The sequence below is a fragment of the Pinus tabuliformis genome, chromosome 6 (assembly GCF_031772625.1).
Source record: "Pinus tabuliformis cultivar Carrire ecotype Pingquan chromosome 6, CPIR1, whole genome shotgun sequence".
NCBI classification, from domain to species: domain Eukaryota; kingdom Viridiplantae; phylum Streptophyta; class Pinopsida; order Pinales; family Pinaceae; genus Pinus; species Pinus tabuliformis.
The window spans coordinates 617,218,581-617,290,669 of record NC_142292.1 but is presented as its reverse complement, the minus strand read 5'-3'; the positions used below and the strand labels follow the sequence as shown (position 1 = coordinate 617,290,669).

The 72,089-nt window shown below is 38.3% G+C and overlaps 1 protein-coding gene across 1 annotated transcript; it reads right to left on the bottom strand.

The window, feature by feature from the left end:
• Window positions 1–37,305: 37,305 nt before the first annotated feature.
• Window positions 37,306–43,042, bottom strand: CAP1 (cyclase associated protein 1). Its single transcript, XM_089419738.1, has 10 exons — window positions 42,549–43,042; window positions 41,142–41,310; window positions 40,964–41,028; window positions 40,357–40,663; window positions 40,118–40,271; window positions 39,744–39,853; window positions 39,493–39,548; window positions 39,277–39,333; window positions 38,453–38,596; window positions 37,306–37,643 (listed from the first exon to the last, which is right to left on the bottom strand). Exons 1-10 carry the CDS (start codon window positions 42,846–42,848, stop codon window positions 37,557–37,559), a joined length of 1,449 nt encoding a protein of 482 aa, XP_089275864.1. The 5' UTR covers window positions 42,849–43,042; the 3' UTR covers window positions 37,306–37,556.
• Window positions 43,043–72,089: the final 29,047 nt, after the last annotated feature.

Genomic DNA, 72,089 nt, shown 5'->3' with positions numbered 1-72,089 from the left:
AGAATTGTGGGGCCAACAGAAGAAGAGGATAGGGGTTTAATGGATGGAATCGATGTGATTATGCAAGAATCCATCTGGATCAATGTCGTGCTGGAAGAAACAGTGCCAGCATCATCTATTCAAGAAATGTTGGACATGGAAGGTGGTGTCCCACAAGAACCACCATCAACCTGTCCGACTTTGGAGACCACAAAGGAATTAAATGTCGGGATTGACATTGTTCCACAGGAACCAGCGTCAACCTCAGAACAAGGGACTGCACATGCAGGGGTTTTTACCCGGAGCGAAGACACTGCAGACAGAGGGAAAGAGCCTGAGACCACAACTGACGCCGAGATAGATTAGGTAGGAGAATTCTTTTAATTTTCCTCTTACTTCTCCATTCCGAAAGGGGCAAGGGTGTCTCGCTTTGCCCGACATATAGAAGAGGAGGTGGTCGTTCCGCCGATTTTGAAATATGATGGGTCAAAGAAGGGACTAGCTGCCACAGGCTTGTTGGCCACAGATCCCCACAGAGATCTCTCTCAAGAACCTAGAACAGAGGAAGAGGCAGATGTTTTTGAAACGAGGGACCTGGAAGGGAAAGTTTGGTTGAACCACTAATGGACGTTCACCGAGTGAGCCCGCCACTTGTCAAGATAGCTTCACAACAGGGCGAGGTAGGAGACAATAAGGAAATGGCTGCTCCCCAGGAAGAGAAACCAAGCAAAGAAGCCTCGTCGAGTAACCCTGTGGATACTCCCTCGGGTAAATCACCACCTTTCGAACCAGCTGCAGTACCAGATGAGGTGGTGGTTAAACAAGAATGGGTGGAGTTGTGTGAACAATGAAGGCTGCCTATGAAGCAAAAATATCAGCTTTAGTTTAAAGAAACAATGCGACTCAAAACAGAGGTTAAGAGGCTAAGGAAACAAATGCACCGGTTGAAGAACCAAGTGAAGAAATATAAGCGGCGGTCTAAGAAGCCCAAAACCATGACGACCGAAGCAGGGACGTAGATAGATGAAGTGGCAACAACTTCTGTTACCACTCAGACAAACCCGATAGAATATTTGTTTGAAGGTCGTGAATTTTCTTTGTTGGTTGAAGTACAAACCTAGAAATCCACCGCAACGCGATATCGGAATGAAGCTAAGAAAGCCTAAGAGCGAGAATCCACGGCTATCTGTGAATATGTAGAGCGCATTTATATAATGCGACTGAGGCATGCAAAGCATCAATTCAAGGTGAAGCAGCTGGAAAGGCAAGTAGCAGAGTTAAAAATCAATAAAGAACATATGCTACATTTAGCACAGGAAGCGATGGCATGTCGCCCTCCTGTTTCCTGTTACTCTTTATTTTTGCATGAGCGCTTTCTTTTCTTTTGTTTGCAAAGCATCTAGAAAGAAATTAGTCACAAGACTGAGGATGGTGTACAGTTCCTCTGAATATTGAGAGCCCATGATGTGCCAACTCAGCACTTGATGTGAGAGCTTTATATGCATGGGTATCTCTTACGTGTTGAGAGAGAATTTAATCTAGTTCCATATGTGGGGGACATTCATTTAAGGGCCCTCACCTCTTACACTTTTAATCAAATAAGTTGGTAGAAGGCTTCTGACACGTTCAAGTCAAATCAGGCCACGAAACCTTTTATGGTAAGAGGAGAACCCGAGAGATCAGTGACTATGTATAATAAGCACACTACATTTTTGGAAATTATGGGAAACAAGGAACGAATGTTGAGGACACAAAAGTGGTGCATCAATCTCTACGTCAAACAATTGGTCACGTTTCAAGCTGAGGCCCTGGATAGTTGTCAGAAGAGGTGGATGATGTCACCCACATCTGTTCGAAACAGAGAACCGTTTGGAGCACCAAATTTTGCACGGGCACTCAGCAGGGTGCCAAGATATGTGGCGTGCATCCAAACATGTGGGGTCCGATGGATGGGAATTCGATTCCAATACCCTATTCTATGGCTGCCAGCAGAACACTACACCCCAGCCTATAATGTACCAAATGATTGGTGGGAGGAAGTTCTCCCCTCAGAAGGGTTCAAGGTCCCAGGAACAGAAATGGCCGAGGAATATGATCTCACACGGCTTCAGGAAGCACACAGCCTATCCAACCCAAACCTGCGGAGACAGTGAGCTGCACGAGGGCGTGCAGAAGGCTAGTTGGGGGGAGATGTTGGGCACCAAATTGGCCTATCTTTTCCCTGCATTTCCACTCCTCTTTTCACCCTTTTTGCATTCATTTGCATATATTTACTGTGTAACATTATGAGGTAATTCCCCTTTATCGTCTCTTGGGATATTTAATTAATGAAGTAGAGTCATGAAGGTTTCTACCTACACAAACCACTAAAACTTGTGATGACCGCAAATTATGGAGCACAGGTGTTGACCGTGCAGCATATCGTAGCAGTTCTATGATTCACAGCAGTTGATCGACCACGACGAAGCAGCATCACTGATGCAGCTGCTCTCAGCCCATTTTTGACCATTCTTGTTCTTGCTCTCTCGGCATTAGTGCTGCGATACAACTGATGTATATCTTCGGGCATATAGTTGCCAGGTTTTGGGGAGAATTATTCTCCTTTGTATTGTATAAAATATAGGTTATTCCTGTATCAAGAGGAGACCCCGGGATGGTATTGTAACAGCATTATTCAGATTAGTAAGATAGAAACCCTTTTGCTAATCTATCGCTCACTGTGAGTAATGCAGCCCTGATCAGAGAGTTGGGCCCTCTTCTGATCAGGGGTTACGTGTTTCCTTGTGTTGTGTGTATTTTCTATTGTTGTGTTTATTTCTTGTTGCTATTATAGATCTCTTAGATAACTGTGAATACCTTTTTACGTTCTGCAGTTGAGTTTTACTTTTGTTTCAGCAATGTTTTGATTGTCAATCACGAACCCTTGGTTGAGGGCAGATCGTAACCTTTCTCCTGCATATACCTTGCGTGTTGCCTTGAAAATAATACGCACCCGGATTGATACATTAATGTAGGAAAAGGAGTGGATAATTTTTTCATACCTAGACACCAACACAAAACACAACCTCTGATCAATCGTGGAGAGGGATCTGGAGATCTCTAGTACAAGCATTGAAGTCACCTAGGAGGATGACTTCCCCATCAGCAGAGTAATGGGTGATACCGGTGTACAAGTCTATAAAGGGGTCCCCAATTGAGCCATTATTGATGGAAAATGGTGAAGAGGCTGGGGGAATAGCTCTCTTACAAGTAGGCACTATGACTTAGCTGAGGAGAGAAATAAGCAAGAGCTTCAAATCCAGGTCAAAAAAACAACCAATTAGAGATAACTGTCTTACCAAACACACAAGCTCTACCGAGGCTCAAAATCCCACATTGCAAAAAGAGGACAAGAATGAAATTGAGAAGGCTAGCTAGTCTGAAAGGAGCACTAAAGAGTAGATGAATAGCAAATAGAAAGGGCAACATGTCACAACAAAATTTGCATACAAGCAAAATGTTAACTCTCTAATGTTTAATGTGTTAATTTCCTATGAACCCGGCCACAGATTTATTGTTCAATGAGATAAACACATAACAGAAATTCAAATTCTTTCTAATCTGATTTAATAATAGCAAATATTTTGGGTTCATTTACTAGCATGCATGGCAGAAGAAAATACACATAACCACACATATTAAATTTATAACACAGTTTTTACCCTAGAAATCCCAGTGTGGGGAAAACCAACAAATGTTGGGCTTTCCATTCAGTATCAAAATGGGGAATTACATGGAGTAAATACATCAGCAATCTACAGCAACTACAGTCCAGCAAAATATGCATACAGCTGAACCCAGAAATGCTTTGTACGACGTGTTCATAGGGCCCAAAAATGTGGCTTGCTCATCCCAGCAAGTATGGCGTTGTATGTCCTTCCTTTCCACACTGCTTTGCTTCCCCAAAAGATACTTTTCTTCATTGATCCTCTTCAACCAATGCGCTCAAGTTGAATGCCCAGGTGTGCCACATGAATTGACTCCTCAACAACACAATCCCTCTTCAAATATTGGCTGACCTAATTTTCCAAAAAGATGAATGGCTAAGATTGCATCTCATTTTTTGAGATCAAGGCCCACGACTTAATCTGTCATTGACCTTTTTACCTTTACCAAAAAGGTGGCCAGAAAGTCAAATTATTAAATTTAACTAACAGCGTCAACTCCTGACTTAGGGAATAATTAAATAACGATGTAGTAGTTAATTTTAGGTGGTTGGTTGCATGTCATGGCACCAAACCTATGCAAAACCCCCTTCCAAGCTATAAATTTAACACTTCCTCTTAACGAGGAAGGTGTTATGCACAACATCCAACTTATCCTTGTTGAATACAAACTTGCCCTTCATCAAGGCCTTGGTCAAGATGTTTGCTACATGCTCGTTTGTAGTAATGTAATGCAGATTCATTGTCCCTTATGCACACAATATTTGATGAAGCGATACTTGTTCTAAATGTGCTTCAACTTGTCATGAAACACCAGATTCTCAGAGAGCATGATGCAACTATGATTATCACGGTGAATGACAAACAACTCCAACTCCTAATCAAAAACCCCCACGAGAAGCTTCCTAAGCCAAATAGCCTCACAAGTTTCCAAACTAGCAGCCATGTACTCAGCCTCAGCAAAACTCAGTGCAACTGACTTATGCATCCCGCTGAACCAAGAGACTGCTCCTGATCCTAGACTGAAATTGCACCCAAAAGTGCTCTTTCTATCATTTGTAATACATGTCCAATTTGCATTGGTATACCCCTCCAGCTTCACTCCATCCTACTGAATGTAACTCAAACCAATCTCAATTGTGCCTCAGAGATATCTCAACACGTGTTTCACAACTACCCATTAAACTCGCTTAAGCTCCACCATAAACTGACTAAGTCTGTTCACTGCAAAACAAATATCCGACCTGATGTTGGCCAAATACATGAGAGAACCAATTAATTGTTTGTACAAAGTAGGGTCCACTGCCTCTGATCTGGAAGTATCAATCTTCTTCCAGTTGGTCACTAGTGGTATGAAGATGGGCCTGCAGTCCTGCATCTTGAGTCGCTTCAAGACCTCAATTGTGTACTTCCTTCGCCCAAGCAAGATCTCTTCCTCTTTCTGCAACACCTCCAAACCCAAAAAGTAGTGCATCAAACTCAAATCCTTCATCTCAAACTTTGTTGCTAGGTCTCTTTTAGAGTTTGCTATGAGCTTCTCAAATCCTCTAAGAAATAAGTCATCAACACATAACACCAATATAAGAGGTTCTCCCTTCACCTGAATGTAATACTTGAAACTTGATCGTGCCAACACTAACTGCTTGGTACTTGGCATTGTCCCCAAGTTTTATGTAGAATTCCATGTTCTTCTCCTTCAGACTGGTGAAGTTTTACTTGACTCTTATCATATGATAATAAGCCTCGCTATCAATGTACCACACGCTAGTGGTAACTAAGCTTGAGAGACAAGCAATGAGTGAAAACTCATTCTCAAACTTTGCTACAAACTTGTCCACTTTTGTAGAAGTAGCAACCTGCTTCTTCTTTTTTCCCTTCTTCTTGTTAGAACATTGGTTGGCAAAGTGTCTTGGTTGATGGCATGCAAAACTCTTGATCTTACTTAGGTCCTTAGTATTCTCACCCTTTGAAGATGACCTGTCACTTGAACACTTCTTGACCTTGGACTCACCCTTGCCTGCTAAGGCAAGATTATCCTCCTCTTCGAACCTCTTCTTCTGGTCACCATGTTAGGCTCCCTCTGGAATTTCTTCCTAAATGAAATCGTCCCATATTCTCTCCCAAGAGGGTAGGTGTTCTCGGCCAACAATACACTTGACAAACACCACCCATTGTTTCGTAAATCTGTTTAAGCCCTATATGAACTAGCTCAAGTTCTGGGATTGTATCCCCAACAGTCAACATTTCGTCCCTCAACTGTGTTATTCTGGTCAAATAGGTGGCTACACCCTCACGCTTGGACATTTTGATGTTGTGAATCTTATTCCTCAACACCATCCTAGGACTTTGATAATCAGTGTACTACAACTTGGTGAGCGCATTCCACATCTTCTTAGAAGTGTCTTTCTCCAACAGACAGGGCATCGAGTGGTCTTTGACCCCATCGAAAATAATCTTATGTGCCTTGACCTCTTTAACCTCGTTAAGGTCTACAGCAATGGGATCTGAACTAGGCAGAGCAAATGTTGTATTGACAAAGTTCCATAGCTTGTTCTCCTTGAGAATTGTTGTGATTCAAACCCTCCACTAAAGATAGTTCAAGGAGCCTTCTATTCTATCTTCGTTCCAAACATTGGTGGTCATGGCAAAAACCCTAGAAGCTTGCTTGTTGATCTCTGATTGTTTGACATGGTACCCCTATGTCAAATTACTTCGCTTCATATTCAAAGGCTACAACTCTAGTACCATGTTAATTTCGTATGAATTCAACTACATACGTATTGTTCAATGAAATAAACACAATAGAAATTCAACTATTTCTAATATGATTTCATCATAGAAAATACTCTAGGTTCGTTTACTAGCATGCACAACAAAAGCAAATACACGAAACCACACACATAAAATTAATAACATAGCTTTTGCCTTAGAAACCCCAGTGTGGGGAAAATCCAACAAATGTTGGCCTTTCTATTCAGCTTCAAAATGAGGAATTACAAGTAGTAAATACATTAGCAATCTACATCAACTACAATCCAGCAAAATCTACATACGGCCCACCCAGATATGCATTATACAACTCATAAATGCGTTGTACAACCTATTCATACGGCCCTTAAATGTGGCATGCTTGGCCTTTGTTGCCACAGAAGATACTCTTCTTTGTTGATCCTTTTCAACCTCCCTACACTCTAGGTAAATTCCCAGGTGTGCCACACAAATTGACTCCTCACAAGCTCAATCCCCTTCAAATAGTGACTAACCTAATTTTACAAAAATATGGATGGTTGAGATTGCATCTCATCTTTTGAGATCAAGGGCCATGACTTATTTGTCGAACAGCATAAAGTCCTGACTTAGGAAATAATTAAATAGCATTGTAAGAGTGGATTTTAGTTGGTCGGTTGCATGTCATGGCACCTCACCTATGAAAAACCACCTTCCAAGCTACAAATTTAACACTCCCTCTTAATGAGGAAGGTGTTATGCACAACACCCAACTTATCTGTGAAGAATACAAACTTCCTCTTCATCAAGGTCTTGGTCAAGATGTCAACTACTTGCTCGTTTGTAGGTACATATTGTAGCTTCATTGTCCCCTTCTACACACAATCTCTGAAGTGGTACCTGGTCAAAATGTGATTCGACTTGTCATGAAACACCATATTTTCATAGAGCTCAATGCAACTCTAATTGTCACAATGAATGTGAATCGGCTCCAACTCCCGATCAAAAAGCCCCACAAGAAGCTTCCAAAGCCAAATGGCCTCACAGGTTGCCAAACTAACAGCCATGTACTCAGCCTCAACATAACTCAATGCAACTGAATTTTGTTTCATGTTGAATCAAGAGACTACTTCACTCCATCTTGTTGAATGTACCTCATCCCATACTCGATTGTGCCCCAGAGATATCTCAACACATGTTTCACAACAACCCAGTGAACTCGCTTAGGCTCCACCATAAACTGACTGAGTATGTTAGCTACAAAAACATATATTTTCCCTAGTGTTGACTAGATACATGAGAGATCCAATTAACTATATGTACAAAGTAGGGTCCAAAGCCTATGATCTGGAAGTATCAATCTTCTTCCAGTTGGTCACTAGTGGCGTGGACATGGGCCTGCAATCTTGCATCTCGAATCGCTTCAAGATCTCAATTATGTACTTCCCTTTCCCAAGGAAGATCTCCCCCGCTTTCTGCTACACCTCCAAACCCATAAAGTAGTGCATTCAACCCAAATCCTTCATCTCAAACTCTGTTGCTAGGTCCCTTTTGCAATTTGTTATGAGCTTCTCAGGTCCTGTGAGAAATATGTCTTTAACATATAACATCAATACGAAAGGTTCTCCCTTCACCTGAATGTAATACAAGTTCAAGTCTTGCATCCTAAAGTCCTGACATAAGAAATAATTGAATAACATTGTAGGAGTGAATTTTAGGTTATTGGTTGCATGTCGTGGCACCTGACCTATGCAAAACCACCTTCCAAGCTACAAATTTAACATAAGGATTCCCTATAAGAAAACTCTCTATGTGAAAAGGAATATAACTCTCTTAAAAGAAAGCTTTGTGACTCTAACAAGAAGAGTAACTAAGAGCATGAGTGATGATTCCAAAATTGTCCATGCTATAACACTAGGTAGACAATCAATCACTTGTTGGTAAACAATACTTCATTTGCACAATACATTGGCAAACTCAACAAATTGATTAATTCTCAGTCATGAAGATTAAGAGTGTCAGAGGTACCTCTCACATTAGGAAGAAATATATATTAGGCAAGTCTCTATAGGATAGAAAAGTAGACGTGATTATGTTGCAAGAAGTCATAGCTTTGGGTTTCAAGATCAATCATCATGGAATATTTAGCAGTGCGAGTTTTGGTTAACAAAGTATGATAAGAAGAAATAAGCAAGACTGATCAATAGTAAGCAAGAAATATGTACTAAGCAAGACTCTCAAGGATAGAAAAGTAGACATGATTATGCTCCAAGAAGTCTAAGTTTCTAGTTTCAAGATGAATCGTCATGGAGTGTTTAGCCACCCACATTTTGATTTACAGAGTTCAAACAATGGAAGCAAATGGGGTGTTAGTTGTTGCATGGATAGAATGTACTTGTGGAGTAACAACTTCATTAGTGGTTAGAGGTTGGTCTTTGTCCATTTATTTAATTTTGTGTCCATTTTAACAGCGGTATCGGAGCAGGTCTCGCTCAGAAGTCAAATCTTCAATTATGAAATTCTAAGCAGTTCTAAGTGTTTTTCATGTCATTTTTCTGCGGCCTATTACCCACCACCAGTGAGTGAACCCTATAGGAGAAATTTTCTCCTATATTTGTCTTTAGCCGGCAACCTCTTGCAACCACCTAATGGCTTGATATGCCACCACTCTTCGCCACCTGAGCCAGCTATTGTTTTCCCTCGCGCAATCTGTTATGATCGTATGTTTGAAGGTGGGCCTTCCAACCCCGAAGGTATGACTTTTTATTATGTAATTAGGTATTTATGCTTGCTTTTTATTGGGCACATTTGGACATAGATTAGTGGGGGGATTCGGTGGAAAGAATGAACTTGGACTGTATTCTTGTTACCTTACCTCAACCTGGGGGTTAATCTTGTATCCTAGTCTCGTGGGATCTCCTCTATGGGATACTAGCTTTAGAAATGGCACTACATGGAAAACCCTAATTTTGGTCGCGTGGTCTCACTTCTCGATACCATATATCTCACTCCCCACCGATCATTACAAGCCCTTTTTCACATTTTCCCCATCTAGGTCCACATTGTTCCATTGGGTCCACAAGGTGTTAGCCTCCCCTTCCCTTTGTCCACACTTTGGGTCAGGCCTGGAATGTTGCCCCGAAGGTTGATGTAGGTAAAAAGAAAGATAAAATCATAATTTGGCCACATGCAACGGGAAATGTACCACAAAATGCAAAAGATAGTCGAGACAATAAAATGTACCACGTGGGTAAAAGCTCTACCCCCTATCATTATGGCCATCATCAAGAACCCATGATTGTCCCAAACCCTGGTGGGCGATGAAATGCCCAACCTTAAGGGGGTAATCATTGCTACATCATGCTCTCATCCCCTCGAGCCTCGAGCAGTAAAAGAAAGAAAAAACAATAAAAGAAAAAAGGCATATGAAGGGTGGAAAAACAAAGGTCGGGGTAACTCATGTACCACGATTTGCTTCCTCCTACATTCATACACCCAATGTGTAGGCTTCCTTCATCATAGCTACCCTTGTACCATGGCATGTGGCTTGGAACCTTCCCTCTTGCCCCTGCATTGTTCCATCAATATTTCACATGACAGACACCATTGATGGATGTACCATGGACTTGTCACTCCCTTAGAGGTTGAAACCACCTAATAGGGTTCTTCATTAACCTCTCTTGTCAAGCAAGGTAACACCTGTACATTCTAAATCCCATTTGGAAGGGCATGCCACTATGAAGTGTCCACTTTTGCCCTTGATTCGTAGCCTTATTTACTCAATTACACTAATGGATTGTTGTACTAGAAGGTGAGGAGACGCATTAGATCTTATACAGGATTGCAGGTGGGTCTTCATCTTGGACTTGGTCTTCCTATACGGGGTCCAAGTCCTACAAGGGGTCATAATGGCACTTATAGGGTGAGTGTTAAGAGCCATAGCCCTCCACCATAGCAAAGAATCGATTGCCACGCCATGGGCCTCTTCAGTGCAACACATTGCTTGTTCGTGCCTGTCATATAAAGACGATGATGCACTTGGACCACGTTGCCCAGTTGGCCACACATTCACACCTAACACTTGGCAATTGATCCAAGGCCCTAGATGAGGTTTTGTCTCATCCGAATAGGCATGGGAGGGCATGTGTCATCTTCTAGCCCTCACTGATGGAACATTGACATGTTATGGAGCCATTTGGAGACCCAGGAGACCATTGATAGTGCCCCACAACCACTTGGGAGCACCACATGATGTTTTGCTTGGAAATCAAGGGGCCACCTCCTTCATCATTTATGGGGCCCTCCTCTTCATCATGGCACTTAGAGGACTCATCTCAGCCTTCCAACGGCCTTTCTTACTCCATTTTTCACTATTTCGGCCCTCTTGGGATGGCTTACCATTCACTTTAGTAGCTATTTGGTGGGCTTGTCACCAAAGGCATGTTATTTTCACATTAAAATATTATTAGGGGCTTAATTAGGCTAAATTAGGGAAATTCTAACTTGATGAGCTCATATAAATAAGAGACGCTTCATTTGTATTGTTCATCACCACTTGGATTTGGATCTCTCTACTAGAGAAACTCAGACCTACAATTGTGGACAAATTTTTGGATGGTTTGGATGCATTTTGACATTTGGGATTTTCACTATCTTTTCTTAGAGCTGGTTTTTGCAATGTTGATGATGAATATATTCTCATTGTCTTGTAAGTACCTTTTGATGCTATATTTTACCTTGTTAAATGTCTTATGTATGGAATGTTATTTCATGATGTTTAATGTGCCTTAAATTAATGTGAATTTATGAGAACATTAAAATCATTGGAAGGATTGCATGCATTACTCCATTATTCCCAATAGGCAGGCACTAGTCTAGAATCCTTGGTGATCATCTTCTTATTGACAAATCATTCTTCCTTCACCATTTCTCTCTCTTTTCTTCATCCCTTTTAAGGCTAAGGGGGGTCCTCTAGGGCTTGGTGTGAAATCCTTTAGGAGGGTGCCTTTCAAATTCCATTCGGACAAGATTGTTCTTTAGTCTCTCCTCTAGGCATCCTCAAGTTTTGAACAAATTCCGACAGTGGAATCTCATTTTATTTGATGCCCTAACTCTCATACGAAATGGGAACCCTTGAGGCTACCCTTCAACTTGGGGATTCCTTGAAAGTTTGTGCTTTAGTAGCATATCATTCAAAACCTTCTCTTAACTATCTCAACCTTGGATGAACTTGTATCTTGTCAAATACTTCAACCCTAAGTCTCGTATAATATTTATCTCCAGGGGCTTTATCATGGAAAGTCATCTTAGCTTTTCCCAAAGCTCGCACTTTAATTGAACCTGTCCATTTAATGAGCCATCTTTGCTCACTTTGAACCCTAGTGTTGACATATTAATCACAAGTGAAGAATATTGGGACTCCTCCCGTCAACCCTCAACACAACGCAAAACCCTCGCACCTATTTATTCTGAGCAAGAAATTATCAATGCTCTCGTGTGGTCCAAAATACCTTGAACTTATTCTTTGCATTCCAAAAAAAACCTATCCGCACTCACGTTCTTCCTGTCTGCGTCCTACACAAACTTGGGTTTCCTACCTCCATCCTCTTCTCCACATTCTACTTAGTAAGAACATTCTCTCCAATGCCTCCATCGGGGAATTTGGAAGCAACCTCCAAACCTGATTATTGAAGAGGAGTGGGGGAAAACACCGTGGTCGCAGTGTGAATGAGCCAGAGTGGCTAAGAATGGGCATTCTAAGAGGTTCTCAGTTATGGAATTCCCAAGATTTCGCCAAAAAAAGGAAGAGGCCCGTCAAAGTGCAGGAACAAGATAAAAGGGAATGACTATAGGTTAGGATAGATAGGTTCTTCAGTGATACCATATCCTTTTGTTACTTCTAATAGTTCAGGAAGGATGGTTGAGGATTTAGTCAATACCACAGGTTCAGACCATCTTTTGTTGTCACAACTGCTAGAGTGAGTGCTTAAACAATTGATAGAATATCTTGCACATAAACTAAGTATATCCTGCTTGCTTCCAAAAAATGTAGTAAGGGCATTATCATAGTTTAGAACCTGGAACCCAGGGCTACACTAACAAGGGACAATTTACGATTGAAAGTGGCCATTATTAAAACTTGTCAATCTCTAAGAGGTTGGGGGAGGGTAACGCCAAGAGCTCATAGAGGTAAGGAGAGGGCTATGCATATTTATCTAATCTAGAGATGGGAATTCATTCTGAATATTTGCAATAGAAGTCCTCTACTGTTGATTAAAGTCTCAGATGCTTCAAGGAGTATCAAGTAAAAGGGTTGATGATCAAGTTCATAATCCAATGAGCTGATGAAGGATAGGCGAGATCACAATTTTACTTTGATTATCTTAGAGAAAAGCAGTCGTGAGAAGGAATAACCTGAATCGTTGATCATAATTTGGTGAGGTGTTCCAACAACATTTGAAAAATAAAAAGTCAAACAAAGATCTTTCCAGTAAGAAGATTGTTGCTAAACTAATGTGTCAGAGCATTGTTCCTATCAATCTTTCTATCTTGAAAAAGTTGCATTAGACAAGGAGATAACTATGGAATTTAAAGAATTGTTCGAAGGATGTAAAAGAGGAATCTTCAAGTGAAGATGGCTCCGAAGCGAAGTTTTCAAATATGTCGAATTGTGTGGTTGGTGACCTCTTTAATATGCTTGAAGAATTCACCAAGATTGAGTGCTTTGTACACAAGGTAAATAAAGGCTTTTTTAAACTTATTCCAAAGGGGAGTATCATGGAGTCAGTGGCGAGCATTGTAGACTACTAACTATGCTTAATTTGTCTTCATAAGTTCGTGGCAAAGATTTCAGCTAGTAAAAGAAAGATGGAGTAGCTCAAATAATTTAACCAAATCAGACAGTGTCTCTCAAAAGGGAGATTTAATCTTGACAATTTGATTACATTCTAGGAAGCCTCCCAATGGGGAAATAGGTCAACAAAACTTTAAATTTTGAAAATCAAACAAACTTCTAACCTTATATCATGGTACTTCGTTTTGGACATGCTGATATTGCTTGGATTTTGAACCAAGTTCATTAGGATGGTCAAGACCATATCTAGGAATTCATCAACCAAAATTTGTTTGAATGGGAGACTGTCTTCTAAAATTGTTCTTCAAAGATTTAATCAACCCTGGATGTACTTGACTCTTTTGCTTTACTTCGATTATTTTATTGATTTATGTCCTGTCAGTAGATGGTTGGATTATCTTATTGAGGCGGTCAGAATAGATGGTAGGCAAAGGGCATCAAAGGAAATATTTAGCTTTAACAAATTCTCATTCTATCGATGAGACAAATGAGTCTATTCTAATTGTACTTCTTCCTAAGAGACATTTTGACATCATCACAAGTTGCTTTGATACATTTGCTAAAGCCATTGGCAGTAGTGTTATAGGGACCGATCAAGTCCTTGATTTTCCATATCCTAACTTTGCTATTTCAAGAAAATGAAAATCACCATGTACTTGAGCATCCCTTTTGGTGTACATGTCTCATTAATAAGGCAATATACTTCAATCGCATAACCATGACTTAAATTTTGCTGTTAAAATCAGTGGAATAGGATGTTGGAGGTTGGGCATGTCTGGTCCTTTTACTGCTAGTTTTCCATATGATTTAAATAATTCTATCCTAGGAAAAGTTTTTGAGGTTCCTTTTGAAGCAAAGGGGTTGATTCTAGGAGACTTCCGTTTGTTGTTGGGGCAGGCTGTAATTTTCCTAAACATCGAGGTGGCCTGAAATTAGTGGATATAGAAGTCCCATGCATTGTACGAATCTTTGAATATTCTCATTAGACACAAGATAGCACAAGCTGGGGATAAAAAAGGGATTAAAAAGCTCTTCAAGTTGCACAACATCATCTTCTATCTGAAAGATTTGAACGTGGTGGGCAATCCTATGCTTAGAATTTAGAAAAGTAAGGGGATTCTAGAAACTTAGAAAGGGGCTTTGAGGGTTTTCGAAGGGGCCTTACCATAGTCAGTGACAGTATTTGGTCCTTCACAACTAACAAAGGCAATTTGGCCCTCTTGGGCAAGTTTGGAAGGAAGCAGTTGAAAACAAGGGACTTTTAATCAGTGAGAGTTCATTGGAGACTTCGAAAAACAAGATCTATGAAGGCCTTAAAAATCAAGTTTCACAATGGTAATTCTAACTATTGTGGTAAATCAAAAGAGGTCAAACATGTTTCTTGGAAGTGTCCATTCACAAAGGATGTTTGGACCTCATACTGGTCATTTTTGCAGCCATGTTTGCATCAAAGCTCTACAGGTGGTCTACTTTATGATCGTTGATGCTGTCATAAATATGTACTTTTTGCTTTCTTCGTTTAAAAAAAATCAGCAACATAATTAGCAGACTCGACTCAGCAAAACAGTCGCTGAGGCAAACGAATCAAGATTTCACCTTGACTGGGGAAATCTCAGAACAAAAATAGCAAAAACACCAGATTTCAATCACTTTCATGTCTGCACAAGCTGTGGGTGAAAATCTGCAAGAGAAAATGGTGAAATGTGGCAACTTGGGTCATTTCTGGCCTTAAATAGATAAATCTGGCAAGTGAAACTTCGGCTTAATGGCCCTGACTCATTCACCCAATCAATGACCCACAAGTACTCACGGATTGTTAACTCCCAGATTCGCCAATTGCAAATGGAGGGTTGAGAGCCAGCTAGCTTTCATTAAGCTGATGTTCACAATTGGTTCTCATGGAGATCAAATACAGGGTTTTCAGTTCATTTCAGAGGCAGAGACATTTTACCATCACATCATCAATTTTGGGGAATATTGCTATTTTTAATAGTTTTCCTATTTTTTTAGGAGATAGTTCAAAGTCTTGCATGTCAGAGGTGGTTACCTATATATTTGCGATCCTTGCAAGCTCACAATTCCAATTAGCTTTTTTCAGGCAACATGCAAGATACTGCTAGTTTTAGCAGTTTGGGTTTCAGGGCTCACCTGATGATTCTGAGAATATATTAAGATTCCTTACAGAAAATCAAATTTGATGACCCTGATATCATTGACCTGCGAGAACTTGCTATTTTTTTAAACAATTAAATGGTTGATGGGGAACTAGCAACCTCCCCAGATATATGCAACAGCCGGCAAGCCACATATATCATAAATTCATAGTTCAGCCAAGGTCCAAGACATCTGGAGAACACTGGAAACTGGAGCTGGGATCCAAGACTCCAACAGGACGCCTATCCTTCCAGCCTTACTATGATGGGCCATGGTGTCCCCCTATGGGATTTGAAACCGGATAGAGGGGATAACATCCCTAGGAGACAACCACCCCCATTGTCCCACGAGGAGACAAACTTGCTATTTTTAGCAATTAGGCATGCTATATTTAGTAGGGTTCTCCTAGCAGCTGCTGACATTTTTCATCTTGTTTATTTTTTAGGGGCGCCGCTATTTCTAGCATGTCTATTTATAGCAGGTGTGGTGGCCATGCAGGATGGCAAGTAGCAATAGGTGAAGGCACCATCTTGCAGTGATGTGGCAATGTGCACCATGTCAACTTGGCTGCCTTGTTGGGACTTGAGTTGACTCGACCTTAGTTGTGTTGAGTTATTTAATTGAGTCAAACAGGGCAACCTCACTTGTATTCACTTGTATTTAGTTGAGTCATCATCAGATTAGTCATCTGCCCTTAAATAAGGGCACATGAGCTTACATGAGGAAAGAGCCTTGGTGGACTTCATTCAATTAAGAGAGTTCAAAATGGGCATGCATGAGATCACTTCACTCCCCTTCATAAAGGGTGCATGCCTCTTTACATGAATAAGGTTGTAATGTCCCCATTTTCAGTTTTCTCTATAGCACAGCGAATATGGATTTCCAGGGTACGTGATGGCCAGGTCACAAGAGCAAGATTATGTCATCAGAGGTCTTGGAGAGGTTTTGAGAGTTTTATGGGGTCCAACGGCAATCACTTAGCATATTCCATCATCAAGGTCAGTTCCGCACAGCGCGCTTTTGGTTTTGTTGCATTCCAATAATTCCCGTAAAACGAAGTGTTATTATTAAGCATGATTAATTACGCTTAAAGTGGCATTTTGGGAGGAATATTTGATGGAACACCTTAATGTAATAGCTCATTGAAACCGGAACAAGAATTTCTAGGATGGGATGGTCAAAAGTGACTTCCAGCAACCAGAGAAAGTATGGTGAGTGATTTTCCATTTTCCCAGATTAAAAGTAACTTTAATTAGTCACTTAATTAAATAAAAGAATGGGAAATTGATTAATTGAAGAAAAAGGCCAAAAATGACTTAAGTAAAATAAAATAAATTTAAAGTCACTTAGATGGAGTCAAGGGGGAGCTTCTACAATAATATTAAAATAATCAAAATAAAATATATCTAGAAGATTGGAGATCTATCTATCGAGCCTTTGAAAGCAGGAGGATGAGATCATTTGAGATATCTTGGATTTGTTGTATTTTCTAAGTGATGAGGTTTAGAGAACCAAGTTCTTAGCTTCAGTAACGCTAGGACAAAAACCCTTGGGTGATTCAGTGAGAATAGCCGAAAGCCCACCTCATCCCCTGGTGAATTCATTCAAATTTCATATGTGCAGTTATTGATTCCGAGTTTCTATTTTGGAAGCCCGCTTTAGTAATGTAGCAGATCTTTTGTGGCCATCACCGCAGCTATTTCTATCGAGAGCTTTGTATGTAATTCCTCCAATAAATAAATAAAGCCGCATTATTCTTCATTTCTCGTCTTATCTGTAATTGTGGCATTTTTGGGTGTTTCTGCAAATCTCCACCACTATATCCAATGGCCACAATTCGCACAGAGAGATTGATGGTCCATGAACAATTGTACCGGATTAGCATGCCCGCACGTTAGTATGGCAAGGGGTGGCGCAATCAAAGTTCCGCTCGTGGGTTCCAAGGCCTTCATCAGATAGCCCTCGACACATCTGCCCATCCGACGATTATGGTTAATTGTGCCCTCGATCTCCTCTACCTTCCCTTGGGTCCACAAGGGGTGTCGCATTGCACCTCCGCTGTCAGATCTTCTGGCGATCTTTGTTGTTCATTGATGCAGTGGCCCTGCCACATCATCCCGACGTTTTCCTCCCAGCGTTTCCCTTGCTGATCTATTTACACCTCCGAGGCGGGGACCACTAGGACACGTCATCCTTGTCCCTTTACCTCGGCACCCTTCGAGCCAGCACCCCTTGTCCCTTTACCTCGGCACCCTTCTAGCCAGCACCTTTTATACTGCCAGGATGGAACCCTCAGGGCTACGTGGACTGGTCGGCCTTACCTTTGCACATCCCTGGCCTCTGGTTGGTCCATGGGTTGCAACTCCTCGTCACCCCGCTCCAACTCACCACAACGCATTATCCCGACGACTCCTTATCATGCTGCTTTGCTATCTGTCGGGGCCTTAATATCAGGCTTGCATGTATGGTGGGGCAACAGGACGGAGACTCTTATATCCAACTCTATAGCAAAGTTAGCAAAGTTAATGCCGCTTGATATGGCTGCTTGATATCCAGATATAACAGGCGCGCGGTGATGATTAGGGGAGAAAAAACAACGGGTTATATCAAAGTATCGAGCAGCCATGTCAAGCCACATTAACTTTACTATAGAATTGGAAATAGCATTTCCCCAACAAGACCTCCTCTTCCCATTGGTCCGCCACTCCAGCTTCCAATTGCCACCACAGCCCATGCCAAGTCATCCCGATCCCTTGTCTCCGCACCCTCCTTGCATCACCTCTTTGTACTTCCAAGGTCATACCGTCGCCCTGACCTGTCAAGTAGGACCGTCTTTCCACCAATGGCAAGATTGTTGATCCACGCTCTTCTAATGTGACACAGCTTATGTCATCCCACATGTTTCATCCTCGCATTCACATCTCCTACCCTCCTTGTGCCTCTGAGGTGGAACCTTCGGGACACGTAAAGACTGTGGGCCATTCCCTTCGCATGCCATCCCTTCTTATTGGCCCACGTGGTTACAGCGCCACGTCATCTCGATAATTACTAGCTCAGCACTCTCCTTCATGCTTTCCATTCAAGCTTACGGGGTAATGGCTTACAGGATGAGTTGTCCCATGGGCTCCATTCCCAGCCAATGGGGATGCCTCCCGCCTCCGAGCTTGTGAGCCCAACTGGCATGGTGCCCAATCATCCCTGCCAACCGTTTTGTGATACAAAAATAATCTCCGAGACATGGCCTCAGGGATGAGCTGCCTTGCGGCACCACTTCCATCCAATAGCGGAACCACCAGGCCCGCGTGTCTGCCAATGCATCCCGCCTGATGTCACCCCGCCTATTCTTAGCACTACTAAACAAGGACTCCCGGGATGTTGCCTCTGGGCCACGTTAATTTCCTTCATCCAATAGCAATAATGGGAAATCGGGGCGCACCAATATCAAGCTTCCACAGCTAGGGTTCCACCAATGTGAAGGATAAGGTTAGTCGGTTACATTATAAGTTTAAGCCTCTGCCTCCTTCACCGCAAATTGCTCGCAATTGATCTTCGCCATGGCTTGACCAAAGAGAACTTATCGGATCTTGAGCAACGCACTCGATCTTGGGATCAGTGGTTATCACCAAAGCTCGTCCCCTTTCGGTGCCTATCACCTTTCATTGATCTCTTCGACCATGGCTCGGCCACGATGGTTCAACAACCATCAAGATCTGCATCAGCGTTCAGTAATGATTGTGATGGTTTACTAAAGCACTTGCCAGCACTACCACTCCTGAGCTTAAGTTGAAGCCACTCCAACGAGTTCCCGACCTCCAACTATTCCCTGTTTGGGAACATTGAATTCCAGGCATGCCCGCGCTGGTGATCTTTTGGCCACCCTCTGACAAGGTCTTGCAGTGGACTCCTGAAAGGAGTCCACCTCTCCTATTACACGCTAGGAGCTCCATGCCTCAAAGCTAGCCTGCAAGTGACTCTATGACACCACTCAAGGGTTTCAAGGCCATTTGGCCATTAGCAGTGACGCGCGGAAATCAGCACCAGTACCCTTAGGCGAGAATGCATGCTGCTGAAAATGCAAGGTTGCGGAAGCCTTAATGTAAGGATCACATGTCACTATATTTAAAAGAGGAGTGATTCCTCTGCATAGCACAACACCTCATAAATTTATTCACAAGCTTGTAACCAGTGTATATATATATATATATATATATATATACACACATATACACGGACCCTACTAAACAGGCAGTCTCCTATGTAATCACTCCACATTAATAAAAGAGATTTGTGTTGCCATGTTTTAGTTTGAATCCTCATGGATCCTCCTAATGCTTTTATACTTTGCACATTATGTTACCTAATATATGTTATGAACAACACTGACATGCATTTCACACAACACATTATTCCAATCCAGAAATACACACACATGTTCAATACATTTATCAACATCATTTCAATCCAGAACTGCAACACATGTTCATTATAATTATATGCAGTGTAAATTAAGCAATTACAGAGAGAGCACTTATTTTGAAATTTTCAGGGCAATTGAGTCTGGGACAAAGTCTCTCCACCCAACCATAAATAGTTGCAGCCAAGCTCACTTGCAACTGTCACCCCCGAGCCAAATTCCAGAAACTGAGGGTCTTGCTCAAAGGATTGAAACATCATTTGCCAACTGAAACAAGGAATTCAGAGGACCTCCTTTCTCCACCCACCAGCCACTCAACAATCCAATAATATATAGGGAATCCAGAGGTCAATTGCCTCCACCCTCCAGCTACCCAATGGCAGCCAATCAATGCAGACAGGGAATCTAGAGGCTTCTTCTCCACCCAAGTACACACAAGGAATCCAAAGGCTAACTGCCTCAACCCCAAGAGTGTCAAGGGAATCCAGAGAAGCAAGCCTCCACCCTAAACACAGTGGTTCCACCCACTCCGGGGAATCCAGAACCCACTGCAAAATCACAGCAAGAAAGGCTTTCGAGGTCCTCCATGCAAGAATCCAAGGACACAATCCTCCATTCACACCGTCAAGGGAATCCAGAAAAAACCATCTCCACCCTCTAGCTTTATAGAAACTCGAGAGGCATTATTCCTCACCAAGGAGAGACCATCGTCATGCCAATCATGCCAACCAAATTATTGTCACTGTCTTCTCTTCAGCAATCCTTGCTCTTCTCCTCCTCTTCTGCGTTGCTCCCTACTGAATGTTGCTCAAATGGATGCACTGCCTGAATGAATGAATGAGGAATTGTAGTCCCCTCCATGAGGTTGAACCCCTTATTTTCCTCTGCTACCTTCTCTTTTGTGCTGGCATTTACATCCTGTCCTTACTGCCTTGCAATGTCTTTCAAGACAGCATGGTCCTCGTACTTCTCTTTTCAGTCCCATTAAATTCAGAACCAGTCCATTTAAAACATAGACCAACCAGCCTTTAGTGGCTGTTGAAAACAGTGCAGATTTCTTGCACAAGGAAACCTTACACATCCCAAGCAAGCAAGCAACCTCTTCAGCGCTGGATCTATGTCTATTTTTTACTCAGCCCTACTTAATATAGTCTGTAAAATATTTACATTGCATTTTTGTGAGGAAACCTGGATTGGGGTTGTCACATTCATGGTGCAAACATATAATTTTGATTGGGGATTGAATAAGAAATTTGTGGAGTAATTTTTGTAAGCAAAATCCCGAGAATTTATCAAAATTAATAAAATAGGATATTACAGTGGTATCAGAGCTAGTTTTCCTACCAACCTGAGGGTTTTTATTTCAGATCGATTTTGAGCCAAGTTCAGGGAAGGCCAAGCTCAAGGGTTTCAAGTTGTTTGCAATTATTCCTCAAAGTGTCGAGCTCATACTACGAAGTCGAGACAAGCGATTGTCTAGAAATATTTATTGAAGACCAAAATTCATTATCGAGCCTGCAATGATCTGTCGCATCAGGCTCAACCAAGAAGTCATAGTTGTTCAGATCAAGCCGAGTCAACCAGCAAGCGGCTCTCAGGCTAAATGGATAGGTTCGCATTCAACTCTTAATTCGCAGTCTTCTTGCCACGTCTCGCCTAGTGGATAATGATTAGGCGAAGATCAAACTCAAGTCGAAGAAGTCAATCTGTTGAAGTTGCATTATGAGAATGTTGGGCACGTAAATATCGATTCTACTGTCAGCATGTGTGCATTTGAAGTTGTGTGAACCTGTAGCTTAGTTCTGATGGGTGTTGAGACATCATAGCCGGTTAAGGATTTGGTTTGCTATTGACATTTCAAGCACGTATAGACCAAAAATTATATCACGAAGTGTATCACTTGCTATGCGATCAAGTGTGGGGAATTATTGGATCTGTCAATGGCAATCTAGCGCGTTGAATTAATTAACAAATGGTGTAAGGCTAATCCCATAAATTGTGCGTGAAATTAAGGACCTGTCGCTCAGTGTTGTGCATTGTGGAGTCACTATCCAATTTACTATTGCACGGATGCATGTGATCGATGTGGCGGAGCTTTTGTGCAATGATCGAACCAGAAAATGCCTAAACATAGAGGTACGCCTAGACAGAGAATTCGTCAAGCGAGAATTGGTCAAGCCGCATTAGCAATGGAAAGAGGCCAAAGAACACCTGTAGTGTGTATGCCCTGCATAATGTTGAATTGCACGAAGTCGTGGAAGTGAGCTTGTTACCTACGCGTATGGACAAAGGACTCTAACAACATGTTATGAAGTGAGAATAAAAATTGGTCGGGAGTGATGTGGTTCACAATGTTGCCTTTGACCCAGTCAACATTTAATCAAGCCCGAGTTAATTATGGTGATATGTGCCAGTTCGAATAAAAAGTGTGAATGAGAAGCAATACGCGGAGTTCACCAAGCAATGGATGCAATAGATCTCTTCGAGCCAAAGCACAATGAGTTCACTCACTACTGTCAAAGAAAATTATTGATGAATTTTTCTTGGTATGCGTATATCAGCGAGCCAAATTTATTGGAGGGTTGATTACACAATTTCCTCATCAAGTTCAGAGGCCGAGTTCATTATTGGCTAAATTAATTGCTTAGATCAAAAGAAATCATTTGGGGGTCTTGATTACAGTATTCAAGCTGCCATTGAAGGGGCTGAGTTGTCTTTCCCTCTCAGACTCATTTGCTTCCAATACGCGAAACTTCTTTATCACAGGTCGAGAACATTTATCCTTTGTAGGCCGAGTTAATCATTATTGGGGATCGGAATCAGGTGTTTTGGGACACAAGATCAAGACAAGATTGGGTCATTGGAGGCCGACACCCTTATTTCATCACAATTCAAGGACACTATTTATTTGGGGATCATATCAACAAAGTCAAGATGTTGTAGCAAAGGCCCAAGTATTTTTTCTTGTGGATTGAAGTCATTGTCATCGTTTTGGAGGATCAGATTGGTCTACTAATTACTAGAGCTAAAATCGCAGAGATCAAGTTCTTCAAGATCAAGGTCGAACCTATTCCATCTACAGACATAAATCATTTCTAAAGAAGGTCGAATACACAGAGAATTTTTACCTTGACAAGGTCAAATCCCTTGTATTAGATCTGATTATATTCATCGCTAATGGCAGGCCAAATTGTCTCAGGTTTATCATTTGTTTGACACCAAAAGGGAGGGTTCATTTAAGCCATATTTGTGAGGCCAAATCCATTGGTAAGAAGATTGTATCGTTGAAGCTTATTTATGGCAGCTGATATTTTTCTTAGATTCTTCTTGTCGAGAGGTCAAGAGGTGTAGGATTGATCTAAAAATCATCCGATTCCGACAAGTATTTACGAAGATATGAATTTTTTTGTATTTACTCGACAAATTGTCAAGGTCGGCTAGCAGCTAAATGTGTGGCACACATGCCCAGCAAATCATATAAGTACAAGTGAGGTTGATTCATTATCAACTTATCTCACCTCAACTCATCTTCTCTCTCCTCATCTTATTGGGCCAGCAAGAAGGACGAATTAGGGCAGCTTCTCTCACACGTGCAAGAAGAAGGACGATCTAGGACAGCGTTGACTGAATTAGGGCAGCATTCAGGGCAGCGTTGACATTTCTAGGGCTGCGTTGACCAAATGCTGGGCTGTTTTATGGAACGTTGACCAAGGGAAAACCTGCACTGACTTTTTAAGGGCTGCATTGACCAACGTTGACCAAGGAAAAACCTGCACTGACTTTTTAAGGGCTGCATTGACCAACGTTGACCTGACAGTTGACCAAAGTTACCTGGTTAGGGCTCACTGCAGATTGCTGAACTTTTCACTGCTATTTTGACTAATTATTGTGGATTGTTTTGGGCTGCTGAAGATAGCTGTTGAAGACAGAGTTCTTCAAGTTGACTAGAAGTCAATCCGGGGCTGTTTTGACCAAGTTTGACTTTGCTGATTTAGGGTTTGCTGCTGCTGTTATAAAATTACAGAATTCTGAATTGTACTATTTCTCTCTGCTGAACTATTGAAGATTAAAGAAGAATTGATCAAAGGGTTTCCCCGCATTGGGGTTTGTCCCTGGCTAGCCGCCACATCTTGTGTCTCTTGTCTTGGCTTGTTTTTTGTCGATCGTTTAATGTTCTATTTGCACTTTACTTTATGTTTATGTGATTGCTAAACAGTAACTAATAAAATATTTGAAGTAAACTGCTCTAAGCATAGAACATACCATAATTTAACATGGTATCAAAGCTGAGGTGAAGACAAAGCCCAAGCAAGAGCAAGAGCTAGAGCAATCACCGAAGGCTGTTGAAGCAATCTTAAAGAAGTCATGGGGTCCTCAGCACACTTCCCCGCTGAAGACAAACTCTGTGAGAAGTCTGACTATCACGGATGGAAGATGTCTCTCGATCTGACATTAGAAGAGCAGGAAGTGTTGGACCATGTGAGAGGCAGAATTGTTGAGCCTCCATCAAATGCATCCATTGCTGCAAAGAACAAGTGGACCAGGGGAGAAGTCAAAGCAAAGAAGATCATCCGGGACTCTATCGACAAGCGCCTGGTGGCCTATGTTTCCGAGCTGACCACCTCCAAGGAAATCTATGATAGACTGGTGAGTTTATTCAAAGTTAATGATGCAAATCAAGTTTTGTTCCTTAAAAATAAGCTGAAGGAAATTAAGAAGGGCAAAGATGAGAGTATGCAAGCATATTTCTTAAGGATCACCGAGATCAAGAATGATCTCCTATCTATTGGGGAAGTAGTTCCTGACAGGGAAATGACTATCACAACTCTCAAAGGGCTGCGATCTGAATGGTATATATTCAAGACTAATCTTCTCAAGAATAATGTAATTCCTGGATTTGAGGAATTGATGGCAAGATGCAATCAAGAAGAAACAAGGATGGAAGAGCAAGAAATGCCTGCACTTAAAGGCAATCCCTCTGCCTTTTCTTCTCATGCTAAAAGAAGAAACCGTTCCAGGGCTAAATCCAAAGGAAAGGCCGGACCGAAAGGTGGAAGAAAAGGACGATGTTACAATTACAACAAAATGGGCCACTAAGCGAGAGAGTGCCCTGATAAAAGGGACTCACATCATGATGATGACCAAAATCACTCTCAAGGCAATCAAAGGAATGGCAGGTCCAATGGCAGAGGTAAAAGGAATGTTGGAAATCAAGGAAGAGGTCAACCCTTCAAGAAGGCAAGAAACTCCAGGTATGAATCTAACATTGTTAACAAAAAGCAAGATGAATATTATCTACCAACGGCCCTCTCTACTACTGCTCCCCCGGACTCGCTGGGAAATTGGCTTATTGATAGTGGTGCCTCAAGGCACTTCACTGGTTCCAAAGAAGCTCTCTCTAATCTAAAAAGAAGGAGACCAACCTGGAAATTGTTCTTGGGGACAACTCCAAATATCCCGTGAAAGGCGTAGGGAATGTCACATTGAATTAGGGAAATACAATTCATTTACCAAAAGTCTTATATGTACCTGATCTCAAAAAGAACCTGGTGTCCATTTCGGCAATGGAAGACAAAGGCTACAAGATGGCCTTCATCGATGGCAAGGTACATGTATGTAAAAAGAATATTAAAGATGCTTCCACTCTTGGGTTTCGAGTTGATTCATTATATCAGGTCGGAGGAAGTCCGCTGGGTGTCATGTCTTGTGACACATCTCTTCAGTGCGAACTATGGCATCGGAGGTTTGCTCACCTTCATTATAAAGCTCTACCCGATGTGAGAAAAATGGTGACCAAGATACCCAAGTTCAAATTAGAGCAAGAAGGTGTATGTCCAGGATGTGCCGAAGGAAAGCCCAAAAGGGGACCATTCCCCTCAAGCCAAAGCAAGACCTCCGATATATTGCAGTTGGTTCACTCAGACATATCTAGTATAATGCCTATGAACTCTTTGGGAGAATATTTATATTACCTCACTTTTACAAATGATTATTCTCGCAAGACTTGGATATACTTCTTGAAAAAGAAGGATGAAGTGTTCTCTTGGTTTCGTCACTTCAAAGCCTTGATCAAGAATCAAACCAAAAAGAAGATCAAGATCTTAAGGACTGATAATGGGACTGAGTATGAATCCAATGAGTTCCATGGCTTTTGCAAAAAGGCTAGCATTAAGAGGCAGATTACAACACCATATACTCCTGAGCAAAATGGTGTGGCGGAAAAGAAGAATCATACGATTGTGGAAGTTGTTTGTGCTATGCTCCATGATCAAAGACTTCCGAAATTTCTATGGGTCGAAGCTGCGAATACCGCCGTATATGTGCAAAACCGATGCCCTCATCAAGCATTGGGTTCCAAGACTCCCGAAGAAATGTTCACTAGTAAAAAACTTAACGTATCTCATTTTAGAATATTTGGAAGTCATGTATATTTTCTTGTGCCGAAAGAGAAAAGGAATAAATTGGGTGCATCTGGAAAGAAAGGAATCTTCGTGGGCTATAGTGAAAATACTAAGGGCTATAGAATCTATGTGGCTTGTCAAAGGGAAGTCAAGATTAGCCATGATGTCACCTTTGACGAAAATATGGCTCTTAGCAAAGTTGACAATCTTTCTACTCTAAGGGAATCTAAAGAAGCCGACACCAGGAAACCGGAGGAAAAGGAAGATGAGACGATGCCCGATGTGGAAGAACCTATGGATCCTATTGATCCCCCTCTGCAAGAGCCTTCCTCTTCTAGGAAGAAGCCTTCATGGCTTAGGGGGCCACTTGATGATGTTGAGGGACACATTGCACCCAAAGGGACTTTTCGGTAAAGTAAAAAGTCGGCCAAGTATCAGGGATACTTGACCATCATGAACATGATCATCCAAAATGAGCCTTCATCATTTGCAAAAGTTGTCAAGCATCAAGTATGGAAGGATGCTATGACTGAGGAATATGAGTCCATCATGAAAAACAATGTCTGGGATGTGGTCCCCAGACCCCAGGACAAAATCGTTGTCACTTCAAAATGGCTTTACAAGATAAAAAGCATGGAGCTAATAGAAGCGTTGAAAAGTATAAGGCTCGTTTTGTCACTCGTGGCTTCTCTCAGAAGGAAGGTATAGACTATGACAAGATATTTGCATCTGTTCCCCGATACACCACCATCCGCTCGATCATAGCCCTTGCTACTTCGCAAGGATGGAACCTACATCAGATGGATGTCAAGACTGCATTCTTGCATGGTTCAATCAAAGAGGAAGTCTATGTGGAACAACCCGAAGGATTTGAGATTCACGACCGGGAATTTCACGTGTGCAAGTTGAAGAAAGCCCTCTATGCACTGAGGCAAGCACCCCGAGCATGGTATGAGAGGATCGATAGCCACTTGATGAAGCTGGGATTCACTAGGAGTGAAGCCGACCCTAACCTTTACTTAAGGTTGAAGATGACAAATCTCTCATACTGGTGTTGTACGTTGACGATCGCTTTCTGACAAGTGCAGACCCTCTCATTCTCAAATTAAGAGGGAGTTGGCTTCCGAGTTTGAGATGAAGGACCTAAGACTGATGCACTATTTCCTAGGACTGGAAGTCTGGCAGAAACCAGGGGAGATTTTCCTATCTCAAGGAAAATATGTGGTGAAGATATTGGAGAGATTTGGTATGGTGGACTGCAAGCCCATGACTACCCCGATGGAGCTTGACTTCAAGAAGTTAAGCGGTAGTGCTACCGGACTTGTTTTACAAAATGCTACCAAGTATCGTCAACTCATCGGAGCATTGATTTTCTTAGTGAACTCTCGTCTGGATATATGTTTTGTAATCAACATGTTGAGTCAACATATGGTTGAGCTTCACCACACACATTGGATTGGTGCGAAGAATCTGTTAAGATATCTTCGTGGCACAATCACTCATAGGTTGAGATACACTGCCGGAAATGTGAGACTAAATGGATATACCGATGTTGATTGGGCAGGGAGTGTGGTGGACCGAAAGAGCAATTTCGGGTGTTGTTTCTCTTTGGGATCTGCCTCAAAATCCTGGATGAGCAGGAAGCAAAAGTCGGTGGCTTTAAGCACCACCGAGGCAGAGTACATTGTTGCTAGTATGGCCTCCTGTGAGGCGGTCTGGTTGCGGAAGCTCTTCAATGAGTTGTTTGGATTTACATTGGATACTACCGTGATCCTGTGTGACAACCAAAGCGTGATTCGTTTATCAAAGAATCTCTTATTTCATTATCGCTCCAAGCATATCGATATCAGGTACCACTATATCCAGGATATGGTGCAGCGAGGAGCAATAAGGCTCCAACATATTAGTATAGATGAAGAGGTCGCCGACATTTTAACGAAGCCCCTAGGAAAGGTCAAATTGTTGACTTTCCGAGAACGACTTGGTGTCATTGAGAGACCCTCTTATGAGGGTCGTGTATGATGCATACATTAAGCTCTGGGAGCTCCAAGGGGGCGCGGGGTACTTCTTGGAGCAACATGCGACCACAGGGTGACTCCCCTGGTGGTGCGCTAAGTACAGGTTAAAAGGTTCAACCTTCCCGTGTGACACCCCATGGCAACTGTGGGACAAGATGATTAGTTCTCCTGTGGGCCAGGATGATTAGTTCTCCTATGGGCCAGGATGATTAGTTCTCTCGTGGCGACTGTTGGACAGGATGATTCGTTCTCTTGTGGACAGGATGATTAGTTCTCCTGTCGAGGCATCCTACCCATGCAGTCTGGGACTCATGGGAAGTACCTCTCATCTGATCAATGAGTAGGGAAATGGGGTTAGGGACCATTAGTAGTATTATCGATGGACGCATCATTGTATCTATCGTACTCCCTATGCTAGGATGACCTCCATTGATCTGGGATCAATGATACTGATGTGGGATCAGTGAGAGTGGTATGACACACTCTGAGACTGACTTTAGGTCAGTGGAGGATGGTATGATACATCCTCGATCATTTCTTCTTCTTCATAGTTTAACAGAGCCAAGCAATGCAAGGCAGTGCATTTGATCGCAGAGATAGGACTGACGGTCAGACGGATTAGCAGATGGAGTTCTCCCTAGTTGAGAGGGAGTGTTAAAATTGGCAACTAGGGCCAAACTCCATGTGGGTCACCTTATTTATGGCAGCTGATATTTTTCCTAGATTCCTCTTGTCGAGAGGTGTAGGATTGATCTAAAAATCATCCGATTCCGACAAGTATTTATGGAGACATTAATTTATTTGTATTTACTTGATAAATTGTCAAGGTCGGCCAGCAGCTAAATGTGTGGCACACATGCCCAACAAATCATATAAGTACAAGTAAGGTTGATTCATTATCAACTTATCTCATCTCAATTCATCTTCTCTCTCCTCATCTTATTGGGCCAGCAAGAAGGACGAATTAGGGCAGCGTCTCTCACACGTGTAAGAAGGGCGAATTAGGGCAGTGTTGACATTTCTAGGGATGCGTTGAACAAATGTTGGGCTGTTTTATGGAGCGTTGACCAAGGGAAGACCTGCACTGACTTTTTAGGGGTTGCGTTGACCAGCGTTGACTGGTCAGAGCTGACCGCAAATTGCTGAACTTTTGGTTGTTGTTTTGACTGATTATTGTGGACTGTTTTGGGCTACTGAAGATAGTTGTTGAAGACCGAGTTCTTCAAGTTGACTAGAAGTCAATCCGGAGCTATTTTGACCAAGTTTGACTTTGTTGATTTAGGGTTTACTGCTGCTATTATAAAATTATAGAATTCTGAATTGTACTATTTATCTCTGCTAAACTATTGAAGATTAAAGAAGAATTGATCAAAGGGTTTCCCCGCATTGGGGTTTGTCCCTAGCTAGCCACCACATCTTGTGTCTCTTGTCTTGGCTTGTTTTCTGTCAATCGTTTAATGTTCTATCTGCACTTTACTTTATGTTTATGTGATTGCTAAACAATGGCTAATATAATATTTGAAGTAAACTGCTCTAAGCATAGAACATACCATAATTTAACAAAAAGGTTGTGTGGCAGATTTAATTTTTTAATTTGACAGGCCAAAGAGGAAGTCCCAGGTTTTCAAATTGCATGTAAAGTCATAATTGTGTGCTAATTATTTAAGGTTGTATCAACACTAGAGAACGAGTTTGTCCACTTGCTGAGTTAAATTCTCAATCCAAGAGGACCAAATCTATCCTTGTTGTAGCTGAAGTGTAGACTAATTTCCATAGGAGATAAAATGATCATCATGTCATTGAGGTACTTCACTATGCTTGTCATTCATTGCCACATTTTGAGAAATCTTATATGTTGTTGGTCAGATTGCTGCTAGAGTGATTGATGTATGAGTCAGCACAATTATGTATGTTGTAGAATGAAGATTTACATGTACACTGCTTGTAATTGTAGTATAGCTGGTTGAGCCTAACTGAGTCAATATTGCTGAGACTTTTTCAATAATGTATACTACTAGAGTGTTAATATGGATGAGGGAAAGACTGATTGTGTCAAAGTTTGTACTGCTACCATAAGCCTTGTATAATTGTTCAACTATGTCATTAAGATTAAAGATTTGAATAGGGTCTTATCACTGGTATTGTTGAGTCAAATGTGAGATGTTTATGGGTCAAAACCTAAAATCAGAATTTGATGCAAGCCTTGTATTAAAAAAATGGATGTGGACATTAAAAAGACCATAGCAAATATTAGAGATATCTTCACTGACTTTGAAAGAAGAAAGAACCAGCAACAGTTTGAGGCATCGCTTGCACTTCATTCTTTGGGTTGCAGGGCAAAACCACACAACAGACCCTTTCCAAAGGAGGTATATGCTATCCTACAGTTGGAGCAAATACGGGATTTGCAGAAAGAGCTAGAGGTGGGGAATTGGCTCTTTGCACTTAGGTCAAATTTGAAGAACATGAAGATGACAGCGAAGACTCTCCCTAATCTGGAAAAATTGGAGTCAGGCATTTCTAAGGTGAGCTAGTCAAATTTGAGGGTCCTAAGAATTGGGCACTCGAACCAACAATGCTTGCCTTGGTCCAGCAAAGATTCTTGGAGCACCCTTGTGAAGGGGTCAAACTTATGATCGCCTCATGTCTTAGTGAAATTATTAGAACAACTTTGCCTGTGCTTCCTTACAATGATGCCATTATGGGAGATGTTTTCCAGTTGATAGAAGAAAATCTTCAAGAACTACATGACACCTTGGGTCCTACCATTGAGAAGAGACTCAAGATGTTAGAGATCATGGCTAGAGTTATGGGTAAGCATGATGCATTCTGCAGGATGCTACATTCTAGATTGTTGGCCATTTGGATAAAGGAACAGGTTGTATCAATTGTTGCTTATGAAATAGCCGAAAGGTTGGTTGAGTAGAATGTGGAACTGCTTAGAAGAAAGCTGACCAAGGAAGAACTAAGGAGGATGCAAGTTAAAGATAACAAAGATGCAAAGGACCGAGCATGCAACAAGAATGAGTTAAGGAGGAAAGGTCTTTGTTTCATCTGCACATGACCTTGAAACCTAATCACTCCTTCTCTAGTAAATTGGAGGCGATGACAGAGATAGAATAGGAGATTCATTTTGATCATTTTGATGAGGGTGAGATGAGCTCAGAGCATGAGCAATCATGTGGAAACATTGACAACAATCCAACTATGCATCAATATTTGGAGGCTGAATATGTGAGTAGCATATCATTCCCAAGCATGGGGAAGGTCAAGGGGAAGACATTCCAAGAGACTTTACGAGATGAGCTACTAGTGATCTAGCATAGAGAGCACATAGAGGAGTGTGAGTTAGATGAGGAGGAGGATATGCACAATGTGCATGATGAGCGATCGTTGGAGAGTCAGTTAAAGGCTCAAGTTGGAGGCGTGGTGGAGGTGGTTGAGCATCCATCTTTGGGTTCACCCATCAATGAGGTGCAAATAGATGCAGAGGCAGCCAGTAGAGCTGCAATACTTTCAAACAGCAGCCCTCTCCACGGGTACACAGATAGAGCTTGCAGCTTTGTCAGCTCACCTTTATACATTGGAGGGGAAAGGTAGAGTCACCCATATTAGTTGTTCGAGCAGAGCAGCACAGGTGGAACATGGAGCAGCATCAACATGATAGACATTTCCATGTATAAGCATTCAAGCAATTGATCCTTCCCACAGGAGGGATTGGAGGGAGATTATGAGTTGGTGTCCTATTGATGGAGGAATACTTGAGAGAATACGTTTTGCCAAGGGCACAACATAGTAGGAGCCCTTAAGCATGAGCAGTGATGATTGGACCTGGTGGCTTTGGAACCCAAGTGGATCCATTGATGGCAAATGGAGTCAGCGGCTTGTTTGGGATCTAGGTATCGAGGGATCCATTCATGTTTTTTAGCACGGAGGCATCATGTGACCCTATGGTTCATATGGGATCCTAGTATCAGTGTGCAGATGTCTTTGTTGTGGACAAATACGGATTACTTGAGAGCAAGCAATCTTGGGGTGGAAGGATTTGTAATGTCCCCATTTTCAATTTTCTTTATAGTACAGCCAGGATGGATTTCCAGGGTACATGATGGCCAAGTCACAAGAGCAAGATTGTGTCATCAAAGGTCCCAGAGGGGTTTTGAGGAGTTTTATGGGGTCCGACAACATCACTTGGTATATTACATTATCAAAGTCAATTTTGCACAACTTGCTTTTGGTTCTATTACATTCCGATAATTCCCATAAAAAGGGGTTATTATTGAGCATAACTTAATTAATAAAGGCTTAAAGTGGCATTCCGAGAGGAATATTTGATGGAACGCCTTAGTGTAATAGCTTGTTGAAACCATGTTACCAAAACAAGAAGATCTACAAGATAGGATGATCAAAAGTGACTTCCAGTGGCCAAAGAAAGTATGGTGAGTGATTTTCCATTTTCCCAAGATTAAAAGTAACCTTAATTAGTCACTTAATTAAATAAAAGAAGGGGAAATTGATTAATTGAAGGAAAAAGGCCAAAAGTGACTTAAGTAAAATAAAATAAAATTTAAAGTCACTTAGATGAAATCAAAGGGGAGCTTCTATAATAGTATTAAAATAATCAAAATAAAATGTCTAGAAGATTGGAGCTCTATCTATTGAGCCTTTGAAAGGAGGATGAGATCATTTGGGATATCTTGGATTTGTTGTATTTTCTAAGTGGTGAGGTTTAGAGAACCAAGTTCTCAACTTCAGTAGCCCCGAGACAACAACCCTTGGGTGATTTGGTGAGTGTGGATGAAAACCCACCTCATCCCTTGGGTGAATTCATTCAGATTTCACAAGTGCACTTATTGGTTCCCAGCTTCTATTTTGGAGGCCTGATTTAGTAATGCAGCAGATCTTTTGTGGCCATCACCACAACTATTTCTATCGAGAGCTTTGTATGTAATTACTCCAATAAATAAATAAAGCTACATTATTCTTCATTTATTGTCTTATTTGTAATTGTGGCATTTCTAGGTTTTTCTGCAAATTTTATTTGTTGTGCTATTAATTTCAGGGTGTGAACGTATAACTTTGATTGGGGATTGAATAAGAAATTTGTGGAGCAAATTTTGTAAGCAAAATCCCGTGAATTTATCGAAATTAATTAAACAGGATATTACAAAGGCGCATGGCTCTTACTCTGTAGGGAATATTATTGTAATCCATCTTGTATTGTCACCATGATGCAGCCAATCCCTTGACCAATACAAAGACAAAGTTTCACTGTGCTCTTCTCTCAGCTTTTCAACTTGTGGATGCAATATTTCATATTTTTTGCAGTGGTGTACACTGTAGAGAGTCTCTTGCCCCTATTTTGATTCTACCAATCACCTAGAGAACATTATTTTCTATTTTCTCTCATGTTTTGCTGATTGCAGGTTGAGATTCTCACATATATTATCAACTATCAATATTTTAAATCCTTGTTGTCTAATTGCATTGCAAGGATCCATCTGACTCATTGAACCAGTCAATCACCAGCAAGTACTTGTGAGTCATTGACAGGTCAGTGAGTGAGACCAGCCCAGCCTGAGTTTGACTTTCCTGCAAATTGTAATGACCAGTTTCACCAGCAAGTTAGGTCAGACCCACGGGTCCCTAATTTCATCAACAAATCTTGTTACCATGGTCAGGTTCTTTGAAGATGTGCCTAAAGTAAAGAGAAATAAACTAGAAATTTCCAAATTTTGGACTCTCGCACTGAAATAAACTCATATCCTCCTAGTACGTTTGACCAGAGTATACAAATAGATAAAGTACCGAATAAATAAGATAGTGATTATGACTGCAAAATTAACGTGATCCAAATTATAGTCAGACCTTTTCATGCCTTCAGCACACTGCAAACATGCAGGTCTCCTACAAGTTTGATTGTATGCACTGCACCCTAAAGGTCAGTCTGTCTACAATCCAATCTCCTCCAAATTCTGTGATGAAATTGACCAATGATCAATCTTTAAGTAATCTCTTCTTAATGTCACAATTAGCCTCAAGACTAGACAGAAATAAATTACCAATGATTTACCTCAATCTTAGACAGTGACTTCACCCTTAAAGTCGCCTTTCCTAAAGCCAACCACCAACATTAGCTACCAGTTGCATAATTTTTATGACCTTGGGTAGAAACAAAGGGCACATAGTCCAAAATTATGACAATAGTCTAACTGACTTCACAAGTTATTTATTAACCAGGCAATTTCCCACGTTAGCTTTCATCTAAATTCTACTATATGGAAAATAAGTAACTAATGTTGCCTGTGTAAATTGAGCTCTTTCTTCAATGAGATCAGTAGCATTGGCTAAGGCTCTTGCATTGTAATTTGAATATTACTTACATGTGATATTTTTTTAGTTGAAATACGATACTCCAAAAATTGAAGTCACTTGTACATTTCCCTTCAGCAAGTTGCCTTACTTCAGCTTCAAGTTTTGTCCCATTGCCGTGTTAGCAATCTACCCAAGTCTTCCATTATTCATTGTAGAGTTTCAACTTTACTTTCAAGATATACAAATTATAACTAAATGTTGAAATTTCTAAGTATTACCCGTTAGAAATTTTATCTGTATTCTCTGGTTTATTTCGCCTACTTGTTTAATTACTAACAAGTTATTTAACCATATAAACACTGAAATAAACACAATACAATCTCAACCATCTACAGATCAACAGCTGAAATAAATAGACAAACACACAAGGGACACCATTATTTTTGAACAATCGTCCCGGAAAAACCCAGCTTGGGAAAACTGGTGTAGCAATTCGAGGGTTTTATTATTAAGCAGCTTTTTTTAGTACACTGGGTGCCAAACTAGCTCACCCGACAAAGATAAACAAGTCTCACAGTAATACCTCTCTTCGAAAGCAGATATTCTGAAAGTTTGCCCCACGAAACCCTCTCCAGCACAATCTGAAGCACTGCATCAGCCCTCCTGGCCTCTACATCAACCTGAAACCCTCCACGTCAGCCCTCTGAGGCTCTGCGCAACCTCTCTGGCTCTCTGCGTCACTCTTGCAGCCTCTGCATGGATGACGCAAGCCCTTCTGGCCTCTGCACAGTCACTGTTGGCCTCTATGTGGCTCCCTCCGACTTTGTGTCTGCCTCTCTGCTTTTGCGCTCGTCTTTCGGCACTATCTCTACCTCTCTGCCTCGTACTCACTGCCCCTCGCTACAACTCTGATCACTCTCTAGAAAATCGAACTAACTAATCACTCTGATGTATCTCCAACTGACCCTCAAGTCTCCTCTTACTTTTTTTGTTGAGTCTTCAACGACCGAGATTACATCTCTAATCAATGGCTAAGATTAGATTTGGCTTGATCCATGTCATTTAGAACTTTTTAATCTAGTTTTATATTAATACCCATTAATATTTTTATTTTCCTAAGTTTAGACTTAGGGACCCACTAAAAATATTAATTATTTTAATATCTCCTTCACTGGTTAGAATTTCCCCAAACCATTTTTGGGTCTTGGAGACCTCATGTGCTTTAGCCTCTCCACCAATGGTCATGGCTAGAGCACATCCGATGCTACCCGAAAGCAACACTTAAAAGTAAAGATTATAAAAAAGAAGCTAGAAAACTAAACTAAAAGGGGATGAAAACTAACCAACTTTAAAAGCTATCTACATTAATGACAAATGGTACAGCATTCCATGTTTACTTTCTCCTACAATATGGAAAACAAGTAGCTAACACTCCCCACATGAGGTCAATAGTTACTAGTGCTGGCTAAGACTCTAGCAATGGAGGATTTGAAGATTATTAGCATGTGATATCTTCATCAATGCAATACTCCAAAAATTGAAGTTGACTTATTCCTTATCCTTCAGCCACTTGGCTTACTTCAGCTTTACTGTTTTCATTCCATTGATTTGTTAGTAATCTATCCAGGCCTTTCAATCATAATTAAACCTTCCGTATCAAATTCAATTATTTTGTCCTGTTTGCTTGTTAATAATCTATCAAAGCCTTCCATTATTAAATTAACGTGCATGCACACACCCCCCAACAAGTCCACACAATTAGTCTTATCAAAGTCCTCCAAGGCCCTCTTTATGATTTGAAAGAAACAATAACTCTACTCAAAACTCCATTCTATTTATCCAGTTGAGCTTCTACTTGGAGCTCCTGAAATCAGATGAGATTACTCAGCACTTTATGCCTCAAACCAAAACTTCCATCGATTATATCATTGCTGGACTTATTTGCTATGCTCTGTTTTTTTGTGGGGGCATAGTCTCGATGATTTTCAATGTCCATTCTTGACATGATTCACATGGGCTAATTCATCATTAAATCTGATTCATGGCGTAAGGTTACATCCACCTTCATCCAAAAGAACCTTGCAAGGAATATGGTTAAATAACATGGGTTATCCATCAATGAATCTAATTCAAGGCATAAGGTTGTCGAACTTCATTCAAAATAAATTCAACAGAGGAAAGTATAGGGCTTAAATTCAATGGAAAATTTTGATCTCTTAACAGATCATAATTTTATCGACCAGAAATAGGCTGTTTGCCGTAGGATTTCTTTTAAGATATACTGGGTTTATAACATAAATAACACAATCACTGTTTCTTTTGGCATTGCATTTACATAGAATAATCGAGATAGTATGGAAAGTTAACATGTAGATGATGCACGACTTTCGCTTGCTTTCATGTATCTTCATCTGGATTTTGAGCCTACTAATAACTCGTAATGAGGCATTGACCAAGGTAAATCAAACACAACTTGAACTACAAATATCAGGCTTAGTGTTGAACTACAAATGCCAGTAAGAAGTCTCCATTATCAGTTAAAGAACTTGAAACATAATGAAGCAAGTTTTGACAACTCTAATTATCGTTAGTTGTAAGTTTTCATCTCAAGTTACATCGTCACACTTCAAAACTTAGTATAGCTATGTTAACTTAAAACTTGAAATAGAGATCAATTTTAAGTTCACCTGGTTTTTAAAAATATTAAAGCACAAAACATTATCAAGACATGCAATAGTGGTTGTAAAACAACTTTTATTATTAATATGAACCAGATTGACTCTCAGCCCTTACAAAAACCCCCGCATTATGGAATAATGTCAGATTACACTCATAAATGATGTACTCACTAAAAAAACCGTTCAATGCAAACCATCCCTGTGGGTGTTAACAGCAAGCTCCCAAGAAGCACATAGCAAACTCACACGCCGCAACATAAATGGATTTTAAATCACTAAGTAAACCGATATGAATTGACTGCACACTACAAAATTAACCACCGGAGTGTGATACGGCAGAAGTAACAAAGCCTCCATCCTTGAACGTATGATTGAATTGCTCAGGCAGGGAATGTTCAATCTGCAAAATAAAATAGGAGAGTAATTTCAGTAATTAAGATAATACATAATAACGACTGGAAAACCAACATGTAATAGAAATGGAGCTAAAAAATGTGTCAGTTTAGTTGTCTATTCTAGTCAACACATCAAATCAAAATCATCCTTATCCTGGGTGGCCTTCTATGCCAGACAAGTATGGTGACAGTTAAGGGTCCATGTCACTAGCATAGATCCATCTTTACCCCAGATCTATTAAGTAGAGGGATCATAGTTATCCATTCTAGTCAAAACACATCAAAATCAAAACTATTATTATGGGTGACCTTCTATGTCAAACAGAGTGATTCCTTGTGCAATTTTAGTGCCAGCTTTCATTGGTCCATGTCACTAGAATACATCCATCATAATCCCATATTTATAAGCACCGAGAGGGAGCAAAAAAGCCCAGGTGCAAGCCTCTCTCTGCTTAAAAGATAGGAAGTTAAAATGGATCTATGCTATTTTCCTTACATTTAGTATTAATTAAAAGAACTCAAAGGCCTGCTCTCTTCCACCAAGGTCCATAAGAGCACCTTGCTTCTCTGAGTGCAAAAACACTAACCCAGTGTTCACCAATTCTATCCTAGACCATCTTATTTTTAAAGACATCTTTTCCCTAGACCATCTTCAAATTTCTCTTTTCATTTCACTCAAGATGGTGCCAAGAAAAAATTATTTGACTTTATGCGAAGAATAATTTACAAACTCTGTGTAACACTCTTTTACAACACATGATACTAATTTCAAGTAAACAAAGCCCACATAGAACGCAATGAAACAAACACATACCAAATCCGCATCATCACTTGCGCCAGGTACTAGTACATTAACTTCACTTGACTTAGCTGTTGTAATAGATGCACGTAGAGAGGCTTTACTTAGGTATAGCTGGCATCCAGATGTGTTGTCAATAGCAACAGTTGGAGCTGTACCCTGTCCATACACAGAAAATTAAATAAGAACACAATTATCAATAGTTCATTAAACAAACCCAATGTGATATTTTGACAATAACACATACAACTATCTATAGCTGTCAATTGGGTTTATCTTGGTGTGGGGTGGTTAGGAGGAATGATGGTTATCCTCCTCAACCAAGTTCAATTCCAAGTTCAATTCCTACAAGTGACATGTTGAACTCATACAAGTATATTGTTGTAATGGTTTTGAGCCTTGTTGTATGGCCTTGAACCCTGAATAATATCTTACCCTGGTCTTCAGGCTGGAGTGTGGGGTGTTTAGTTACATGGGAAAATTTATAATTTCAAAAAGAAAACAAAAATAAAATAAAAATCTATCTGTAGCTAATGCAAAATAAAATATTTAATTGTAACATGCAAAAGAAGATAAATCAATTATGAGATTCAACAAAATGCCTTCTTTAGTTTCCATAGTGCCGTATACAAGGTCTACATGGTAAAAAAATAATGAAATAACATGGTTCACAATTACTTTTCTTGCGTTGATAGCTTACACCAATTTAGCACCTTTAACATTGATTGACTTTTCTAAGTTTACTTGTTTTAAATACCCATACATTGCAACAGGTTACTGGGTAGAGTGAGAATGACATCTTTACAATGTACATGGTTAAACTTGTTTGGGGGACTTACCTGACATTGCACCTCAATACGATTACAGTTCACTATCTCGCAAGCTGACACAACATCCTACAACAACATTTTAAAAAATTAAGAAAAAGTCAATAGTTAAAAAATAACATAAATCGTTAATTTTATAATATCCATAAATGGAATGCCATGACTGTCACTCCTCAGTAAACAACGGAGCATGTACAACTACAATAAATTGGCAAGAGATATAATTACCGTAAAGACAACTCCTGTCTTCGTGCATTTGTCAACAGTAATATTGTTCACTTTGCCTGCGAACAGAAAATTGACGAGCCTTGAGAACGACAAATTTCTTGGAAATTCATAACATAATAATGGCAGAAGACAAAATGGACGATTTTCACTGTTTAAAGGAAATCACATCAACCTCAATAAAGTTTCTATCAACTGTACTACATTGTTTATTGTTATTAAATATATAAAAGCAGAACCTGAAATATTTTTACCTTTTATTAGCAAAACAGAATCTTTGCAGCCAAAAACGTACACTGACTGTTTTGGATCACAATCTTCTATGACCAGGTTCTTCTTACCAATTTGATTCTCAACAACCCATCTGCAAAAATTATAATGGTTTCCTGATGTTAAAGCTGATCTTCCATGAATAGATATGATTAAAAATGGCAAAAATGTTAGAATGAGAATGAAATTTTAGATACACCTACAAGGCTGTGAGCATATCAACTAACGTAAGCATCATGCATAATAATCACTTGGGTTTTTCCATCTTTCTTTCTTAGAAAACAGACTATGTCAACACATTACCAATGCATGCAAATCTAATATTTGTTTAAACTGGCATTGAAGGAAAATTACTCACTTGCGACCCATTTGTAGCTCAAGTTTGGGAGGCCCTGTTTTAGAAAATGAATGGCCACTAGTACCACTCTTATCCTTCCCAGCTGACACAGGAACAGCTCCTGATCTATCAGGGCGATTTTTTGTCTTCATTTCATCTGTCACCTTTTTCAAGCCTGTAAAATCCAATATTTCAGTCAAGCTTTAGCAAATGGAAAAGTGGCATTTTCTTCTCTACACAAGCCAGAAATGTGACTCGACCTGCAGTTACAGATTCTCCTCTGCTGATCTCTTGAAATAAAGCACTCATTCCTTCTTTTGAGCTTTGTGCTGTTTCTGTAGACTCAAACGTTGGCAGTGGTGGTGGCGGGGGAGGTGGAGGACGAGCCCCAGATTTTCCAGCTGTTGCTGAAACAGGAATGGTTGAATCAGCCCCCACAGTATTCCAAACAGGTCCCTGAGGATAGAATTTCCTAACAAAGTCCCTCAGTCCCGGCACATAAAGTTCCTTCATAGCCTTCGCCCACTCAACATGGTTGCTATCTTTATTTTTGTATTCAACAAGAACCTGCACTTCTAGGAGACCTGAACGTTAATTCACAGAACAGTTTGTACAGAATCCAAAAACAGCAACACTTGTCATGCACAGCTTATAACAATAAGCATATCATAGTGCCACTCAGGTGACACACACATTGACAGAATCACCAAACAAGATGAAAGATTGAAAAATTATTTCTGACAGTATCTAATCTCAAAGCTAATCTCAGAGCATGAAACAGTCTCTGCACACAAAGGATTTGATTGCAGCTAGCATCCCCCACCATGCGTGGCACTAAAGATATATCCAGTGTGGTGTAGGACATACCTTGTTATTATAGAACTCTGCAGTTTGCCAGCTTTCTTCCACGTGAGCAGCAGGAAGGCTCAGTCCTAAAATAAGTACATGAGAACATTTAAATCTTGTTAGACATCATAAACCTTAGATTTTGATAAGCCCAATCCATAGAACCAAATTGGTCAGGCATGACCAAAGTCAAACTCACCGCACTCTTTCCCAGTATAGGTAACCCATGCTAGTCCTGTCAAGCTCTCTGCAACAGTTTTTAAGTGGTTGAAAGATTCAGTTCTCCTTCCTTCTGTTAAAACATTTGCCTTTATAAGCCTTTCATTTAGTGGCTGAATCATCTTTGTCAAACCTTCGAGATCAGGTTTCTGTGTTACATCCAAGTGAAACCAAACTTTTTTAACTTAATGACCAGTTATCAACTCCAATTCAAAAACAGAGAGAATATTGAAACTCCTATTATACTCCATGAGGTGACTTAAGCTATGATCTACAGTTTTTTATGGGGAACACACGAAAATTTTGAGAAGAAGATCAACAAGGGAAAAAAATTTAAGGTGAGGATGTCATAGGATCCATATTAACAAAATTTGTTCAGATGAAGAAATTTCACAAAATCTGAAACATTATCTCCTTCATCAAATTATCCAGATAGTTTCAAGCTTAGGAGGGGGATGAAAGTCAAGAGTCATTGATAATGGCAATTATGTCTAAACTGATTTTGAGTGGAAAAAGGTAAAAACTAGGGAAGGATGTGAAGGCTACATATCAAGATCCACTTGTGTTCAAACAATGCAGATCCAGACCAGTGACCAGTTGATTTTGATTGGTAGGATCTGATGTTGTATGATATAAAATATATAGACAAAACAGGAGCAGATCAGCCCTTCTTGTTGTTAATTTATGGCAATTGTTAAACAGTAGTCCTCATTTTATATCTAATGGAGTGATGTTTCCATGTGCTAGAAACCAAGCGACATGTGGGGCTTCGTCTAGAGATTCGTAGGAGGTAATACCAATCTAGAAGGCAAAATTTCAAAACAGAGGAAGCTGTTTCCCGCAACAATAAGAATAGAGCCTGAACAAAACGTCTATTTTTCATTTTCCTTAGCAAGGAACAGGATTAAAGCAGAAATCCATGCCTATTAGGCGTGTACATTGTCACTGTGGTATGCGAAGACTACAGTGACCTCTTACAAACTTTTAATCATCACTGTCCAGCCATTTTACGGTTTTTCTCATAGCAATCCATATATCCAACCAATGTGAGCATGGGTCTGTATATGTCATTCCTCACTCACCTATTTCATACGACACCGTCCTAGACCCCTTTGCAAGGAGAAAACACAGTATCCCGGATCTAATCAAATTTTTGATACCAGTCCCCAAAATCCTAGGATTTTGAGATAATAAATCTCTGATATCCTAATACACAACTTGAAGGGCGTACCTTAAAAAGAACCTCACATCAAACTTAACAGAAGGATTTATATTGATGATAAGATAAAAATGAATTTACTACACTCTATCTAAATCTAAAACAACCCAACACATTCAGACAAAAACAAGCATCAAGACCCTATGAAATTTCTGAGTATATCAATACCTTGCATTTCTTGAAGTTGAGGAGAAGGTCCCTCTGAGCAGCAAATGCATCCCTGAGAAGATGGGTGCCTTCCAAAACCTTGCCACCAATCTTTCCCGCTGCACCCAAAACTCTTCCGAGCGATTTCTCGACCAACTCATCGTATTCATTAATGCTTGCATCGACAACAGATGATGTGGGTGGTGCTTGAATTTCTCTAGCAGATGATGATGCAGAGGGAGAGGAAGCTGCCCCGACTTTAGACCCGAGAAATTCAAGTTTGGAAACTGCTGCCTCCAATCTGGCTACCAATTCCTCCATGTTTTGGACCAAATCTGAACTTCCGATCGCTATATTCTCTTTTATAAACTTCCAAACAAACCTGAACTTCCGATTACTGTATCCTCTTTTATAGTCTTGAACCAAATCTGAATTTGCGCTCGCTCCTTATTTCTTTGAATCGTGTTGTTTTCTGGATGACACTCGCTTTTGCTTTAGTTTTATATATTGGAAAAGTGGTCACTCCGCTTCACAATTTGATCCCATAATCCGCCACATAGGCCCACACAAAAGGGCTCCAGCCGATCACTGGAACAGAGCCCGCCCAAATTTACGATCATGGTTAATAATTTAAATGGTTAAAAACTAAATTGATCTTTTTCTTTTACTTTTGCGTTTTTCAACGGGTCTTTTCGTAAAGGCAAAATATACGTATGGTATTGAAATAGTTTATGAGTTGTTTGCACGCATCTTTGTCGCAAAGCAAGGGTGCGCAATTTAGTAATCTTTGATTTTTTTAAATAAAATTGGTCTATAACTTTTTTCCAATAGAAAGGAGGACTTGAATTTGAAGTTTGAGATTTATACATGTTATTTAAAACATAAAATATAAGAAGTATTATATTTATGAATTTAATCTTACGTGTCATTTATAATAAAAAAAAATTATTAGAGCTAGCATTTTGTGGAGCGCAAAGGTTTTTATTGTTCAATTAAGGATCAACTCATATCAACTTTAATGTGAAACAAGACAGTGGAAAAGGTTTAAAGAAGTTTGGGAAGAACGGGTATATACATTTTGCATGTCTAGGGTCGTGGTATCGGAAAAACATTTCATTTTGGAATGTGATGCGTTCAAAGACATCAGAGAAAGTTATGGGAATATGTTAGCGTCGGTTTCTTGGCCTTGTCTTTCCAGCGAGGGGATTGTTGGAAGGTTGGGCCAGCTCATCATCAATTTAAATAAGAAAATGATTGAATTGCAAAAAGCGAAAAATAGGGAACTAATGGTCTCATAGACTATTTATAGTCTCATGGACCCTAAAATATCATTTCATTTTATATTGTAGTTCGCATGTATTCATGTGATATATTTTATTAAAAAGATTGTTTTATTGTGAAAAGTCATAAGTTTTTTTGGTTAAAATCACATCATCAAAATTGTATTGACGTGTTTCGAACCATCTAGTGTTTTGTTTATTATGTTTTCTTGAATGGTGTTATGTTATTATAAAGTGTTTATATATATATATAAACACTTTATAATAACATAACACCATTCAACAAAACACAATAAACAAAAATATTTTTTTTCTGATTATTATTAATAATTAAACACATTACGAAGGTTTGTAATTCAATTTATAGGTGAAAGCATATTTAGTTCACAATGATCTGTTTATATTGGGTATCGTTTTCAAAATGAACATAAGTGTTTGAAAGTTTACTGAAGATTTATAAAAGTTTCCAAAAGATTTATGTGTAAAGAAACAAAAAAAAAATCTTCTAAGCATCATCGAATATATGCTTTATGATATAATTGTATATAGATTATACATTTTGGGCAGATGTAAAATGTAATATGTAGATTTTATCCTTTAAAAGAATAGCATTATGTTTTTTTTTTGGAAAAAAACATATTCCAGATAGAGAGAGGAAAATCACTAAGGAAACATGCATATTCATCTTGTAACCAATTATATTAATTAAGAGGGTCACTACCTCTAACAATTTTGTGTTTAAAAGTATTGAGTCATGTTAGTGAAAGCAAGGTGTTTTGTTTTATTGTTATTAACAAAAACGAGTATATATGTATTGGAAAAATATTATAGCCCCACTAGTCAGTATGATAATACATATAGGGAATGATTGTCCAAGAAAACATTGAAAAAAACATCCAAAGTTTGGTATTGACTATTTATGAAAATAAAACAAATCCTTTACAAAAAAATTTATGGAAACTACTACAATTATATGTTCAAACAAAGACTCCTAATAAAATCATTTTGGTTATGATCTTCCTCTTGGTCCTCCTCACTATTCATGAAATTATGACCCGCACTAAGCACCTTTATATCCTCCTATTATTGTTGTATTGTTTCTTCTTTAACCTCCCCGGTCATAAACCCAATAGAAAACCTAATAGTTGAAGGTGCTAAGGAATTGTTTCTTACTGAACCAACAACCAAGTGTTAGAGAGCAATGCACTCTACTTAAATATCCTCTATTTGGCTCTTATAACTATGTAGGATTTCCAAAATGAAAACAACTTAAGAATTCCTAGCCTCCTCCTAAGAATGCATTCTACTAATCATTGAAAAGATTGAGTTTTGGTTATTAGTTATGTAATCCTCTTTTCTTCTTAAAGCTCCACGAATTTTAGAGTTTCACATAATGGAACCCCTAGAATGTCCTAATCCATTTTGATACTTCCACAAAATATTGAACAATCCATTTATCTCCACTCATGACACTTAAACTAGTGGGCCTATTTTTTTAGTGCAAAATTACCTTAGCAAAAAGATGGAGGACGAAATCCTAACCTTTAAGTTGGAGTTGGTAGGAGTAAGGGACTTGTAGAAAAAGCATAGAAACCAATAGCACAAACAAGCAATGCAAACCAAAAATTGGAGAGTGGCGTGGAACAATGTTACAATGTTACATGAACTTGAGTTGCTAAACCTCCAAGATTCAAGACCCCACAATTCAAAGCTAGAAATAGAGCCAAATCATTTATGTTAGAGCCATCCAACAAATATCTAAAACTAGGATCCACAAAGATAAACCAGAAGAACTAAAATATAATGTAGAGCCCTAATTCAAACCAGGTTAAAGCATAACCATGAACCACATACCAATGAAGTACCAAATCCTCAAGTAGCAGACTAACTCTAAGCGCCATTATCCAACTTGCAAGAAGATAAAAAATTGGAAGTGTTTGATAAAATTGAGCCTCCATTAACCTTTGAGTGTTGAAGGATATTACAGATTGAACTTAGCCATCATGTATAGTAATCAACTAGCAATGCATGATGGCATGGCATATGTTTAACATACAAAAACACTTCATGATAATGGATTAATACTTAGGGGATGGGATAAAAAATAATTTCTCGTTGTAACTATAATTTATCGCATTCCAAAGGGAAAGTCTTGTTGGCTAGACTATATGCTCAATGATTAAGCAATCAAAGGATGTGGTGGAACTCATGATTCTCGAACTCAATGACTTATTTCTTAAGTTTCCTGATTATTCTTATTAAAATGCCATTGTTTGGAAATAAATGTTTTAACATCAATTTGACGATTAAAGTTGAGTCCCCTATGATGATCAATTTTTTGATGTGTTTTTCATCAATAATCCTCAACTTTTGAAACAATGTTAATTCCTTTACTTGATTGTTGAAGTTTTACCCAATCCCCACTCGAAGGTATTTTTTATGTTTCCTTCATAATTAATAATAATCCTTTCCACACTTGTCACCCCCAAAAGCTAGGTGTTATTGCTCCACAAAAGTTTATATCTCCATAATAACGAATTTACCACCTATGAACTACACCCTTGTAATAGGGACAGTAATTAGTAAAACTATCTTGATTATCTTTAAATTAAAATGAAACATCATGGTAAAAACTCTCTCGGAGAAAAATTTACAACATATTTATCATTCAAAGAAATATCTTGGTAAAAACTCTCATTTAAAAGAATTTGCAATAATTTTTACCTTTACAATTTCAAATTCAGAATTATTTATTCTATTTATTCATAAACATGGAATACACAATGATAATAAGGTGCACTAAAACAATTAATGTTTAAAGGTCACGAGTTCAAAACCTCGTGGGTGGGTGTGACTCCCAAACTAGCCTAACATACTAAAAACAAATTAAATATTTTTAAATTATTTGTTGGAATTTAAATTTGTAATTATTAATTTTGTTTAATGAATTTATATTTTAATTTATTTTAATTCTTTGAAACTGTTCATTATAATAGGTTTTTTTATTTTTCATTTTCATTTTTTTAATTTAATTAATTAATTTTATATTGATGGAGATTCTAATAAAATTAAGTATTTCACTTCCAAATTTCTTTGAATTAGTTGAAAGTAATTTTTCTCTTTTAAAGTTTATGGAATTCATATTTGATGCAAACTCGGCCTTGTATCCAAGCGCAAGGTCGCTTAGAACCCACTTGGCCCAATCCTCTGATACCATTTGATGCAAGCTCACCATTGAGCCTGCTAATTTCCACAGTACCCTGACTTCTCCTGCTAAAGGTGCTTCCTTCAATCCTAGTTTAAACCACCCTACTGGGATCTAAATTCCCTGTAAAAGCAAATTCTAGTGAGAATTGCCAAAAGGGCTAGTCCCTCTGCGCGAGTGGATTGTATTATATTTCCAAGTTGGAGGAGTCGAAAGGCCAACTCTTTGCAAATATGACCAAGAATTGCTCCCAATTTCGGCCTCTACAACAAGACCTATGTGATCCACCTTAATCCTTAGGATCGACCTATGCAGCACCTTCCTATTTAATATGATTCTCATTCCTCTCTTACACAACCCCTACAACCAAGCTCCTCTCTATTTCTGATTGTGCTTCGTTGAAATTAAGCAATATGACCAAGCATATGCAATAGTTGACGTGTCTCAGTGTCAGAAGACCGACACAATGGAGAATAACACTTATAAATTTCTCAGGGTAGAACCTCCAGGCGAGACCCACTATGCCACGTGATCTCATTCGACAAAGCTTAGCGCATAGCCTTGAGCGCTCCAAAATTCTATTGTCAGGTTAGGCATCAGTCGGGTGGGCTCCACCCACTCTATTCCAACCTAATGTTAACCCTTTATGCATGATATTAAATCTTCAGGGGTATGACCTCTGGGATGACACAATTTCACTCCTACGAACCTCTAGGATGACATAATTCCGCTCCTTCGAACCTTCAGGATGACACAATCCTACTCCTTCGAACCTTTGGGATGACACAATGTTGCTCCTCTAAACCTCTAGGATGACGCAATCTCCCTCCCCCTCTACCCAGTCACTTAGACTTGGGGCTCAGAAAAATCCTTCTGGGCTATTCCTTTCAAGTAGGGTCCACCTTGCCACATAAGCTTGACGCTTTATCATTTTGACTCCTAACTTTGTCTATTTCCACTCTCTAGCACAATCAATTGACTGATTTCCTCCAAAAACTAAATTTGTCCTAAGTGTTGGCCACTCCTCTGTGCCCTTTTTGGCCTCTCCTTTCGACTCTGCAGCACGCTTCCGTTGCACCACTCTGATTTTGCTCTTCCTCCTCCTCTAACTTTTGACTCATCTAGTTAATGGATCGTTGATCCTTCGATGATAAACAATCAGCCATTTATCTCTCCTGAGCTTATTCTTCCACCACCTTCTACTACGACTTTGGTCATGCTTCTGTCTCAATGTATTATTTAATGCATCTTCTCCCTTCTAAGGCTCTGCACTCCTTTTGGTCTCTACCTCTGGAATCTTCTCAACTTTCTATATGCTTTCGTTGTGCCCTCCTACCTATAAGATAGTGAATCCCTCCTGAACTTGATCAACTCGAACTTGTAATCACCCCTGGTTTATCCAACGATATATATATATATATATATATATATATATATATATATATATATATATATATATATATATATATATATATATATATATATATATATATATATATATCGTTGGATAAACAAAGTGTTGTTTTTCTTAATTAAATCAACATATTTACAAAAGGCCTTCACCCTACAAATACAATGTTTTGGAGCTCTCGGCCTTAGGGCCATTCTCGTCCTTTAAGCCCTAAAGCTCTTGTTTGTACCCATTCTAGCTATGAATTTGATTACAATTTGTACAAAAGGATTGAAAACCAACTTTTGGTTTCAAATCCTCAATTTCCTCTTAGATCCACAAAAGACTCACCTAGACCCCTCAACTTAGGCTATGAATCTACCAACAATCTAACCACCCAATATTCTCTCCAACTCTCACATAATTTCCGATATCCCTATGAAAGAGAGATCCAATTACATTTTCCCACACTTTTATACAAATTATCATGATACATAGATTTATGCACTCAAAATAAATAATTAAAACAAACTTAGGGAACCAACTCCCTTGGTAAATAAAAGACCCCCTAACCTAGTCAAAACTACATTTTGACTTGAGGTAAGATGCTCCTGCATCATACTTCGAAGGTTCAAAAGATTCATGGTCTCTTGACCATGTGTATGTTGATGAAGTACCCCTAGATCCCAAACCTTAGTTTGTAGTTGATCTTTCTTCTTGTTGTGTTGTTGTTGTTCCTTGTTCTCTTGGTTTCTAGATCTTATGTTGTTGTTGTCCACTTGCTCTGCTAATGTAGAGTTCCTTCGTCAGCTGCACTTATTTACTGGTTGTCCTCCTGTTTTTGGTATGTCTCCTCATGGATGTTTTCTCCATCAGCTTCCTCACTTCTTATATTGCTTCATCAACCTCTGCTTTCAGTTGAATTCTTTTGCTATCATTGTCCTCAGGCTACTGCATATCCTCCTTTTTCACGAGAGTTATAAAAATCTTCTCCAGCTCTGACTCACTTCCTTCCTTTTTAGTATGTTGTCCACATTTTGCAGTCTCTTCTTCATTGTTGCTGAGTACAATATCTTTTGACTCTAATTCTACTTTTGCACACTGAATTTGCAGTTTTTGGCTCTCTATCCTTTGTTCCAATAAGTTCAATTCTTCAAACAATTCAAAAATATTTGAATTTTTCCCATGTTCTCTATGCTTAAATCTCTTTCCAATCATTCCTCCTTGATAATTTTATCCTCATCTTTATTTGTACTTCCTTCCATAGGCATGAGACTTGAAATTTCTTTGAGCATATCTTCATAAAATAATTCTTCATCCTTAGTGGTTGCTTCATCTTCTATTCCTACATAAAATTCCTGCTTCATCCTCCAAGAAGTAAATGATGTAATCTCATCCTCCTCTAGATCATAAATTAAGGATAATTTTGCCTCAATTTCCCTTGGCATAGTAGCTTCCTTTTTAACCTCGACCTCTTCAAAGTTATTAAGCATATGCTCAAAAAACCTTTCTATTTCAGTTGTCTCCTCAAGAAGTCTCATCTCCTGCATAAACATATCAACTAAGTGTTGATCACCATCTGCCAAACCCGCAAACACACACAAATTGTTAGTTTTAAAAATATAAGCCTCCTCCATCAAGGCTTCAACTATCTCTTCTTCCTCTTGCAGATTGCCTATGAATGCCTCTTCAATTTCCTTGTCCTCTTTTGCACCAAAGAACACATCTCTTTCCAACTTAGCTAGTCCGAGTTCCTTCTTCAGTTTTTAGTACTTCCTTTGTTTTAACTTCCTTTGCAAAGAAGGCCATCCTACCTCCTCCTTCTTCCTTCTCGATCCATAACATCCCCACTCTACAAGATGTTGCTTCAGCTTATCCAAATATGTCCTCAACTCAGCCAATTCTCTCTTTCTCTCTTCTTCACTAATTCTATTATTCATGCCTACTACTTTGGCATGCTCTTCCCTCTCATTGTGACTTCCTCTTGAACCTTGTATATGACTATCCGTAGCCATTTTCACCTCTTCCTTTTGTGAACTTTCCTTGCCCACTTGTGAGATACTATAATCCTTTCTCCCTATCTTTGTAACAAGCCTATCGCTTGCTACCAAAACCAAGCTCTCCTCTTGGTCTCTTCTTCCTCTTAACAATTTTGCCCACACCCACTGTGGAATTGTTTGTCAACTTCTACCCAATCTCTTTCTCTATTGTAAGTTAACCTGCTTCCTAGGTTCTTTGTAGTAGAACCCTTTCCTCTTCTTCTAAAGTACCTCTGCTCCTCAGCTTCCCAAGTTGTTTGGCTTATGCACTTCGTCTGTTCACTTTTCCTCTTCAAGAACTTTGTTGTCCTCATCTTAGTAATCCCCTTCTACTGTTGTCGGGTCCTGTCACAATCCTTACTTTAAATCTTTGGTTGCTTCATCTCCTTTTATGTCATAGCTTCACTTCTATGATGGTTGTCTCTGCTTATACGGTTGTTATCTCCTTTATGCACTACATTCTTTCTCCATATGAATATTGCTTCCTCTGTTATGATTGTTATTCAATGTTTCTTCCATTCATAATTATATAAAAAAAAAATCGAAACTTCATCAAATAACAATCCCCCTGGTTCACTCCTTGGACCAATTCCTCTGCAAAACTAACTAACTCTGTTAAGAGCATACTAACTCCCTTGCTTCTTGTAATCACCTGTAATTTTCCACCTCTGCTGGTCTACAATATTCAAGTTAGGTTTACAAAACTGCTTTGTAATCTTTGCCCCTCAACTCAATTCAAATTGTCAAAAAAATGATTACCTGTCAAGTCTGAGCCTAGACATTATTTTTTTCCTTCCAAAGGCTATCATTCATTCTTCTTTCTTCCAAGTCCTCAATCCTGGATTGCTACACTTTTGTCCTTCCTCCAAAGCCTACACCTCTAGTTTCGTTGTCCTGTATTCATCACTGTCATGTCTCAGTGTTCTCACTCCTTAAATGCTCCACAATTTCTTTAAACTCTGCCCTTCAACCATCAATCTTCGACTCTAGTACAAATTTCAAAATAAAAGCAAATTACCTCATTGGGCTCCTCCAAATTTGATCTAGTTATGCACCTTACTACCATCTGATTGATACCAATCATTTGCTTGCTACTAAATTCCTTTGTTGGTTTGATTCTACACCTTCATAGTCACTGTTTTTCAAATAAGCAGATTTGAAAACCTGCTCTGATACCACTTGATGCAAACCCGACTCGTATCCGAGCACAGGTTCGCCTAGAACCCACTTAGCCCAGTCCTCTAGTGCCATTTGATGCAATCTCACTATTGAGCTTGCTAATTCCCACAGTGCCCAGATTTCTCCTACTAAAGGTGCTTCCTTCAATACCAATTTAAACCTCCTTATCGGGATCTAAATTCCTTGTAAAAACAAATTAGAGTGAGAATTACCAAAAGGGTCAATCCCTCTACGCATGTGGACTATATTATATTTCCAAGTGGGAGGAATCGAAAGGCCAATTCTCTGCAAGTATGGCCAAGAATTTCTCCCAATTCCGGCCTTTGCAACAATACCTCCACGGTCCACCTTAATCCTTAGTATCAACATACACATCACTTTCCTATTTAATATAATTCTCGTTCCTCTGTTACATAGCCCTCAGAGCCAAGCTCCTCTCTGTTTCTTACTGTGATTCGCTGAAACTAAGCGTTATGACCAAGTGTTGTGTAATAATCGGCATTTCTCGGTGCTGGAAGCCTGACACAATGGAGAATGACATTTATAAATGTCATCGGGGTAGAACCTTCAGGCGAGACCCACTCTACCACGTGAGCCCATTCAACATAGCCCAACCCGTAGCCTTGGGCGCTCCAAAATTATATTGTCAGTGAAACATCGGCCAGGTGGGCTCCACCCACTCTGTTCCAACCCAATGTTAACCCTTTATGGGGTATGAAATTTGGATATTACCTCTAGGATGATGCAATTTCGCTCCTCCAAACCTCCGTGATGATGTAATCCTACTCCCCCCTCTACCCGGTCACTTAGACTTGGAGCTCAGAAAAATCCTTTCGAGCCATTCGTTTTGGGTAGGGTCCACCTTGCTACATAAGCCCGACACTTTATCATTTCGTCTCCTGAATTTGTCTTTTATCGCTCTCCAGCACAATCAATTGACAAATTTTCTCCAAACACGAATTTTTTCAAAGTGTTGGTTGCTCCTCTATGCCCTTTTTGGCCTCTCCTTTCATTTTTGCATCACGCTTCCGTTGTGCTACTCAAATTTTGCTCTTCCTCCTCCTCTAACATTTGGCTCATCTAGTTAATGGATCGTTGATCCTTCGACAATCAACGATCAACCATCTATCTCTCCCGAGCTTATCCTTCCACCACCTTCTGTTGCGACTCTAGTCCTGCTTTTATTTCAATTTCTCTGTATTATTTAATGCATCTTCTCCCTTCTAAGGCTTTGCACTCCTTTTGGTCTCTACCTTTGGACTCCTCTCGACTTTCTGTATGCTTTCGTTGTGCCCTCTTGCCTGTAAGGTAGCGAATCCCTCCTGAGCTTGATCAACTCGAACCTGCAGTCACCCCTATTTTATCCAACAATATATATATATATATATATATATATATATATATATATATATATATATATATATATATATATAATTCAATACATAAACAGGGAATCACTCCAGCACTCGAATAATTAACAGAGTGTTTCTTTTCTTAATTAAATCAACATATTTACAAAAGGCCTTCGGCTTCCAAATACAACGTTTTGTCCCTTTCGACTTATGGCCATTCTCGGCCTCTAAGCCTCTTGAGATCTTCTTTGTACCCCTTGTAGCTATGAATTTGATTACATTTTGTACAAAAAGATTGAAAACCAACTTTTGGTTTCAGATCCTCAATTTCCTCTTAGATCCACAAAAGACTCACCTAGACACCTCAACCTAGTATATGAATCTACCAACAATTAACCACCCAAAATCTCTCCAACTCTCACATAATTGTCGAGATCCATATGAAAGAGAGATCCAATTACATTTTCCCACACTTTGTACAAATGATCATGATATATAGATTTATGCACTGAAAATAAATAATTAAAATAAACTTAGGAAACCAACTCCCTTGATAAATGAAAGGCCCCCTAATCTAATCAAAACTACATTTTGACTTGGGATAACATGCTCATTTTTGAAATGCTTTATTATGAATAAGAAAATAATAATATATTAAACTTTATTTTTACTAGTATGATGTTCTAAAAAAAATATATTATTCTCAAAATAAAAGGTAATATTGTTTTTCCTACATTTCATAAACTTGTTTTAAAGAAATGTGAAAAAGGAAACTTTAGACATTTGATTTCTCTCCACTTTCAACAAATGTATATTTAAGATAAACACAAGCCATTTTAATAATGTTATGTATTGCATACTGTGTCTAATATTTAAAAACAATATATTTCACTTTTAAAAGTCATAAGTTTAATTTTAAAGAGTGATATTCCCTTTTAAAAGTCATAAGTTTAATTTGAGAAAGTGATGGGATACATACAACTAGGTAGATTAAACAATGAAATCACCGCAAAGAGAATATTACATTTATCGTTAGTATTATTATTATGGTGACAATAGATAGTAATATCATTACTATATTAACGGATTAAAAAACTCTTCTTCCATTTAACAATAATTTATCACTATCCAAAAGGCAAGTCTTTTTTAAGTTAAGACAATTAAGTAACTAAAAGATATGGTGGAACTCAACATTCTTCAATTTTGATGACTTCTATTTCGGTTTTTTATTATTATTCTAATTAAAATATCATTGCTTTTGGAAAGAATGCTCTTAACATTAATTTGATGATGAGAATGGAGTCTTTTACTATGATCATTTTTTTTTTATGTTTTTTCATTAATAATTCTCAATTTCGGAAATAAGTTAGTATATTTACTTGATTATTGAAGTTTTACTTAATTCTTTGAAGATATTTTTTTTAATTAATAATAATTTTTTTCATAGTTGTCACTCTTGAAAATAAGGTGGTATTTTTCCATAAAAAATATATCTCCATATTAACAAAATTACCATTTATGAATTAATACTCCTTTGCAATAGGGACATTGATTAGTAAAACTATTTTAATGATCTTTATGTTGGATAAGATTGTCATTGATGTCAATATGATGTCATGTCTAACATTGTTGAAGTTAGGCCCAGGTGTCATTGATGATGGAAAGCCCTGGGTACATGATGCTAGCAATAGATGAAGAAGCCCTAAGCATAACAAAAACCCTAAAGGCTGCCATGAATGAACATACTTTGATGGAGCCTTAAGTTTATGAAGAAGAACTCCTTGCAATAAAATCCTAAGTCCCTAGGTTCCAAAGGCATTGATGAAGGCTTAAATGTATTTGCAAAATGCATGAATGACACCCTAGGAACCCTTGCTCTTGATGAAGCCCTAACCCTAATGAATAAAGAAGGAGCCTGAATCTAGAAGCCCTTGCATACCCTAAGCCTATGCATGAATGATGCCCTAATTTTAAGTCATAATTCTTATTCTAATTATCTAATGCCTTAATCATATGCCCTAATCATGGAAAAGATCATACCATAAATTCCAAAGGGTTGTCATAAAGCATACCCTAACATTGTCCAAGGCATGTCAATATGATGAAAAACCATAGCTACATGATGCCCTTGATCCATGAAAGAAAAATCTCAAATAGGGATGTTGTGGAAAACACTCATATGGCGAAAATAAAATTAAAATTGTCAAGAATAGAGGCAATGTCTTGAGAATATGTTTGCTCAACTTGTAGAGGACATTATGCTCTTTCCAACAAGCATTTACTTGCCTCCTCACTCCTTATAGTTTGAGAGAAAATTATTTTACAAGTTGAAATAATATATTTGTAAACCTAGCTGACCTAAACCTACATGTACAAGTGGCTCCCCCTCCAAAGGTTGTGTGTCTTCGCAACATACACAAACAACTATAAATACCTAGTTGTGCTCATCATTTTGTAAATCTAACTCGAGTTTGAAATAAGAATAAGAAGCAACTCGAATTTTGTTGAGAAGGGTACAAAAGAAGCTTAGAAGGACAAATTTGAAGAACAATTGAGATACATTTCTCTATTTTGGGTTATTTGCATTTTTAGACAAGGGTTTATTCTTATCTCAACATATTAACCTTCGCATACAACAGATTTTGGCATATTAACCTACCTTGGATTAGTTGCATACCTTTGAAGTGCAGATTGCAAGCTAATTTTTTGTAAACCTTGAATTTATTGCATATTCAGCCTTGCTATAGACCACTATAATTTCAACCTCTATAGCATTGCATATTCGGCTTATTACAGGCCTGCAACTTGACCCTTTTTCTGCTGTAAATTTCAGCCTGCTACAAACCTCAAACCTATGCAAAATTAACTCAGGTCTGTTATAGATTTTAGGCATTTATTGCATACCTCAAACTGTGTGAAAAGGGTTAACTCATGTTTGTTTTCATCTCTGTTTGGATCTATGACAATAGACCTCTAGATCTTCCACCTGTTGCAAATCTGTGGAGGCTCATTTTTTCGGTCTTATGGAAACCTTGTTATAGACCTGTGTAGACACCCTTTTGTGAAATTTTGATAGTATTGTTGCAAACATTTGGAGCATTTTTTTGCAGACTTAAGAAGACACCCATTTCAAATTTAAAAACGAACATGTGAGAGCATTCTTTGCAGACTTAAGAAGGGACCTGAGAGAGCATATTTTTGCAGACTGAAGGAGATAACTTCTTGGATTTGTAGTAGAATTTCTTCAAGACAAATTTGGATTTGCATACCTTTGTAGAAGATATGTTGTTGGATTGATTTAGAATGAATCCATTTTGCAGGCTTTATTGGAAGATTGGAAGCATAAGTATCAGCGGGGTATTGTAGACCTTGGAGGCATGGTTTTGGATTTGTCTTGCAAACATTAAAAACTTTGATTGGAAGGTTGAAAGCATAGTATTGACTTTGTTTTGAAGACCTAGAGTTGAGAACTATTTGAAGACCTGTTTGGATAGAAACCTTGAATTATTTGATTGAGCTCTCTTGAAGTAGTCTTTTGGGCATTAATAGAAGGTCAATCTTTGGCATATACTCAGAGTTAGAACAATCATTGAAGAATCCGTGAAGAAGGATACCCTTTGAAACAAATGCATTTTTGAAGCCCTCATGGAGTGATATTGAAAATGTTGCTTGGGTAAACATGAAGAGTTTTCGAGACACCTATTGGAGTCGCTTATGTTGACCTTCATACCTGGAGCATTACTAGAGAAGACCTCTTGTAGCAAGAATTGAATATTTGAGAAGCAATTCTTAGAGCATTGTTGAAGCCTTATTAAAGAAAACCATTCAAGGTTTGTTGCAAAAAATATTAGAAGCCTTGAAGAACTATTAAACCCTCTTTGAAGAACAAAAGCATAGGGTTGGAGCCTTAGTGGATTGGAGTCCTCAAGAAGACCAGGTTGGAGCCTAAGCCAGATAAGAGGGTTGGATCCCTAGAGGATCGAAGTCCTCAAGTAGACCAAGTTAGAGCTTGGTGGTATAGTACAAGTCGAAGCCTAGTTTGATTGAAGATTGGAGTCTTCATCTAGGGTTGGAGCCCTGAAGTATTATTGTACTTATTTTGTTGTAAAAAGAGGATTGGAGTCATCGTCACTCTTGTTAATAAAATTATTCTTTTGTTGTACATTTTGTGTTTTTATTTATTAAGTGATCTTAGTTGGCATAAAAGTAACAATTGTAAAAGAAATATCGATTCACCCCCCTCTTAATATTTCTAACACTTTAAATTAAAATAAAACATCATGATAAAAACTCTATGGGAGAAAAAAGTACAACATATTAACCATTAAAAGAAATATTTTAGTAAAAACTCTCATTAAAATTTTTGTACAACATTGTCTACCTTTATAACCTAAAATTCAAAATTAAATATTCAATTTTTTCATGAAACATAGAATAGAGAGTGTCAAGGTGTACTAAGGAAATTATTCTATAAAGATCATTGATTCAAAATTTCATGGGTGGGGGAGACTCCCAAACTAGCCAACCTACTAAAAACAAATTAAATATTAAATTATTTGTTGGAGTATAAATTTGTAATCATTAATTTTGTTTAATGAAATTATATTCTAATTTGTTTTACCATATTTAGAAATCACTGTAGTGTTAACTTTTTGAAACTCTTAATTAATTCGATATTGTTGGAGATTCTAATAAAGATAATTATCTGACTTCTTTTGATTCGAAATTATTTTTTTTTCTTTTAAAATTTATAGAATTCACATCCCTTTTTCATCTTTAAAATGTCTTATTGTAAATAAGAGAATAATGACATATTAAGTTCATATTAAATAGGGGTGCTAGGAGGGGGAGGGGTTTTGTATCACCCTGAAGGAAACTTAGTTAAGAAGTTTGCATGGGGGTTGGGTCAAAAGACAAATAACGAAGTAGAAATGTATGGATTGTTACATGGAATTATATTAGCCAAAAACTCACAAGTAACAAACATTGGAATCCTAGGCGACTCGCTCATCATCATCCAACACTCGTGCAAAAAAACTTTACCGAGGGACAAGCATATGGAGAACCTATTGAAAAGAATAAGAAGGATCTTAGAGGACATACCACGAAGAAAGTACTTCCACATCCTTAGAAATCAAAATGAAGAAGCAAACAAATGTACCAATCAAGATTGTCAGCTTCAAAAAAGGCAATTAGTAATGAACGGGGAATTGGGATGGTGCAGTCTTCCATAATACTATTGATGCAACCTCTACTAGAGAAGAAAACTATGATTATTGTTGCCATAACAACAAAATATTATAATAAGGTGAAGGAAAATATGTCAAGTGCTCAGCTAGGGGGATGTTCAAGGGCGCAATATCAAAATGGAAGTGGGGGCCTGACAAATGTCGTGACACCCCATGCAATATCAACACATGTGAACTGTACTTCATACCATCTCCACCAAAACCTCACAACACAGACACAGTGCGATCTAGTAGTAGACCTCCCGCACATGGTGATGATCATCTCTTAGTTAAAGGCACTGATGAAGAGTTATGTTAGTCACATGTTGAACGCGTGTGGGACCAAGAGACTGCAATATGAAATGACAAAGTCGTTGACTCATACCTTGGTGTGCGTTGTCAATTTGGGACCTTAGTTGGGCCACAAAATCAAAAAACTCTACCAATGAATTTGACAAGTCTCGTGGTGTGACTTCACCCAAGCTGACATGCTAATTCTCTTTGATGACGTAGTAAGATTATAGGTCAATGCTTATCTCTATTTTGAATTTTGCATTTATACTGGGCTCCTTGGATTGGACGAGGGAGCAAGAAAGTTATTCAACATGTAGCCAAAAGATGTTTATACGTTCATTGTGACCTGATTTGGCCCTTGAAGGGCAACTGTGGAAGAAAATCAACAAACGAAAGGGTCGTTAGCCTATGTGAGGTTCATGGTCCTCTAAGCAGGTTCATGGAAGGTCTGAGACAAAACTTCTGAGAGAAATCGGGCACACGCAAGGCTAAAGGCTCAATCAGGGCTCAATTTAAGTGAGTATAAGTAAGTTCTTGAAGGTTTATATATAGCTAGACATTTGAGGCTAGGCCAACTAGCGGAGCGGAAATAGGACACAAGTCGACAATTAAGGAAAGTGACAATGCTCTATATTAATGATCCTTGTGTCTATGAGAAACACAGAGGCCAATCCCTGCTTACTCTTTCCTGTACGGACCAACATGTGGTCTAGCAAGGACCAAGAGCTTGATGCCAACAACAAAGAGAAGCACACCAAATGTAAGTGTAAGGAGAGAGGTCTACAAATCCTAAATAAAATGGACACAATGCAATTGGAAATGCTTGTCGTGATTATGAAGTAGTAAGAGTAGCTAGCAATTACTCTTAATCTAATTGAGGAAGTTCAAGATTTAAAGGGAAGGTTGGCCAGACAAATGGATGAAACTAAGGCATTACATACAAATATTGTGGCATTAAATGATCAAATCTACACTTTGAATCTCAACCTCAAGGAACCTAGTGTTGCAAGAAGGAAAGAAGGAGTATCATTCCCAGACCTCAACTAGCCACCAGAAGAGGGAAGTGATAACATGCATTGATGTATGCTTGTTGCAAATTTTGTGTTTTGTTAGATAGTTATTGTATAATGTACTCTTGCAAGCATATAATAAAACAACAAAGAGAAGCACACCAAATGTAAGTGTAAGGAGAAAGGCCTACAAATCCTAAAGAAAATGGACACAATGCAATTGGAAATGCTCCTCATGAATATGAAGTAGTAAGAGTAGCTAGAAATTACTCTTAATCTATTGGAGGAAGTTCAAGACTTGAAGGGAAGGTTGGCGAGACAAATGGATGAAACTGAAGCACTACGTACATAGAATGTGGCATTACATGATCAAATCTATACTTTAAATCTCAACCTCAAGGAGCCTAGTGTTGCAAGCAGGAAAGAAGGAGGATCACTCCTAGACCTCAACTAGCCACCAAAAGAGGGAGGTGATAACATGCATTGATGTATGCTTGTCGCAAATCTTGTGTTTTGTTAGATAGTTATTGTATAATGTAGTCTTGCAAGCATATAATAAAATTTGAAGTGCTATGTAATCCTACTAGAAGTTACCACACAATAAAACAAACTATCAGATAATTAAATGTAACAAATTCCCTACCAGGTATAAATTTAATATAGAAACTTTACTTATTCCTATTTTAAAATAAAATAAAATAATATTAAATATATTATTATAATAATTTTTAATTTTATTATTAATTTACATTATACTCCAAAGATTCTCCTATTCTTAAAATAAAGAGAAATATTGCTTTTCCCACATTCTATAACTTAGATTTAAAAATAAAAATAAAAAAACCTTTTTAAGTATGAAAAAATAAAAACAAACAAAAAAACAACTTTACATATATGGTGATTTGATTTCACCCCGTGTTTAATAAATGTATATTTAAGACAAATGCAAGCCAATTTTATAAAGTATATTGCATAAACAAATCTATATTTCAAAATATTTAATTTCGATTTTAGAAGTCGTAAGTTTAATTTTAAAGGGTGATGGTATATATACAACTGGTAAATTAGCAATGAAATCACTTCATTGAGAGAAACTTCTATTAAATATGATTTAAAATCAAAATTATCATTAGTATTATTAATATGGTGATGATAAATAGTAGTATCAATACGATGATGATAAAGAAGAATATTAGTGTACCGTGAGACTTAAAAAAATTATCATCATTATTATCAATATTAATATGATGATGATAAAGAGAAATTATTATGAGTAATATCAATATGATGATACAAATAGTGATGATAAAGAAGAATATTATTGTAGAATGAGATTAATTTTTTATTTAAGGTAATAAAATTTTAATATTTTGTAATTATTATATTGTATATCAATATTATTATATTTTTCATATTTTTATTTTTTATTTTTTAATTGGAAGTAGTATATTTGTAATATAAAATATTATAAAAAAATTGCAATGAAAAGTATATATATAAGAGAAGTTGAACAACTAGATATATAGCAAAAACAAAATGATATCAATAATACATTTACATTTTAGATGCTCTTAAAATGTATTTGGTACAGTTCAAGATGATTAGTGTAATACTTAAAGAAAAAATCTTGTAATTTTAAATATCTCGAAATACATCAACCAATTTTTTTATGATTTTGTGTCTTTCTTCTTCGGAATAGGTTGGGTTATGCTATTTATAATATATTGGAAAGCAAGTTCTACTTTAATAATAGAAGTTGAAGGGTTATAGCCACCATGTTCTTTTTTTGACCATGCAAGTTGAAATCTTCTGGAGAGAAACCAATTACAACTTTCAATGATGAAACTATTCTTATTTGAGTTAATGATAAGCTCATAATCAATTCTTTATGTGAACTAAAAGTTATTCCTTGAGCTTCCAATTTTCCTTGCAAATCCTTAAATGTTATGTTACACTTCTTTAAGGTCCTTTGGGTTTCCCTCAATTCTAAGTAATCCATGTCTATAAGAGGAAAGAGCCAACACCTAGATATAACAACAAATGCATTTCCAAGAGAGGATAGTCCCACAAAAGGAGAAAATTTACATTAAAAAAATACTAGAATGCCATGAAAAGAAAGTTGAACCATCCACCAAAAATTCTTCCACAACGGTTACCAAGGATTGGAGCAAAGAATCCCGAGGAAATGGAAGAGAAAATAAAAGAATGTCCACGCCATGGATGTCATGGAAGTAAAAAAAAAGAGGGACCATCCAAAGAGAAATTCAAATAAAAACCTAATGTTTCTCTCGAGTTGTGGATAATTGACTTCTAGGACCAAGAAACCAGGGTAACTGAGAACTTTTGAGAGGAATAACATCTGAGAGATGAGTGTCAAGTGTCGGCCATAAATATCCCACATTATTCCATCACCCATTTCTATAGTAACATGTTTGCATTCCACTTGGAGGAGAAGCACATGTGGGTAATAGTGGAGGGTCTTGTCACACCCTCCCCTGCTTGAAGTGACTATGAAAGCATTACCGTATGGAAATGCCTTTTAATTAATGCATAAAATGTCATCTTTTTAATCAAGAAATATCTTCTAAAGTGGCTTGTTTGTCAACGACTAAGGTCCCAATTTCTCTTATTGTAGCTTGAGATACTAGTGTATTAAATTCAACATTATTTCTTCTTAATATATGAAAAAAATCATGTTAGAGAAAAAAATCAATGCTCAAAGTAGCATCTAGTGAGATGGATCATTTAACCAAATGCCTAAGGATTATCAAATACCTTGTCAATGTCAAAATTGTATAATGTGTGCTTTCACAATTTTCAATCCTTGGAATCCATAGACTTTGGTCAAATATTTGGAAAAGAGGTTTATTCTAAAAAGAAAAGATGTTACTATATTTGTTCAGAGAATATATATAAAACTATGTGGTTTATAGTTCCTGAAGATTGGTGGCTCCTACACCTACGAAATAATTGTACCAATAGATTTACTTGAAATGATCACTTCCTGTCGGCTCAACCACAGAACTTGGCCCTCGAAAGTGTCAAGAAAATTGAACCTATAACTTTTCAATAGTAAATATGCTTTGACTTTCAATAGTAAATATGCTTTGACGACTAAGACTCGACCAACTAAACTAACTTTCATAACTAACTCCCTCCATATATTAAATTTTATTTTATTTTAATAAAATCATACAATAATTCAACTATTTCATATTTTATTTTTTTAATAAAGATTTCATAACTTTTATACAATAATTATTTCATTCATTTAATCATTTTAATTATATTTTTAAATTAAATATCCTAAGAAAATTTAAACTCACACATTATTATTATAAGAATGATAAGTGTTTAAAATCATAAAACTATGATAATCATAATTACCTTTCTTGATGACTAGTTATTATAATCATAATGAACATTTTTTACATTAATGTTATTTATAGGTTTAAATATAGTAAAAATGAAAATACTAATAAAAAAATAAAATTAGGAAAGTTAAAGTAAATTACCTTATTTCCTTTGAATTGTTTAAAATTATTTTTATTTTCTTTTTGACTTTGCATTGCTTAATTCATATTCTTTCTTAAGTCATTGTTTAATTAATATTCTTTCTTTATCCGTAAATTCATATCCACTGCATATTTGTTTGGAGAATATAAAGGTTTGGAGAATAAAGGAAACTTTTATATTTGGTTAAACTTATTGATTTATATATTTTTTAAATATAATTTTTAACCTTTTTTTTATTACGTTTTTTATAAAAATAAATAGATAATTGTTTTTATATTTTTAAAATTTTAAGTTTAATTGAGTTTAAATTAGGTAATTGGTAAATTATTTTTCTACACATTAGTTATAAACTTCTTAAAAAAATTAATAATAGTTTTTTATTATTATAATTTTATAAATAAAAGTTTCAAGGAGGGTGTTTAGGAGTAGACATTTCTTCTCTTGCCTTGATATGATGCCAATTCACACGAAAGAGGGTTGTAATTCTTATTATATTTGACTTATTGCAGTTGCCTCGCCACTTTATCAATCATGGCATGAAGTCGACACAAAGTTAAACAACATTTGAATATTACAAGTGGCATAGGGAGAAATAAAATGACTCAACAAGAGAATTTTATCAAATTGACAAAGTTGGAGAAAAAATGAGAATATAGACCATAAGTTAACCATTCTAGTGAGGAGATCAACCGACATCTCTTTCTCCTCGGATGAGGATAATGACCAACCAATGTGAATTCCTAGATATCTCACCCAATATCTATGACTCATTGGTTTTTTGCTTGCATCATTAGTAGTCTTTTTTGTCTTCTCATGTCGATGTATTCCAAGCACAATCAACCAGTTTTTATAAGGTTTTATTTACAAGATGTTCTAGTTAGACGAGGTATTAGCAACCTCAAGACTTTGAATTTATGTTACTAATTTGGTTTCATTTTGAGCATCCTAGTAACAAAGATTTTTTGATCTTGTAATCTTCATTTAAAATAATGCAAAATCTTCTTGAGAGAAACCAATTACAACCTTCAATGATAAAAGTTGAATCATCCACCAAAAAATCTTCCACGGGGGTTACCAAGGACTGAAGCAGAGAATCTTGAGGAAATGGAAGCGAAAAGAAAATAATGGCCACACCATGGATGTCAAGGAATCTAAGAAGCAAAAAACAAGAGGGACCATCCAAGGAGTGATTCAAGGAAAGACCTATGTTACTCTCGAGTTGTGGAGAAATTGGCATTTGGGACCAAGAAACTAGGGTAGTAGAGAACTGTTGAGAGGAATACCATATGAGAGATGAGTGTCGACCACCAACCATAAATATCCAACGTTAATGGAGGGTCTTGTCACACCCTCCCATACTTGAAGTGACTATGAAACCATTACTATATGGAAATGATTTTTAATTAATGTGTCAAATGCCATGTTTTATAATCAAGGAATAGCTTAAGTGGCTTGTTGATCAATTACTAAGGTCCAAATTTCTCTTATTGTAGCTTGAGATACTAGTGTATTAGCTTCAACATTATTTCTTCTTAATACATGAAAAATTATGTCAGAGAAAAAATCAATGCCCAAAGTAGAATCCGGTGAGATGGATCCTTTAACCAAATGCCTAAGGATTATCAATGAATCCCTTGTCACTGTTGGAAATTTTCATGATGTGTGCTTTCACAATTTTCAATCCTTGGAATCCATAGACTTTGGTCAAATATTTAGAAAAGAGGCTTAGGCTAAAAAGAAAAGAAAAGATGCTACTATATTTGTTAAAAGATGATAAATAAATAAATAGATATATATATATAGTGTTGGCTCGACCACAGAGCTTGACCTTGATACTGTCGAGAGAATTAAACCTGTAACAACAAAGATGCTTTAACGACGAGAACTCAACCAACTAAGCCAATCCTCAAAACTATATATATATATATATATATATATATATATATATATATATATATATATATATATATATATATATATATATATATATATATATATATATATATATATATATATATATATATATATATATATATATATCCACGATCGGGGTGTGAGCAGGAAGGATTGGGATCCACAAACATTAGTTTGTAATGATTAAGGATGAAGGGCAGTAATCTACTACTCTCCACATCCACAAGGTGCATGGAGCGGTGGCCTCATGCATGCAGTCATTTAATGTAAATGAGGAAGGTGGTAGGGAGATTATAATGACGAGGTTCTCTGTAAGAACTTTGGTGAAAATTCCACGTAATAAAAGTTAATAAAGGCAAAATAATAACCACTATTGATAGCCCCAAGAGTTAGCTCAATCGGTCAAATCAGTGCCTCGCCAATCGGGAGGTCACAGGGTCAATCCCCGAAAGCTCTTGGGGTCAGGTCAGCATAGGCCGAGGGGTGTGCTCCCCTTCGGGGTATGAGCTACCCAGTTCTTACCGTGGACGTAGCGGCTGCCCATTGACCATGGGTATCCGTGAACCACGTGAAAAAAAAAAAAAAATAACCACTATTGATGGGACACTTATTCCAAGATGAATGTTGGGCAAGACATCCTAGTGTGGGTGTTCATTGGTTTATTATGGCTAGGGAAATTGGTAAAGGCAAAATGGAAAAATGGCACATTTATTCATGAAAATATTGGAAATTAGGAGAAAAGGGAGGTGAAAGGTCACAGGTTGCATGTGAGGAGGAAAATGAAGAAAATAGAGGCCTAATTGATAAAAAGGCTTTTGAGGATCAGTTGGTACCTTTTGTCAATTCAGTTTTGGAGCTCTCTCATTATTCTCTCTCTCTCTCACACTCTTGGACACTTAGAGTTTTCTTGGAGCACTTTGGCATTGGATCAAGAAAAGCAAACAAGGAAAGAGGAAGGAAGGAGCAAACAAGGAAGAGAAGGATCAAGCAGCTACAACATGATGCTTTACATGTATCGATTTGCATGTTTTTTTTCCTTGCTAGATTTGGCATGCATGGTATTGCATGTGATTATTTGTTGTTATGGCATCTGTTTTGCTAGGTGTGACAGTGTTTTTCAGCCTAGCCTTGCCATTTCTAGATAACCATGGTGTGATGGGGTTCTTATGTTTTGGTTGCGCTGGATTGTCGTATGGATGCGAATTCGAGTGAGATGGATCTCTGAAAGAAAGAACACATGGCCTAGTAACCCCTGAACCGAGCTGTGGGTTGCAGTAAAGCCAAATTTTGTGTTGCCTCGGTTGGCCTAGGAATCCTTGATGTGAATGGCGGGATATAAGGTAAATCCTAAAGGTGGTTGCCCTTGATTAGCCTTAGGAATCCTTGTCAGTGAATGGCGGGATATACAGTAAAGCCTAGAGGGAGAAGTCTCGATTTAGGGCCTAGTGATCCCTGGATCAGATTGTGGATTACAGTAAAGCCTGAGAGACTAGGAGATAGGAAAATTCCTCACGGTGTAGGTAGAGAAATCTGGTGGCATCCATGCTTGTTTTGGCCTATTGATCTGGTGGAGATCATGGTAAAGATTGTTATTACATGTTTATTGTTTTGGCCTAGTGATCCGGTGTGGATTGTGGTAAAGCCTAGTTTCTATTGATGAGGGTGAGGTGGTTTAGCCTCGGCCTGGTTGGTTTTTTGGTTTGAGTCCCAAATTCATGCTTGGAATATGGCACGAGGGTGAATGGATGAAGAGAGAATTGGCTCAGCCATTCTATGGTCAGGTGGAACGTGGTAGTAACATCTCTGGTTGGCTTTTGCATTCATTAATAAGAGGTTCTTTCCTTGATACCTTATGCGTAAATGTACTGGTTTATATGTGGATTCTATGGTTGATGTACCCTTGATATTTTTGTGGTTATTATGTTGGTTATAAGCATGTTTTTATGACAATGATGATGTATGTCCCTCCTCATGTTTTGATTTGTAAATGAATGAATAATGTATCTATGACCTGATAGATGATAATGCAGCTAATGATATAAAGGAAAAATGCTTCTTACCGATTCTCAGATAAGTATGATACCTCTATGCTCAAATTTAATGTTTACATCTATAGATTACATATTTGTGACATGTTGAACGAAATGCATGTCATGGCTAATAGGGGTATAGTCTAGACCCTATCCTTGTTTTCGCAAATGCATCATTATTATGTTATGTAAATTCATTTCTGAAAGTTTCATTGAGTTTTGGGCAATGACCTGGGCTTTGGGCCTGAAAAAGTAGCTCAAATCCTAGAGACACAGGCACAACATTGGGCAGAAAATTCCCTGGATGCATGCATACCCATGTTGTGGGAGCATCTGGAGCCTCTTGGACGCATGTTTCCCCATATCAAGGGAGCACTTAGGGGTTTAATGGTCTAAACTTTATTTGGTGTCAGGGGTTGGTGACCTGAGTGGTTGGGTTGGCTCCTGGGAGTCATGTTGTTGATGTGGAGGGTTTGTGTGGTATGTTTCTGTCGATTCCACTTCCTTGAGGTCACCTAGGAGATTGAATCCCATTATAGTGGCCTCTCGTCACATATTTACGCTAATTGGCCGGTTACCTGGGTAGATGTGGGATGAGGGTGTTACATTCTCTAGCTTTTTTGATGTTGAGGTAAGTAACTTTTCTGTCTACAAAGATAATTTGGATATGGCTTGGCCCGCAACAGGTTGTGGCTCTGGGGTGGTGCTCCTCATGGCCTTCCACCTGGTGTTGGTCAACTTACACTCTGCTCTGGTCGCTCTCTTCGGGTATGTTCTTCGTCTCAATTTTTGTTACCCTGCTCCCATGGCTAGCTACATATTTATGCTTGTGCCTTGGAGGAATGACTATGTTCTGAAGTTGAAGGGAGGAAGCACCACCGGGATTTTTGCATGGAAATTGAGGATTTTTATGAGGGTTTTTTTTTCTTTTGTACTCTTGTCTCTGTGTACTATGGTAGTTTTCTTTCACTCATGGAAGCTATATGGGAAGGGAAGTTATGTCATTCGTGATTTTCTTTCTATTTGTGTCTATGGTGCAATGACACTAGTAGTTTTCTAATTGTTTGTTGTTATGGCTCTCGACTTATATGGTTCCGGAACGTTTTTTGTTCGTTTCAAATCTCCACTCTCAACCGTTCATGGCAGGGTTGGGAGTTTGGTTTATGGCTCTGGGACTGGCTTCAGTCTGAGTATGTTACTTGTTGCAGAGTAAGTTGTTGGTCAACTTATAGTTTTTGGCCCTCATGCATTGATAATTTAACAGGTTCTCTGGTCCGGTGCAGTTCTAGGAAGCACAAGGCTCATGGGTGTAGGCTAACTTTGGGTCCACCATCAGGGTTTGAGTCAGCTACTGCTAGAGTTTTCAATCCTTTTCGTTTCATGGCCCGTGTTGCCTTAGGGAAGGGAAATTAAACCCAGGGTTCTTGCGGTCGTGGCAAGCAACATAAGGAAAACCATGAGAGTTGTCAAGCCAATTCACAGTCTAGTATAAGTCGTGGTCAAAAATCACCCTCTTGCATCATAAAAGAGGCTGCCAATGCTTACCATGAGGGTATCTCAATTCAGGTTCGTCAACTCATAGCCGAGTGGGAAGCATAACTTAATCAACAAGATGTGCAACAAAAGATGACTTGGAAGACTAGTAGGCCTTGGCGCCTGATCCCGGTTACTCTAGTGGCCAGTCTTCTCAGTACAAGAAAATAGTCCATCTATATTGGATGATGAAAAATATTCTAGCTAAAGCATTGGTGCACATCCCTTCGGGCTCACCCTCGACTTCTCAAGGGATCCTGAATTTCAGCAAGGATCTGCAGCAGATTCAATTTTAGCTTCAAACGCAGAATGGTCACCTTAGCCGCATTGAACAACACATTCCCTATATCCCACAAACTGAGCTTCCAGGCTCTAGTGCGAAGGATCTTGCTCCCGTGGACTCATCTGACAATTAAGTAGTATGATGGTTTAATCTTTGTTTTGTCTTTTGATATATGCAGCAACTACAAACTTTACTGTATGTTTTCAGTTATTTAGAGTATAGGAAGTATAAGGACACTCAGACATATCTAGCATGGCTTGACAGGCTTATAATATTTTGTTTTTGGATGGCTTATCATGCAGTTAGGTGGCCAACAGATTTGGTTTCCCTATGGGCAGGTTGAGGCCACCTAACCATTTGACTTCTGGTTGTAACTTGCCATTTTTTTAAAGAAAATGAATACAAAGGTCCTGCCAAGCTTACAATATATATATATATATATATATATATATATATATATATATATATATATATATATATATATATATATATATATATATATATATATATATATATATATATATATATATATATACATACACACACACACACCTTTTATTTTATTTTAATAAATTCATATTGTAATTTAATTATTTTATAATTTTAAAAATAAAGATTTCATAAATTTTATATAATAAAATATCCATTTAGTAAATAATTTAAAATTAATGTTTAAAATTAAGTAGCAAAAGAAAAATTAAACTCACAAATTATTATTATAAAAATGGTAAATGTTTATCGATCATTCAAAGTCATAAAAACTATTATAATCATATTGTTGGAGATTTCTGGAAGAGAATTGTGTAATGATTTAGTTCGTCCAATGTTTCAAATGGTTACCCCATCCATCATCAAGGACCGAAGAGCTTTTAAGTGAACAAGTGTTGAAGAGCCTTTTTATACAAGATAGAGAACCAAGTTTTCATTAAAGAATAAACATGGTCAGTGTCAAAATGGTAACAAAATAATAAAAAATATTTAATCAGAGAACAAATTTTGTTTTAATTGCTACATCACGACTCCCATATCAGTCTCTTATACTCATACATGCTAAACAATCAATTAGCTTGTAGATTCTTCAATGATCGCAACTAAATAATGACATTACAGGCTCGATAGGAAATCAATACAGACTCAATAACGTAATAGCCCCACCACTTTAGGTTCACACATGAACTCTCATGCACATGCGCAAGCTTGTCGAACCATGAACTAAGAATGACTTTGAAATTACTCAAGATGCATACATGATCGCACAAAGCGCAGTTGTAGGGAAAGAGAAAACTCAAGACTGACTATGACAATCTAACAAAGTACATGAGAATTGTTGTCAAAGTAAATATTACAAATATAACTTTTCTGTAGATTCTAAGAGATGTGTGTCAATCTATGAAAATTTGGAAGACCCAAATTTCTACTGCAGCAAATGATTAAGTATCTTCTATTTGCTAAATTATTGAACAAATTATTCACTGCATCCTATAGAAAATACCGAAACTAATACACTGCAACCTTCACCAATTAAATTAAATGCGGAAAAAAGAAACTGAATAAGAAAGAAATACACAACACATGACATTGTTATTTTTGGACAAATGTCCCCGGAAAAAACCTAATGCGGGAAAATTGGTGCAACAACTGAGGGTTTGTATTATTAAGCAGTAGTTTTCTGAATACAATTCGTTGGATGCCCAATTAGCTATCTGATACAGAGAGAAACTGGGAAAAAAAAATAGTGAGATGATCTCACCCTGTCACTGAGATGATCTCACCCTGTCATTGGAAGAAATGACATTGATCTACATTGGAGATGAGTCTCTGAGCTACCTCTTCGCAGTCTCTGCATCACTCCCACGCAGTCACTGCGTCACTAAAGCTGGGATTGCGCTGCACCTCCTTCTGATCCTTTGCTGGCTGGAAACTTCATCTTTCTAGCCTCCCGGTCTCACACCCCGGCTCTGACACTAAATCCTGACTGTTCCTTGGCATAATTTCAATCTCCCTCTAAAGCTCTGCGCTGCCATAATGTAGCTCTGCGTGGCCTTGTGTCAGCCTCTCTAGACGTCTTTCTTCCCTCTACCTTGTACTCTCTAGACCAGGAAAACTTCCCTATGGAAACTATCCCTGCCCCTCATTGCAAGAAATCTCCTCGACCAATTCTCTATCAATTGCTACGCTGCACTCTCTAAGAAATTCAATCTCTTGGTCTCTCTCCGATGTTTCTTCCAAATGCCCATCGAAGTCCATCTTATAATCCTCCAGTTGAGTAATAATGACCCAGATTAGATTCTAATCAATGGCTTAGATAATTTGGAATCAATCTCCATATTCTTCTAAAAGTTTCACCCTTAGTTTGATTAATACCCTTTAATTATTTTAATTTCCTAAGTTTAGACTTAGGCACCCATTAAAAATAATTAATTTTATTTTAATAAAATTGTCTCTAGGTGAAATTTCCCAAGAGGATTTCTGGGTATCCAGGAATACATGTGTCCAAGCCTCCTTGCAAATTTTGAGGCTTAGAGCACATCCAATGCTACCACAAATCAACACTCCCTCTTAGCGAGGAATGTGCTCTAGTAATGCAACCTGCTGAAGCATCACCCTTCTCTGTAACATATCCTTCTGTGATGTTGATGTCTGACATCACTGCCAACCAACTATTGCGCAAATCTTGCATCTGTACTGCTTTTGACCTAGCCACTGCCAACACTGCATATGTATTGCAACCCTTATAAATGTTGCATTTGTGTTGTTGCTGACCCTGCCACTGCCAATGTTGCATCTGCACTGCAACCTTCTCCAACTGCTATTGCTATTGCTTCAACAACGAAAAAACATCCAAAATTACTGAACATGTGTTCAATATGATGCATATGTTTCTGAATTTCTGACTGTTGCTTATCTTTGTGTTGTTACTGAAGCCATTGCGCTGTTGTTGTCTCTGCTCTATGCCAATTGCATTGCTTCCAGCACTAGCTCTGCGCTTCTTAGATTTTGGTACTCCCAGCCATTGCAATTGTCACTCTAACACTCCTTTGCACCAATTGACCTGGTCCATCCTACTACTTCTAATTTGTGCTCCTGTAGCAAGGTTTTGATCCAAGAGGTGGAATCCTCAAGGATCTTGCCCATCTGTAGTTTTTCCGAACTACAGTACTACTCTCCCCTGGAGGTATTGGGCAACCATGGAAAAATCTTCCTCCTCGATCTTTGTAGATGCAACCTTCAGATCACGCTTCTCGTCCTTATCCTTATTCTCGAGAGGACACGGTGTAACGTAGTGACCAAATTCACCACATTGGAAGC

What these genes read in the sequence shown, in the direction of transcription:
- CAP1 (XM_089419738.1), bottom strand. Translation starts at nt 42,848, where the DNA reads ATGGAGGAATTGGTAGCCAGATTGGAGGCAGCAGTTTCCAAACTTGAA. An exon ending in CTATACTGGGAAAGAGTGCG is followed by an intron (nt 41,029 to 41,141) that starts GTGAGTTTGACT and finishes TACTTATTTTAG; the next exon opens with GACTGAGCCTTCCTGCTGCT. An exon ending in CAGAGTTCTATAATAACAAG is followed by an intron (nt 40,664 to 40,963) that starts GTATGTCCTACA and finishes CTAGAAGTGCAG; the next exon opens with GTTCTTGTTGAATACAAAAA.